Source organism: Hippocampus bargibanti, linkage group LG02 (genome assembly GCF_051943395.1).
Source record: "Hippocampus bargibanti isolate YZ-2025 linkage group LG02, ASM5194339v1, whole genome shotgun sequence".
In the NCBI taxonomy this organism is placed as follows: Eukaryota; Metazoa; Chordata; class Actinopteri; order Syngnathiformes; family Syngnathidae; genus Hippocampus; species Hippocampus bargibanti.
Genome location: NC_142735.1, coordinates 34,601,624 through 34,673,712, shown reverse-complemented (window position 1 = coordinate 34,673,712; position 72,089 = coordinate 34,601,624). Strand labels below are relative to the sequence as shown.

Sequence of the window (72,089 nt, the reverse complement as noted above, 5' to 3'; positions counted from 1 at the left end):
TGTTTCGCTGGATTGATAGCTTTTTGCATCAAGTGTACAGATGGCTTGTGCGGGTTGTTTGTGGAGCCTGATTGATGGGATATTTTAACCTTGCAGTCTACACTCTGCCTTTGAACTATCTAAGTTAAAACTCTCTCACTGTCGTCTGCCTGTCTCTTTAATGTTTAAACCACCTCCCCTCACTGTTGCGTTCTTGACCAATCACGTGGCTTTAACCGAAGAGGGGCGGGGAATAGAGAACAAAAAAGTCAGCAGCCATTTTTCTTTTTGGAGAACGGCTTCACGCTCTCTCTGTAAACCCCCCCCCCCCACCTCACTGCTGCATTCTTGACCAATCACGTGGCTTTAACCGAAGACTGGGGGTAGGGAATAGAGGACAAAAACAGTCGGCTGCCATTTCGTTGTTAGAAGAACGGGCTCGTTCGCGAACGCCACATCACTCATTGTGGCAGCTCCGTGTGTATCCCGAAAAATAGTTCGTATATCAAGGTAAAAATTTCAGAAATTTAACGTTCGAAAGCCGAAACGTTCGTAAGCCAAGGGGTTCGTAAACCGATGTATCACTGTATGTTAAAAATCCGGATTACAGTTAAATTAGCACTGTGCTAACTAATAAGAATTTGCAAAGGACTAAGACAACGGTCAATTTTTTCCCCTTATTATTTCACCAACTTCAACATATTTTCAAATGAAAACTGAAAATCCATGCCTGGCAAGGTGAATGCTATTTGTTTTGCCCGCACGTTTGATTTCATTATTTCCGCTGAGCAGCCTGGTGAAAGTGTTGCTACGCAACTGGGATTTCAAAAAGCACTCACAGCACAACGCAATGCCAGGGTCATATTTTCCAGGGTCACATTTCAAACGCTAATAGCGCTGATGCTTTAACTGAGTCACCTGGAACTTTTTTCTCCAAAAGAGAAATATTTCAGACAGTACATAACGTAGCAAACTTTATTAGGGAGCAAACACTCGCTAATAAAGTGTTAGACAGTCATGCACTTCCTTTGTTGCTGGAGCCTGAAAATATTTGGGCTCGACATCAGATGTCTCGCTCAGCAATCCACGATCTTATTTGCCCCCCGGCTATTAAGGTGTAGCAGATAAATACAATGATACCTTAGCTTACGAACTTAATTGGTTCCCAGAAAGTGTGTTTAAGGTGAAACATTCATCTTCCAAACATTTATTTCCCATAAGAAACCATTAAAATGAGAATAATCCGTTCCCAGGTCCCCGTAAAACATAATTTTCTATGAAATACGCCTTAAAGGACAACCGACGTCCCCGGACAAGTTGTGTCCATAATTTGTCAAATGACTTCTACTGAGCGTATTTTACAAAGATTCCACCGCATATCGCTATATTTTACGTTTTAAGACTCGCGCTGAATATTCCGGAAGTCTTGTTTTTGAGTTGGCGACGAGTCCTCACCCTACGTCACTGAAGGAACGCCCCTGACCGAAAAAAAGGACACATTGTAGCAGTCCTTCCATCACATCAATACATTTTGCTGTACTTTGGTCTGAAAACATCATGTAGGACCAATAAGAGGCAGGAGAGGGGGACAAAGCTCCATGTAAGGAATTAATCAGCCTGTGGAAACAGGCTGATTAATTCCTTACACGTCTTTGTCGCCATTTTTTGCCTTTTTTTGCGTGCGACATTTCACACCCCTGATGCCTCAAAATACAGTAAAGTCTCGTTATATCGATATTCAAGGGAGTCCGAAAAAATATCGATATAACCGGGACTATCGATATATCCGACCCTGTTTGCATGTAATTTTCTCCGTGCGTGCATAGAAATAGTATCGATATAACCGGGACTATCGATATATCCGATATCGTTATAACGAGACTTTACTGTAACACAGAATAAATTCTTTAATCGATTGCAAACATGTATGCTTTCTTCTTCAGAACTATTTGAATCATATTCATAACTGGATGAGTAACAAGAAAGCATATTGTCCGAATCTGAAGCCATTTGAAATTGAAGTACTTTTTGGACACTTCAAGTCTTTTTTTATTGGTGTTTTGCATTTGACTAAAAATATCATACTGCGTGTTTTGGGTATTTTAGATGCTAAACGTTTTTCTGATCTCAGTTAGGAAACAAAAAAGTGATGTCGGTTGTAACTTTAAAACTACGCAAAATATACCTTATTTTAGGTATAATGTGCTACCGTGTTGTAATTAAAGCAATAAACTGTACTATATAATAAAGTCGTTTTATTTACCTTACCTTATCAATGTATGAATCAATATATATTGTATTGTACAATATGTATTGTAATGTATATGTGCATATTTTAGGTGATTTTTTGTTGTTGTGGAGTAAATAGTAGTAACATTTATGCCCGTTTTAAATTGTACAAGGGCAATTTCAGGTCATGTTGTTGTAAACTGTTGAATTTAAAGATTTAGGGTAGCCTTAATCGCACCTACAAAACCTTCTGAGGATTTACAATCGCTTTACTTTCACAGGAATAACTTTCAAAGAATTATGCGAGTTTTAATTTAATTCAGTGCAATTTGGGTCCGGTCTTTAAATTTGTCTTATATCAACCCACACAATGTTTCAAAGATTTTTGTATCATGTTTTTTTTTTTTTATTCACACAGCTTTTTGGTTGTCATCACTCAGATTCTGATGGCAAGGAGGTTTTAAGAGGCAGCCGGTTGTATCTTCTTGTCGACAAAATGTAACAAGAGCAAATACGAGCAGTCGAGCACAATAAATAACAACCAGAACTGATAAGATATGACAGATACACTAGAGTCAGAACAGGCTAAGGGAAGCAACTTGGGGAGGGAGCGTTGGTGGACCACCCCCTAAATCTTGACATTGCAGCTTCCTCACTTTCGCTTACACTCAGAGCAAATACAGTGATACCTTGGTTTACGAACTTAATTGGTTCCCAGACAGTGTGTAAGGCGAAAAGTGTGTATCCCAAAAATTAATTCCCCATAGGAAACCATTGAAATGAGAATAATGTGTTCCCAGGTCCCCATAAAACATGATTCCTTACTTTCTAATTTTCTAAGCCTTAAAACTACACAAAACCTACACCTTATTTTATGTATAATAAATGTGATATGGTACTATAATTAAAGAAATAAACAGTACTGTATAATAAAGTCGTTTTGTTTACCTTTGTGATGGTCGTTGATGGCTTGATGGAATGGAGTGGCCGCTTTCATCAGCATGAAACACTTGACGAGGAACGTAACCTTCTTCTTTCACCATCTTGAGGAATGATCCCTTGGAGGTGCTTGTCGATGTGTTTTATCGAACGAACCGGTTCTTGGAGCGGAATCTCAGTTCTGACGAAAAAAGCTGCCAAAGCTTACAATGAATCATTCCTCAAGATGGTGGAAGAAGAAGGCTATGTTCCTCATCAAGTGTTTAATGCTGATGAAACCGGACTTTTTTGGAAAAAGATGCCTAACCGGACTTTTATTACACAGGACGAGAAGTCTCTGGGCATCAGCCTATGAAAGATAGGCTAACTCTCCTTCCGACAGTCCTTATGGAATGTGACTTCCCCTCCCACCTCCTCCGACTCCATTCCATCAAGCCATCAACGACCATCTCAAAGGTAAATAAAATGACTTTATTATGTAGTAAAGTTTGTTTCTTTATTTACAATACCGTTGCACATTTATTATCCATAAAGTAAGGTATATTTTGTGTAGTTTTAAGGCTTATTTCGTGGAAATCTATGTTTTATGGCAACCTGGGAACAGATTAGTCTCATTTTAATGGTTTCCTATGGGAAATTAATGTTTGGTATACACACTCTTCGCCTTACACATACTTTCTGAGAACCAATTAAGTTCGTAAGACAAGGTATCACTGTATCCTGAAATTATGGTGTTAAATACATGTATTTAATAAAACCTTTCATTTATTTTCATGCGTAATTTTTCACATTCATTTAAATTTAAATAGATGCAAGGGATGAAAAAGAAAGATGCCTCTAGGTAGCACTGTTTCCTTCTTTGTGAGTAAAGTCCTTGGCTGGACGACAGCCCCTCCTGTAACACTTAGTCGGCTGCCACGAAGCCACGAAAAGGCCGATGTGACGTCATAGCACCTGCATTAAATCAACCTGGTATGAATCGTGCCCAGAGAGAGAGAGAGAGAGATTGTGAGGGTTTTTCATTTGTTGTACAACGGCAGTAACGAACACCTCTCAGATTCCTGCAAAAAGTTTATAATAAGGCAGCGTTGGTATGGGACTCAATAAATAAACTCGTGTATATACAGTTATGAAGGGAAGTGATTTTTGTTGTGGCATGTTGGAAGAAGTTGGCATCCAATTTTCCTTTGTAAAAAAAAAACAACAAAAAAACAACAAAAATCACATTCGCAACATCTCAACCTAACTAGGTCAAATTTTGACCCAACCACTTTAAAGGACAACCGACACCATTTTTTCATTTCCTAACGATATCTTAACAAAATTTAATTTGTTAATTTTTTAACATAAAAATGACTATACAGTAAAGTCTCGTTATATCGATATCGGTTATATCGATAATACTGCTTATTACGATACTATTTCTATAAACGCAAGGAGAAAATTTACATGCCGCAGGATCGGATATATCGATAGTCCGGTTATATAGATATTTTTTCCGACTCCCGAGAATATCGATATAACGAGACTTTACTGTAATTAAAAGCATAAAAATGACTTAAAGGTGTCCCAAAACTGCCACAAAATGAGCTCGGAACTGGGCAGATTCAGAAAGTCCCGCCCCCTTGTTTGTGACATCACGCCACGATACTCCTTCACAAACTGCCCTGCTCCAGAATCAAAACAATGGCTTCAGAGAGTTCAGATTCGGAGAAGATGCTTTCTTGTGACTCATCCAGTTATGAATATAATTCAAATAGTTCTGAAGAGGAAAGCATAAATGTTTGCATTCGATTAAAAAAGTCCTTCCGTATCAATTCCAGCCATCTGGACTCAAATGTAGTTCCCGGAAAATGCACAAGATGGTACCAATAAAAATGACTTAAAGTGTCCAAAATCTGCAAAAAATTGAGCTGCGAATTGGGCATTTTCAGAAAGTCCCGCCCCCGGTTCGTGACATCACACCATGACGTCTTGCCTTGCTTGTGAATCAAAACAATGGCTTCAGATTCGGAGAATATGCTTTCTTGTTACACATCCAGTTATGAATATGATTCAAATAGTTCTGAAGAGGAAAGCATGCATGTTTGCAATCGATTAAAGAATTTATTTGTGCCATTTTGAGGCAACATTGGGGGAAAATCTCTCACCCCAAAAAAAGCCACAAAATGGCGACCTCCTGTGGCCACCTCCGTTTCCACAGGCTGACCATTTCCTTATATGGCGCTTGGACGCCCTCTTCTGGCGGCTTTTGGGTGCAACACGAGATCCCCAGACCAAACAAGTCCAGCAAAATACATTGAAGTGATGGAATGACCGCTACAGTGCGTCTTTTTTACGGTCAACGGCGGTCCTTTAGTGACGTCACGTACGGACTCGTCACCAACTCAAAAAACAAGACTTCCGGAATAATCAGCACGAGTCTTAAAACGTAAAATATAGCTATATGCGGTGGAATCTTTGCAAAATACGCTCAGTAGAAGTCATTTGAAGCCATTTGACAAATTATGGACACAATTTGTCCGGAGAAGTCGGTTGTCCTTTAAAAGGTAAAATATAGCTACATGCCGTGGAATCTTACTCTCAGTAGAAGTTCATTTGAAGTCATTTGACAAATTATGGACACAACTTGTCCGGAGGTGTCGGTTGTCCTTTAAGTGATTCAGTTGCCACCTGCTTAGTGTTTAAAAATGTCATCAAAAATTCAACACTTCATCCCCCGGGAATAAAAAAAAATGATTGCAGTGAAGAAAGAAGACGCCGCAGGCTTGCCCTTCGGATTCTCTGGAGAGTAAACATGTGCTGCGGTGGTGCTTCTGACGAAGACATAAGGCCATTAGGCTCTTTTCCCTTTGTTTCAACCTCATGTTTCCGACCTGATTGTCCAAAGATACTCTAAATCACAGGTGTCAAAGTCAAGGCCCGCGGGCCAAATCCGGCCCTCCACATCATTTTTTTCGGCCCGCGAAAGCAAATCAAACTTGTTAAATTCCATGATGATTGCTAAAATCTGAGCCAAAATGTCATATTTTTGGATGTCAACCACAATAGTCTTTATTCTTGACTTCAGATTTGAAAACGAGTTATTCATTAATTTGCTGTGTGCTCTATATGTAATATTTGAAGGGATTTAAACATTCTAATGGGTTCTCCAAATTCAGAACGGCCCTCGAGAGGAAACCATAACTACAATGTGGCCCGCGGCAAAAAATTACTTTGACACCTCTGCTCTAAATCAAACTAGAGGGGCCTAAATGAGTTTTGAAAGGCGCTTAGAAATGAAATTTATTACAGTAAAGTCTCGTTATATCGATATTCAAGGGAGTCCGAAAAAATATCGATATAACCGGGACTATCGATATATCCGACCCTGTTTGCATGTAATTTTCTCCGTGCGTGCATAGAAATAGTATCGATATAACCGGGACTATCGATATATCCGATATCGATATAATGAGACTTTACTGTATTATTATTATTATTATTATTATTGTTATTGTTATTATTGTTGTTGTTGTCATTATCAACATTTGCTAGCTCTTTGCTATTAGCCATCTGGCTTGCTTGGTAGCTTGGTATCTATTTACTATCTAGCTGGCTAGGTAGCTATCTAGCTAGCTATCTATTCACTATCTAGCTGGCTGACTAGCTAGCTATAAGTAGCTAGCTAGTTTGCTTTCTATCTATTTAAGTTACTTCCGGGTTGAGTGAACGCCGGTGCGTCTGGCTGCCGCTGCTCACCCATAGATAAACTTATCTTCTGACTGTAAAGTGACCTTAAAAGTTTTGATAGGCGCTCCTAAATGAAATGTATTATTATTATTATTATAAATCATAGGTTATTATTATTTTTGGGTGCTACGGATTAAAATGACAGTTTCCCAATAAAAACAATCAATCAAAAATCAAATTGGTAAGTACTGTACTCAACGTTAGTTTACAACATGAGAATAGGCGATCGGCACAATGCTAGCTGTTAGCTTCCTTTTGATTATTTGCGCATGCGCGTGGTACGGGTCTTTCCTGGAATCCAGAGTGACAGCTCATACCTGGAATCGAGACTCAAGAGTTAGCGTCGTTTTTATCATTGTCGTGTAATGGCATCTGCCGGAGAAAAATCTACAAAAAAGTCAAAGAAAACGACAATCGTTTCGTGAGGAATACTCACAAGGATTTCCAGGAGTTAGACTTGGCTCAAGAAAAGGTGAAAATGACGCCAGTTTGAGTTTCATACCTGTCAACCTTAGCTAATAGCTGCTCGTATAAATGATTACAATTCCCGTTTAAAAGTTGGAGTACGCCGTACATTATTTGAAATGATAAAAAGCGCGAACAAGCGGAAATGCAGACATTTTGCGCAGTAATCTGGACCCCGGCCTATTACTCGTTTTTTTCTGCTTTCAGAAGTTGGCAGGTACAGTGATACATTGCCTTACAAACTTAATTAGTTCCCAGACAGAGTGTGTAAGGTAAAAAGTGTGTTTCCCAAAAATTAATTTCCCATAGGAAACCATTAAAATGAGAATAATCCATTCCCAGGTCACCATAAAACATAATTTTCGACTTTCTAATTTGCTAAGCCTTAAAACGACACAAAATATACCTTATTTCATGTATAATAAATGTGCTATGGTATTATAATTAAAGAAATAAACTACTGTATGATAAAGTCGTTTTATTTACCTTTTTGATGGTCGTTGATGGCTTGATGGAATGGAGTGGCCGCTTTCATCAGCATTAAACACGTGATGAGGAACGTAACCTTCTTCTTTCACCATCTTGAGGAATGATCCCTTGTAGGTGCTTTCTCTGCTATAATTTTACCTAGTTCCTCATCAATTGTGTTCTGTTTAGCTGGGTTGATAGCTTTTTGCATCAAGTGTACAGATGGCTTGTGCGGGTTGTTTGTGGAGCCTGATTGATGGGATATTTTAACCTTGCAGTCTACACTCTGCCTTTGAACTATCAAAGTTGAAACTATCTCACTGTTGTCTGCCTGTCTCTTTCATGTTTAAACCACCTTCCCTCACTGCTGCGTTCTTGACCAATCGCGTGGCTTTAACCAAAGACTGGGGGCGGGGAATAGAGGACACAAACAGTCGGCTGCCATTTTGTTGTCAGAAGAACGGGCTCGTTCGCGAACGACACATCACTTATTGAGGCAGCTCCGTGTATGAAAAAAGTTCGTATGCCAAGGTGAAGTTCGTATACCAAGGTAAAATTTTCATAAATGTAACGTTCGTAAACCGAAAAGTTCGTACGCCAAGGGGTTCGTAAACCGACGTATCACTGTATGTGGATGATAAAGGATCTTCCAAAAAGTTTCAAAACTTGCGTATGTCTTTCCTCTCTTCAATGAAATGACTGTATCATGAGTTCATACAGGTGCTTTTGGTCTTAAATCACTTCAACTTTTGACCTCAAAGGACTTAGACTCGATGCAGTCATCGTGGTCGGAAGCCAAGCTAATAAACCATAAAAAGGGTTTGGCTTCCGAAGTATCTCCAGGACCACTCGGCGGGTCTTTAACGGTCCTTTGAACCTTTGCACATATGCACACAGGCGGCGCTTTCCAGGTCACAGCCGCAATAATAAAAACAGGCTTGAAAAGTGAAGTTGAAAGAAGATTTATTTTAGGCAGGGTGTTGTCAAGTCTGAGCTGCTGACTCACTCACCAATCAGTTTATGCATTTAAGCAGTCACGGAGATGTACACGTAAACACTTGCCTCCATTTTTATACTGTAAGTTCCTTACCTCTAATGGAGATCTGCTCCAGTGGAAGTAGATTGATACATTCAATTCAGAACGTTTTTGGTGGTACTACAGTACAGTGATACCTCAGCTCACAAACTTAATTGGTTCCCAGAAAGTGTGTGTAAGGCGAAAAGTTCGTTTGCCAAACATTTATTTCCCATAAGAAACCATTAAAATGAGAATAATCCGTTCCCAGGTCTCCATAAAACATACCTTTCTACTAAATAAGCCTTAAAAACAACCGACGTCCGGCCAAGTTGCGTGCATAATTTGTAAAATGACTTCAAATGACTTTTACTGAGCGTATTTTATCAAGATTCCACCGCATATAGCTATATTTTACGTTTTAAGACTCGCGCTGAACATTCAGGAAGTCTTGTTTTTGAGTTGGTGACGAGTCTTCACGTTACGTCACTGAAGGAATGCCCCTGACCGAGAAAGGACATACTGTCGCAGTCCTTTCATCACCTCAGTGCATTTTGCGGTACTTTGTTTGGTCTGAAAACTTTGTGTTGATCCGTGTTGATGGCGAAATTAGAAGGAAAACACATAAATAACGCGATGGTGAATCGTTGTGTGTTGCACCAAGACTTCTATTTGATATTCGCTGACAAAACTTCCCAGGAGACAATTTCCACGGCGTTTTGTCGCCATCTTCTGCCTTTTTTTGGGTACTGTGAGTACTACAGAGTTTGTCACTACATTTCTCTCCAGATGCATCAAAATGACCGGAATAAATTCTTTAATCGATTGCAAACATGTATGCTTTCCTCTTCAGAACTACAGTAAAATCTCGTTATATCGATATCCGATATATCGATAGTCCCGGTTATATCAATATTTTTTCGGACTCCCTTGAATATCGATATAACGAGACTTTACTGTATTTGAATCATATTCATAAGTGGATGAGTCACAAGAAAGCATCTTCTCCGAATCTGACGCCACTGTTTTGATTCTCGAGCAAGGCAAGCTGTTTTGACATGACACCACGAACAAGGGGGCGTGACCTTCTGAAACCGGCCACTTCCGGTTTCAATTTTTTGCAGTTTCAACACACTTTAAGTCATTTTTATTGGTGTTTTGCATTTGACTAAAAATATCATATTGCGTGTTTTGGGTATTTTAGATGTTATAAAACGTTTTTTTCTGATGTCAGTTAAGAAGCAAAAAAAGTGGTGTCGGTTGTCCTTTAAGTATTCATGTAACTATTATTCATCTCTGACGTGTTTTTCTTTCACTCAAATACAATCAAATAATGACACTTTGCCTCTGAAGCTGTTGCTATGGCTACAGACATCTCCACGTTCCGGCAGGAGAAGACTGGAGGCGGAGTTGCGCAAACTGCAGTATATTGTTATATTCATTCTTTATGTAGAATTATCAATTATTTAATAGCAAGCCATTCTGGTTAGACCAGTACACTTTTTTTGGGGGGAGTGAAAGCTCACTTCTCTGGAATTTCATTTTCTGACTTCATATATCAGAAACGGTCTATGGAGGCGGTTGCCTGGCAACCAGCCCCTGAAGTGTCGAGCAGTTTTGTAGCCCACTCATCAAGGGGACCATTTTATTTTGTATTTTTTTCCCCAAGTGTGAAACATTACCTCAACGTTTATTTTATTTGATTCCCGTCACTGTACTGGTGGGTAATTAAAAGCACATAAAAGGTTCTTGAAAGTGAGTCAAATCGGATCTTGCGTGGGCGCCATGTTTGTTTGAAACATTGATGAGGACTGTGTGGTGAAGACATCACCTTCAAGGCAAATGAAAATACAAGGAGATAAACATACAGTGATACCTCGGCTTACGAACATTTCAGTTCACGAACGTTACATTTATGAAAATTTTACCTTGGCATACAAACTATTTTGTGGGATAAACACGGAGCTGCCATAATATGTGACGTGTCGTTTGCGAACGAGCCCGTTCTTCTAACAACAAAATGGCAGCCGACTGTTTTTGTCCTTTATTCCCCACCCCCAGTCTTCGGTTAAAGCCACGTGATTGGTCAAAAACGCAGCAATAAGGGGCTGGCTTACAGACCGAGAGAGAGTGAGGCCGTTCTCCAAAAAGAAAATGGCTGCTGACTTTTTTTTGTCCTCTAGGGAGGGACAAAATGGATAGAAAACTGTGAGATTTGGACTCGTTTCAACTCTGATCGTTCAAAGGCAGAGTGTAGACTGCAAGGTTAAAATTCCCATCAATCAGGCTCCACAAATAACCCGCACAAGCCATCTGTACACTTGATGCAAAAAGCTATCAACCCAGCTAAACAGAACACAATTGATGAGGAACTAGGTAAAATTATCGCAGAGAAAGCACCTACAAGGGATCATTCCTCAAAATGGTGGAAGAAGAAGGCTACATTCCTCATCAAGTGTTTCATGCTGATGAAACCGGCCACCCCATTCCATCAAGCCATCAACGACCATCACAAAGGTCAATAAAACGACTTTATTCTACAGTAGTTTATTTCTTTAATTACAATACCATAGCACATTTATTATACACAAAATAAGGTATATCTTGTGTACTTTTAAGGCTTAGAAAATTAGAAAGTAAATAATGTTTTCTGTGGACATGGGAACGGATTATTCTCATTTTAATGGTTTCCTATGGGAAATGAATTTTTGGTATATACACTTTTCGCCTTAGACACTCTGTCTGGGAACCAATTAAGTTCCTAAGCCAAGGTATCACTGTAATACATTTCATTTATAAGCGAATATTATCCAGTTATCGTCAAGGCACCATAATCCAGTTTCCTATAGCCTGGAGTGACATCAGTAATATTTTAAGCAATGAAATGTAGCAAAAATTCTAACCCACGTGCAATACAATCGGTCCTTTTATGGTTCTATGTATTAGTGAAGTGTAAATGAATGGTGTGAAGGGAAGCGCAAGAACAAGCGACATTCCTAGTTGGAGCATTTGAGTTGTTCCCTAAAAAGGAGCCACTCAGCGTGCGTTGATAACAATGTGCCTTGGCACAGTTTACTTTCGCAGCACAATTCGCATGCATTCAAATCGTGAGGGAGAAAGGAAGTACTGTCTCATTAAAGGAAAAAAGACCCTGATGTTTTTATTGGCTACGATCCTCCTGTTTAGCATCATTACGATGTGGAGAAGGACGCGGACTGGATGTGTGTGTGTGTGTGTGTGTGTGTGTGTGTGTGTGTGTGTGTGTGTGTGTGTGTGTGTGTGTGTGTGTGTGTGTGTGTGTGTGTGTGTGTGTGTGTGTGTGTGTGTGTGTGTGTGTGTGTGTGTGTGTGTGTGTGTGTGTGTGTGTGTGTGTGTGTGTGTGTGTGTGTGTGTGTGTGTGCGTGCGTGTGTGTGTGTTTGTATGACTAGTCTTGTGTGGACCTCTAACATTTTATACCATACGTAGTGAGGACATTTTTGACAAGTGAGGACCTTTTGGCCGGTCCTCACAAGTTTTTCATTCTAAAGGCACACTTTTTACTCACTGTGTGTGTTTATGTGTGTGCGTGTGCGTGGTTAATGAGAGGAAAAAGTTCATACCACAAAAAGTAAAAGAATATTTTAACCAAATTCACTACAAGGGTGAGGACTTTGAATGTACCCATTGAGAAACCCCACTCCTGCTGTTATTTCAGTGTCAAGTCCACTTTTTATTTCTTCGTTTTTAAAGAAGTTGAAGTGGGAAATAGGGTGACATTTAGTGTTCAAATGTAACACTGGTTCTTCTCTAAACTTATCTGCAACGGTGGTCCTCACTTCTTATCTGGAGTTATCCGGACCTCACAAAACCTTTGAAATAGGAATGTGTGTGTGTGTTTGTATGACTAGTCATGTGAGGACCACTAACATTTTATACCATACGTAGTGAGGACATTCAAATGTAACACTTGTTCTTCCCTAAACCTATTAGCAACAGTGGTCCTCACTCCTTATCTGGAGTTACCCGGACCTCACAAAACCATTGAAACAGGAACGTGTGTGTGTGTGTGTGTGTGTGTGTGTGTGTGTGTGTGTGTGTGTGTGTGTGTGTGTGTGTGTGTGTGTGTGTGTGTGTGTGTGTGTGTGTGTGTGTGTGTGTGTGTGTGTGTGTGTGTGTGTGTGTGTGTGTGTGTGTGTGTGTGTGTGTTCACCTTTTGATTGCAAACTGAATTTGTGTATAAGGTTAAAGTAAACTTTAAAGGTCTATGTAAGCTCTCAGTTGTACAGGAGTAGTCCATCCATGAGCGGTTTCTTCAGCCGTCATCTGTACGTCTTTGAAGGTGTCGGACGTTTCACTTCTTATCCAACAGGCTTCGTCAGCGAACTAAAGCTTTTGCTGGTAGTTTTGGCCCTATATATATATCCCTACTGCCCAGTCGTTTCGGTGATGATTGATCCCTGCTCTCAGGTTGATTGCCTGATTGCCCCATTTGCTCTGATATCACCTCATCAGCATAACTATGCCAATGTTGCCTCAGAAGTGGGTTGTAGGAATGATCCAAATTGAACCTCACTCCACCATGGCGATTTAGTGAAGGGTTTTGATGTTTTATGAAAATAGCTTTTTATTCCCCTTTCAAACCATCTATTTTCTTTCGCTAAGATTTTAACCTCATTGTCGTCAAATGAGTGGTTGATCCCTTTTAGGTGCATATGTACTGCAGACTTTAAAGAACGTGTGTGTGTGTGTGTGTGCGCGTATGTACAATATATATACAGTAAAGTCTCGTTATATCGATATTCAAGGGAGTCCGAAAAAATATCGATATAACCGGGACTATCGATATATCAGACCCTGCGCGCATGTGATTTTCTCCGTGCGTGCATAGAAATAGTAACGATATAACCGGGACTATCGATATATCCGATATCGATATAACGAGACTTTACTGTATATCCGAGTTACGACCGGCGCGATTTACAGCCACCTGTACTTACGACCGCCAGATCGTATTTTTGTTTGTTTTTGTTTTAATTCTACGCCTGGCACCGCGACGCGCAAGCATCCGGCAACACGTACTACAATTTTGACCAGCCAGCATGTCACACACTCACACTGCAATCTACTGCGTGACTACACTCAATATACTAGTTATACAGTGCAGCTGCCGTCCGTCTCTGCAACATCTCCTGTCCGCCTGAGTGCGAGCGTGTGTGTCGGGCGACCTCTTTTGGCCGTTAGCAGGGAGAGCGATTTTTCAACAGCTGTATTCTTTACGTATGTGTTTTCTTTAACCCATTATATAAAATTTAAATACAGTAAAGTCTCGTTATATCGATATTCAAGGGAGTCCGAAAAAATATCGATATAACCGGGACTATCGATATATCCGATATCGATATAACGAGACTTTACTGTATAAAATATAAATTGACAATGTGAAATATAAAATGATAAAAATGACACCAAAAGGAATACCATTTATATATGAACTGTACAGTAAACAGTTTTGTATACATTACAGGTACAGTTATACAGTAATAAAAATCGATAATCCAAAATATAAAATGATAAAAATGACACGGAAGGTTATATTTTTTTTTATTATTTATAAAATGTATCAATGAACTGTAATATAAAACGTTGCTTAAAAGCAGACTGAGATCGTATACTATCTTGTCGTGTAAACGTAACGTCGGCCATTTTGAATGGATTTCGACTTACGACCGTTTGACTTACGACCGTTTTGTCGGAACGGAACCCGGTCGTAGCTCGGATGTGTGTATATAAATACAGTAAAGTCTCGTTATATCGATATTCAAGGGAGTCCGAAAAAATATCGATATAACCGGGACTATCGATATATCCGACCCTGTTTGCATGTAATTTTCTCCGTGCGTGCATAGAAATAGTATCGATATAACCGGGACTATCGATATATCCGATATCGATATAACGAGACTTTACTGTATGCTCATCGTCCGGCAGTGAATGAGTTAAGTAACTTATTGTACAACAATACTTGGGGGAAAAAAAAAAAAACTAAACCTAATTAAATAAAGAATAAATTCAGGCTTTCCATGCATGGCATCAAAAAATAAAAAAAACAGTTTATTTCTGCGTTTCTGTATGATAAAATAACAGTTTTTGCCCAGGGAGAGAAAAAAGTCGATAAATAATTAAACATGAGTGAATGGAAAAAAAAAACACAATTTAAAAGAATTATACACGATGAAAATGGAAGCATGTCAAACTGTACAAAAAAAGCATTGGATGTTTTCCTCTTACATATTTGTTTTTTTGTTTTGGCAGAGAAATAAATACTTGAAAGGCGTAACTGCCTCAAATGAAGCACCCGCAGTCTCTTTGGTAAATGGAATATTGACACGGTAAGTTGATCAATTCCCTCCAAAAATATTGGAACAATGAGTTTAACATGGCCGCCAAATGAGAACAGTTTAGAATAGAATTTACATTTTTTTTTAAATGGCATAAAAAAAACAACCTCTGCATTGTGAAGACTCGACTACCGGCCCGCCATATTTGAACATGAGCGTGAAAACTTTATATCCACTGTTGTGGCTATTTCAAATTTGCTTTGTATTTAATATTAGCTATCTAACTAGCTATCTATTTGCTATCTAGCTGGCCATCTATTAGCTATCTAGCTCGCTATCTATTAATTAGCTAGCTAACAATTGTTTGGGTTACCGGGTTGATTGTACGCTAGCGCGCGTGTGGCTGCCGCTACTCACCCACAGAAAGACTTATCCTGTGACTGTAAAGTGACCTTGAGAGTTTTGAAAGGCGCTTATAAATTAAATTTATTTTTATTATTTAAAAAAAAATGTGTGTTAACTAATTCTGAATTTGTAATACCCCAAACACAGTGTCAAAACAACAACAAAAGGGACAAAACGGTGAACGTACTGTCTTTTTTTTTGCGATATTGTGTTTCAAGTTGTGAAAAATGGGGCAGGCAACTTTTCAGAGTTGTCTGCCCTGGTGTCCGCTAACTTTTTGTCATGAGTTACAGACATTGCTATTTTGCTAGCTATCTAATAGCTCTCTACTAGCTATCTAGTACCTGTCTACTACCTGTCTAGCTATCTATTAGCTATCTTGGTAGATATCTAATTGCTATCTGCTAGCTAGCTTTATCTATTTGAGTTACTTCCGGGTTGAGTGAAGACTGGTGTGTGTGGCTGCCGCTGCTCACCCACAAAAAAAAAATATCCTGTGACTGTAAAGTGACCTTAAGAGTTTTGGAAGGTGCTTAGAAATGACATGTATTATTATTATTAAACCTGATAGAGTACTGCTCTCTATTGGGTTTAAGTCTGGCGATCAAAGGATGTTTGTTTTCATATCAAACTCAGTTATCAAGCCAGTGGGGGAAAAAATACCCAGTGAGACCTACTTTTCCAATATTTTTGGAGGGGGAGCCAACAGCAAAAAGAACTCGAACAAAATAAGCACCCATTTCCCGTAACGCTATCGGCCCATATGAGCTGAGGAACTCCTTATCTAACATTGTCTGTGGAGTCCCGGTGTAAAATTTGTCATCTCGGTATTTATTCCGTTCGGGAGATTGAATCCAATCCCAATCTTGCTTTGATTTTCTTCGTCCAATTTTGACGTTAAACGTGTCCGATGGGCGCGCTATTGTTAGCGTTATCGGTGTCCTTGCACACGCACTCGCACTCCTCGTGGTGCTCCAAGGCCACGTCGGTCATGGACTTCTGCAGGCCTCGTCCGCCGCTGCGGTGTTTCAGCAGCAGAACCTGATGGGGGGGGGGGGGGGGGGGGGGGGGGCGGAGGGGGTAAAAAAATAAAATATAAATAAATAAAACATCATGTTTTCGGACAGCCCGTATGAAATACAGTGATACCTCGGTTTAGGAACCCCTTGGCTTACGAACTTTTCGGTTTACGAACGTTAAATTTATGAAAATTTTACCTTGGCATACAAACTATTTTTTGGGATACACACGGAGCTGCCACAATGAGTGATGTGTCGTTCGCGAACGAGCCCGTTCTCCTGACATGTAAATTGCAGACTTGTTTTTGTCCTCTATTCCCCACACCCAGTCTACGGTTAAAGCCACGTGATTGGTCAAGAACGCAGCAGTGGGGGGAGTTGGTTTAAACATTAAAGATACAGGCAGACGACAGCGAGAGAGTGAGAAAATGGATAGAAAACAGTGAAATTTGGACTTGTTTCAACTAGTAGTTCAAAGGCAGTGTAGACTGCAAGACTAAAATATCCCATCAACCAGGCTCCAAAAATCACCTGCACAAACCATCTGTACACTTGATGCAAAAAGCTATCAACTCAGCTAAACAGAACACGATTGATGAGGAACTAGGTAAAATTATCGCGGAGAAAGCACCTACAAGGGATGATTCCTCAAGATGGTGAAAGAAGAAGGCTACGTTCCTCATCAAGTGTTTAAAGTTGATGAAAGCGGCCACTCCATTCCATCAAGCCATCAACGACCATCACAAAGGTCAATAAAACCACTTTATTATACAGTACAGTTTATTTCTTTAATTATAATACCATAGAACATTACATAAAATAAGGTATATTTCGTGTAGTTTTAAGGCTTAGAAAGTTAGAACGTCGAAAATTATGTTTTATGGGGACCTGAGAACGAATTATTCTCATTTTAATGGTTTCCTATGGGAAATTAATTTTTGGGATACACACTTTTCGCCTTACACACTCTGTCTGGGAGCCAATTAAGTTCGTAAGCCAAGGTATCACTTTACTATTAAAGTTGCTGCATAGACCCTTCAGTGTTTCTCCACTGTGAGACTAATAAAGGCATATCCAATCCAATCCAATCCAATGGTTGGTGCTGTTTTGGGGAGCAACTAAATGAAATTAAACGAAACTGTGAGTGGGTCAAATTGACCCGGAAAACGGAATTGATTTGTTCCTGACAAACCAACAACAAAACAAAAGTTTTGAGTTAACATTTGCCCAGGATAAAAGTGCCTTTGACTAATTATTTTGCGGGTACCTCGTGGTACTTTTTCGTGACTCGGACGGGCTGGCACTGGCAGTCATAGCAGCGGTGGGCGCAGCAGGCGCAATTCCCGCCGCAACGCCTCACCAGGAGGCAGCTGGGCCAGAAAATGGCGTCGGTCCGCTTGAGCTCCTCGCGCAGCGACACGGACAAGTTGCGCGGCGTGCAGCTATACAGTTGAGATTCCTCCCAAAGCAGGTTCAGGTCAGCGCCTCCTCGAGGGGGGGAAAAATGGATTACAATACAATACAATATAATATACAGTAAAGTCTGGTTATATCGATATCGGATATATCGATAGTCCCGGTTATATCGATACTATTTCTATGCACGCACGGAGAAAATTACATGCGAACAGGGTCGGATATATCGATAGTCCCGGTTATATCGATATTTTTTCGGACTCCCTTGAATATCGATATAACGAGACTTTACTGTAATACATATTGATTTATAGAGCGCTTTAACAACTGTAACAAAGCACTTAGCATGGACGACTATCATGCTACAAGATGCTGAGAAAGTACTCGTTTTATCTAAATAAAGTACTTTGTCACCGTTTGTTGGCCCCAAGAATCAAGGGGTGGAAGCCAATCATTAGTTTTCTATCAATAAAGCACTTCAACTCACCTCACCATAGTTCCTTGGCATTTGCTATCTATTAGCTATCTAGCTCGCTGGTATCTAGCTAGCCATCTATTAGATAGCAAGCTGGCTGGCTGTCTATAATAATCATTTCATTTATAAGCGCCTTTCAAAACTCTCAAAGTTACAGACACAGGACATTTTTTTCTGCGGGTGAGCAGTGGCAGCCACACGCGCCAGCGTTCACTCACCCCGGAAGTAACATGAAGTAAAAAATAAAAGAAAACTAAATAACATAATATGACAACACAAAGACAGAGAGTCATTCATTCTTCAGCATTTTCTCTACCCTCTTTGTGACATGAAGCAGTTCTAGATGAAAGAGGACAGGATCAAAGCGTCCTTTGCAGCAGTTGTCTAGCTAGCTATCTATTAGATGGCTGGCTATCTAGCTAGCTGGCTAGCTATCTGTTAGCTAGCTAGCGATATATCAGAATCAGAATCAGAATCATCTTTATTGCCAAGTATGTAGAACACACAAGGAATTTGTTTCCGGTAGATTAGCTGGCTATTATTAGCTGGCTATCTAGCTAGGTATCTATTAGCTGGCTGACTATTTATCGAGCTATCTATTAGCTGGCTGGCTATCTAGCTAGCTATCTATTAGCTGACTGGCTATATAGCTAGCCATATATTAGCTAGCTATTAGCTGGCTTGCTATATAGCTAGCTATTAGCTGGATGGCTATCTAGCTAGCTATCTATCTGAGTTATTTGAGTTATTCCGGGTTGAGTGAGCGCAGGCACAGGTAGCTTTTCTATCTATTAGCTATCAAGTGAGATGGCTGGCTATCTAGCTAGCTAGCTATCAGATTGCTAGCTATCTAGCTACAGCCATAGACAAACTCACCCTGTGACTATAAAGTGAGCCTAAGGGTTTTGAAATACGCTTATAAATGAAATGTATTATTATTATTATTATTATTATTCACTGCCATTCCTGAATGTATTCAGGAATTGAAAAGCATGACGTGGAGCGCCATTCCCTAATTTGTTCGGGTTTTGGTCTTTCTTGGGGGAGGGGTGCGGATAAAGCGCTGGTTAGACCTCTGGCAATATTTTTAAAATATGTATATTTACATTTGTAGTTTCTTGTCATTAAGATGCTACAATACGGCACCAAAGTAGCACATTTGTCTAAATAACGTACTGAAAATTGTTGAACATATTGCCAAAGTGCGTATTTGCTCTAAATGAAGCTCCTCATCCAAATTCCTCCATAGTTCCTTGGCAGCAAGTTGTCCATCTATTCACCTCTGGCTTTCTTGTTATGGATGAAGGATTTCCCGAGGACGTGCCACGTCCGTTTATACAAGTCATCCATATCTAGCTGCCAGCGCTCGGGTTCCAAGTACTTCATCACCTCCTCCACTGTCCTCAGGCCCGACACGGCCACCGATAGTTCTTGCAGTTCCAGCTGGGATGGAAGTTCAGTTTCTGCCGGAATCTGTCCAAAAAAAGAAGGTACTGTACAGTTTATTTCTTTAATTGCAGTCCTTATGGAATGTGACTCCTTCCAAACAGCAATTTCCTCCGACCTGCCATCCCATTCCATCAAGCCATCAACGACCATCACAAAGGTAAATAAAACCACTTTATTATACAGTTCAGTGTATTTCTTTCATTACAATACAATAGCACATTTATTATACATAGAATAATGTATTTTATTTGTGGTTTTAAAGGACAACCGACGTCCCCGGACAAGTTGTGTCCATAATTTGAAAAAATGGCTTCAAATGACTTCTACTGAGCGTATTTTAATAAGATTCCACGCCAAAACAGTAAACTCTCGTTATATCGATATCGGATATATCGATAGTCCCGGTTATATCAATACTATTTCTATGCACGCACGGAGAAAATTACATGCAAACAGGGTCGGATATATCGATAGTCCCGGTTATATCGATATTTTTTCGGACTCCCTTGAATATCAATATAACGAGACTTTACTGTAGCTATATTTTACATTTTAAGACTCGCGCTGAATATTCAGGAAGTCTTTCGTTTGAGTTGGTGACGAGTCCGTACGTGACGTCACTAAAGGAACGCCCCCGACCCAAAAAAAGACACATTGTAGCAGTCCTTCCATCACGTCAATGTATTTTGCTATACTTGTTTGGTCCCAAAAGCTGCCAGAAGAGGGCGTCCAAGCTCCATGGAAGGAATTTATCAGCCTGTGGAAAGGGCTGATTCATTCCTCACAGGAGCTGGTCGCCATTTTTCTGCCTCTTTTCTGCGACGGTACATTGCAGTCCAGATGCCTCAAAATGACACGGAATACATTCTTTAATCGATTGCAAACATGTATGCTTTCCTCTTCAGAACTATTTGAATCATATTCATAACTGGATGTGTAACAAGAAAGCATATTCTCCGAATGTGAAGCCATTGTTTTGATTCTGCAGCAATGCAAGACGTCTTGGCGTGACGTCACGAACTGGGGGCGGGACTTTCTGAAAATGCCCAATTCGCAGCTCATTTTTTTTTCCAGATTTTGGACACTTTGTCATTTTTATTGGTGTTTTGCATTTGACTAAAAATATCATACTGCGTGTTTTGGGTATTTTAGATGCTATTAAACGTTTTTCTGATGTCAGTTAAGAAAGAAAAAAGTGACGTCGGTTGTCCTTTAAGGCTTATTTAGTTGAACATTATATTTTATGGGGACCTGGGAACGGATTATTCTCATTTTAATGGTTTCCTAGGGTAAATTAATTTTTGGGATACACACTTTTCACCTTACACACTCTGGGAACCAATTAAGTGCGTAAGCCAAGGTCCCACTGTATTCTTTTTGGTTTTCATATAAACAGCTGTAAGTTAGACCAACATTTCAATTTCAAAACAAAATGGCTGACTTCCTGTGTGCTCTCGGGGGGAATCTTATTGAGAATTTCTTGTGGGCCTCCCACATGATAGACACAGTTTAAAAAAAAATGTCATTGTGAAATTGGCTCCGCGGGCTAATTTTAAACAAAAACTCGTAAATTAGCATTCTGTTATTCCAATTGGAGAAACTAATGGGAAAAGCACCTTCTATGAACCATAAACCAAAACCACAAATGAATTCCTCAGCTGTTTGTGGTTAAGATGGCTTTGAGTGTTATTTTCTACACATATTAAGAGCTGTGAATCAAAACACTTATTTCCGATCCGTCTTTATACAAATGAGGCCAAGGAACCCTGCAGCAAAATTCATTCGCTGGGTGGGGCAGCCATTTTTTTTTTTTTTTTTAAGATGGCGCCGTGAGAGTGGCTGCCATCCCAGCAGGTCCTGTATTTTGTTTTTCTACTTCTTTCTTTCCCTTTCCTTTTCTCTTTCTTTCATAACTTTGCTGCTGTGTTACTTTGCTGCTGTGTTAGCGTGAACGCTGGTGCAAATGGCTGCCGCTGCTCACCCGCACAAAAATCATGTGACTGTTAAGTGTCTTTGAGGGATTTTAAAGGCGCTTAGAAATTAAATGTATTATTATTATTATTATTCGTATTATTATTCATATTTGTATTATTATTATTATTATTATTATTATTATTATTATTATTATTATTATTATTATTATTATTATTATTAAAACAAGCGAACCCTTTTCTCACAAAACCCGGTTATCATACAGACTGGACATACATGACTGTATTTTTTTTCTACTTCTTTCTGTCCTTTACTCTTCCTTTCATAACTTTGCTGCTGTGTTACTTCCGGGTAAAAAAATCCCATGACTGTAAAGTATTTGGGGCAAAATTCTGGATAAAAATACTCTATACTCTATTGAAAAAAATAAATCAAAATAAATACAAATAAAAATAAAAATACAAATACATAAATAAAAGAAATAAAGATAAAAATGAATACATTCCGAGCTCATTTTATGGCAGTTTTGGGACACTTTAAGTCATTTTTATTGGTGTTTTGCATTTGACTAAAAATATCATCCTGCGTGTTATGGGTATTTTAGATGCTATAAAACGTTTTTCGGATGTCAGTTAAGAAACAAAAAATGGTGTCGGTTGTCCTTTAAAGGAAAAAACGACACCGGCTGTCCAAAATACAATGCAATACATACATATTGATTGATATACTGCTTTAACAACAGCTGAAGCTGCAACAAAGCGCTTAAGTCTCCGGACAAGTTGTGTCCATAATTTGTAAAATGGCTTCAAATGACTTCTACTGAGCGTATTTTACAAAGATTCCACCGCATATAGCTATATTTTACGTTTTAAGACTCGCGCTGAATAGTCAGGAAGTCTTGTTTTTCAGTTGGTGACGGGTCCGTACGTGACGTCACTGAAGGAACGCCCCTGACCGAAACAGACACATGGTAGCAGTCCTTCCATCACGTCAATGTATTTTGCTGTAATTATTTGGTCTGAAAACCTCGTGTTGCACCAAAAAGCCGCTAGAAGAGGGCGACCAAGCTCCATGGAAGGAATTCAGCAGCCTGTGGAAACGGGCTGATTAATTCCTCACACGGAGCTTGGACGCAATTTTCTGCTTCTTTTCTGGTGATCCGTTTCTCCCCAATGTTGCCTCAAAATGGCACGGAATAAATTCTTTATTGCAAACACGTATGCTTTCCTCTTCAGAACTACAGTAAAGTCTCGTTATATCGATATCGGATATAACGATAGTCCCGGTTATATCGATATTTTTTCGGACTCCCTTGAATATCGATATAACGAGACTTTACTGTATTTGAATCATATTCATAACTGGATGTGTAACAGCAATGCAAGACGTCTTGGCGTGACGTCACGAACTGGGGGCGGGACTTTCTGAAAATGCCCAATTCGCAGCTCAGTTTTTTTGCAGATTTTGGACACTTGAAGTCATTTTTATTGGTGTTTTGCATTCGACTAAAAATATCATACTGCTTGTTTTGGGTATTTTAGATGCTATAAAACGTTTCTCTGATGTCAGTTAGGAAACAAAAAACTGATGTCGGTTGTCCTTTAAGTAACTTAGTTGAATCAGTAAGTTTACAAGAATGTTTATTTGAGGAAGTATCAAAGTCCGAGTACTCCCGCGCTGGTTTCAAGCATCTCCTCCTCATCATTCTTTTTGGTGTTTTAACAAGCCGACTGCCCAAAATGGCATCCTGTCAATGACAGAGCGGCTCTTGATGGGGGGGGCCCCCGGTGCGGCTTCCTGTGGCATCCGGTAGCGGTAGAACAGAGCGCCGCTGTTCCACTACTCGAGGTTCAAAGAGAACACAGGAGTGGGGTAACATTTTCACAAGGTTTTTTTTTTCCCAGTGGAAGTTGGCTATGTTTGCTTGGTGGGGGGGTGCTTGGAACTGCCACTTAAAGGACAACCGACGTCTCCGGACAAGTCGTGTTGATAATTTATAAAATGGCTTCAAATGACTTCTACTGAGCAAAGATTCTACCGCATATAGCTATATTTTACGTTTTAAGACTCGCGCTGAATATTCCGGAAGTCTTCTTTTTGAGTTGGTGACGAGTCCGTACGTGACGTCACTAAAGGAACGCCCCTCAGCGAGAAAGGACATACATTGCATCACCTCAATGCATTTTGCGGTACTTTGTTTGGTCTGAAAACTGTTGATGGCGAAATTAGAAGGAAAACACATAAATAACACGATGGTGAATCGTTGTGTGTTGCGCCAAGACTACTACAGTGTATTTGATGTTCGCTTACAAAATGTGCCATGAGACAATTTCCACGGAGCTTTGTCGCCATCTTCTGCCTTTTTTTGGGTACTACTATAGTGTTTGTCACTACATTTCTCTCCAGATGCATCAAAATGACCGCAATACTATTTACTCAATAGAAATAAACAATGACTGGAAATGATAACGCTGAAATTAAAACATAGAAGAAGAAAAAAAAATGTCCTGACTTCACATATCAAAACTTGCAATATCATTTTGCCAAGTTTTCATGAATAAAAATAATACATCTGATTTATAAACACCTTTCAAAACTCTCAAGGTCACTTTACAGTCACAGTATAAGTTTTTCTGTGGGTGAGCAACGGCATCCACACGCGCCAGCGTTCACTCAACCCTGAATACCTCAAATAGTAGAAAGCTAGCTAGCTAGCTAATAGTTAATAGATAGCTAGCTTTATAGATAACTAGCTTGATAGCTAGCTTGATAGATAACTAGCTTGATAGATAGCTACCTTGACAGATAGCTAATAGAGAGATAGCTTGATAGATAACTAGCTTGATAGATAGCTACCTTGACAGATAGCTAATAGAGAGCTAGCTTGATAGATAACTAGCTTGATAGATAGCTAATAGATAGCTAGCTGGATAGATAGGTAATAGATAGCTAGCTGGATAGCCAGCTAGTTAGTTAGATATCTAATAGACAGAAAATTGCTAGCTAGCTAGATAACCAGCTACTTAGTTCGATAGCTACTAGCCAGAAAATAGCTAGCTATCTAGATAATAATAATAATAATAATAATAATAATAATAATAATAATAATAATAATACATTTCATTTCTAAGCGCCTTTCAAAACTCTCAAGGACACTTTACAGTCACTGGATTTTTTTTGTGCGGGTGAGCAGTGGCAGCCATTCGCGCCAGCGTTCACTCTACCCGGAAGTCTTCTGAGAAATACAATACAATGAAATAAAACAAAATCAAATATTATACAATAAAAACATGAAAATACACTATAAGAGAAAAAATGCAACAAAATACAATCAAATAGAATAACTTAAAATAAAATACATATGTGCATCACTACATCTCTAAAGGTAGGTTTAAGTTGTCGTGGCCCAGCCAGCTAGTTAATTACATAACTAATAGACAGCTTCTAGCTAGCTAGCTAGCTAGCCAGCTAGTTAGTGGCTGAAATGGATGAAATCCACCCTTTGCAGTTTTAATGAACACAGCACACTGCATGCGCTGCATACACGAGTTCTTACTTTTACTGTTTCTTGTCAACTTTTTTTTACGATTGTAGCGATAAAATGAGATTTTCCCCTGAATACAATATCCAATCAGATAGTTCCCTTTTCCAATTTTCTTGAACGCCTCAAATAAGCTGCACATACCATTCTTTTATGAGATGTTTTTTTATAGTCTTTTCACCTCTGATTATAAATGACAGATGAGCCAATGTGCCTTTTCGGACTTGAAGAAAGGTTAACGGAAAGGTTACAGGAGGCTATTAATCTCGTAATATTAAAGTGTAAAAAGAAACAGTCACCGTATATATGGTGTGTATCACAGAGTTAAAAATAGAGATACTTATATCAAGCTCAAAATAATGGACAATTCCTCTTTTCATTTCAGGGGGGCCCAATAGAAACCAGGAAGGGGTCGAGGACCCTTGACGAGATACTTTATTCCTTTTATAAGGTCTCCGTTTTTGTTAGGGACAATAACTTTTAGATCATCGAGAGTCTGAAAGGGTGCAGGTGGAAGGCATTCATGGGAGAGAGCTTGGTGGAAACGTTCCTTTCTTGGTCATTTGTACACTGAAAAGCAATAAATAAATACATACATACACACATACACACATAAAATAACATGTTATTTAAACAAAAGAAAAAAAAATATTTTTATAAAAAAATTATATTATAACACAAAAATAAAGGAAACCATTAATACAGATTAAAAGAATAAATAGAATGTGACCACGTGAAAATGAAATGAAAATATTTCAAATACAGAAAGCAAAAAAAAAAAACAATCAAATTAAGAGATAAAATACAACACAAGTATTCAATTACAGTGATACCTTGGCTTACGAACTTAATTGGTTCCCTGACAGGGTGTGCAAGGTGCAATGTGTGTATCCCAAAAAATAATTTCTCATAGGAAACCATTAAAATGAGAATAATCCGTTCCCAGGTCCCCATAAAACATAATTTTCTACTTTCAAATTTTCTAAGGCTCAAAACTACACAAAATAAAAAAAAAACGTTCATCTTCCGAAATTTTATTTCCCATAAGAAACCATTAAAATGAGAATAATCCGTTCCCGGGTCCCCATAAAACATTATTTTCTACAAAATAAGCCTTAAAACTACACAAAATATACCTTATTTTATGTATAATAAATGTGATATGGTATTATAAATAATTAAATAAATAACATGTACTGCATAATAAAGTCATTTTATTTACCCTTGTGATGGTCGTCGATGGCTTGATGGAATGAAGTGGCCAGTTTAAACACTTGATGAGGAACGTAGCCTTCTTCTTTCACCATCTTGAGGAATGATCCCTTGTAGGTGCTTTCTCTGCGATAATTTTACCTAGTTCCTCATCAATTGTGTTCTGTTTAGCTGGGTTGATAGATTTTTGGATCAAGTTTACAAATGGCTTGTGCGAGTTGTTTGTGGAGCCTGAATGATGGGAATTTTAACCTTGCAGTCTACACTCTGCCTTTGAACTATCAAAATTGAAACGAGTCCCCATTTCACTGTTCTCTATCCATTTTGTCACTCTCTCTCTCTGTCGTCTTCCTGTCTCTTTAATGTTTAAAATTAAACCCCCACTGCTGCGTTCTCGACCAATCAAATAGCTTTAACCGAAGACTGGGGGCGGGGAATAGAGGAAAAAAAAATGTCGGCCGCCATTTTCTTTTTTGGAGAACGGCCTCACTCTCTGTCTGTAACCCCCTCACTGCTGCGTTCTTGACCAGTCACGTGGCTTTAACCGAAGACTGGGGGCGGGGAATAGAGGACAAAAACAGTCGGCTGCCATTTTCTTGTTAGGAGAACGGGCTCGTTCGTGAACGACACATCACTCATTGTGGCACCTCCGTGTGTATCCCGAAAAATTGTTCGTATGCCGAGGTAAACATTTCGTAAATTTAACGTTCGTAAACCGCAAAGTTCGTAAGCCAAGGGGTTGGTAAACCGAGGTATCACTGTATTTAAATCCAACCCCAATAACTGACATTCCGGTTTTATCTGCATGATTCAACTAATGATCTGTCCCGTTCCTGTAATAACTTCCACGAACAAAATAAACATGTGCTCCATTTTAATTTGTCATTCATTTGGATGCCAGAAAAATATAATTGCCAATTTTGTCAACACAGCCGACTGTTCTTACATCCGCCTCAATTCGCTCACCATGTAAAATCAAGCTAAATTTTTTTACCGCAAATGCTAATCGCCATGTTTCTTGCCGCCGTGACGTGATTCTTACCGCTGTCTGGATGGCGTAACGGATGAGGAAGCCCGGCTCGGATGGGAAGTATTCATCCGAGACGAAGCGTAGGCGCACCTGATTGCCTTTACTGAGGTGGGCCGCGGGGGCTGCCTGCAACCCACACCAGCGGCCCAGGATGCTCCCATTGGTCGGATCCTCCAGCTCGACAAAGTCATACCTAAAAAAAAAACACACATCACATTGCATTTTAACCAAAATGATAGGACACGTTTTTGGTCTCTTTTACCGATGATCCCTTTTAATAATAATAATAATAATAGTAATAGTCATGATAATAATAGTAGTAGTAATAATAATAGTAATAATAGTAGTAGGAATAACAGTAATAATAATAATAAGAATAGTAGTAGTAATAATAATAAGAAGCAGAAGAATAATAATAGTAATAATCATAATAGTAGTAGTAATAATAATAATAGTAATAATAATAATACATTTCATTTATAAGCGCCTTTCAAAACTGTCAAGGTCACTTTACAGTCACAGGATAAGTTTTTTTCTGTGGGTGAGCAGCAGCAGGCACACTCGCCAGCGTACACTCAACCCGGAAGGAACTCAAATAGATAGAAAGCTAGCTAGCTAGCGAATAGATAGCTAATAGCTAGACAGCTAGCTTTATAGCTCATAGATAGCCAGCTAGATAGATAGCTACCGAGCCATATAGCTAATAGAAAGCAAATAGATAGCCAGCGAGATATATAGCTACCCTGCCACATAGCTAATAGAAAGCAAATAGATAGCCAGCTAGATAGCTAGCTAGATAGCCAGCAATATAGCCAATAGATAGCAAATAGCAGCAGCAGCCATACGCGCCAGCGTTCACTCAACACAAAAGCAACTCAGATACAAAGCTAGCTAGCTAATAGATAGCTAATAAACAGCTGATAGCTAGCCAGCTAGATAGCGAATAGGTAGCTAGCTAGACAGCTTAGCGCATTGGTAACTAGCTAGACAGCTGGCCAGCTAGATAGCTACTAGATTGTTATCTAGGTAGCCCACTAGATAGCCAGCTAGATAGCTATAAAATAAAATAAAACCAAATAATTGTAATCATTTAGATGCATTTTGTTGTAAATTAGTAGGTAGGTAGCTAGATAGGTTATCTAAATCGATGTTAGCTAAATGGATGGATGTGTTGGTAGCTACATGGGCTGAAAGCGCGCTCGAGAGCTAGCTAGAGGGCTAGATAGCCTCTTAAAAAAATCACGTTCGTGCTATAAAAGGCCCCCACATGTTGTCTCACGAATCCTTGAGCAAAGCAATGACCTACAACTGCCATCTGCGCCGGAAATACTCGTTTTCGGAACAATACTAGTAAAAAAAGAAAAATACTCATAAAAGGAGTGGAGGTGGCATGGCGATCAATAACAACGCTATCCCATAATACACCACAAACACAGCCGAGTGGAAGTATTCCAACACTTTTTGTGGCGACAGATGGCTCATCAATAATTCAATGCGGGTCATTAAAGGGCCTGTTGAACAGCAATGGAACAAATGGGCTGACATCAAGTAATATCACGAAGATATTTTAAGGGCAAAGATGACTCGATATCAGCCATGAATCCAACCATGACCTCATAAAACAAAATAGAAATCCACAAACAGTTGATTATTCATGAAGATCGTTGCCTTGCACAATAGAAGTAAACAGAAGTTACTACAAACGTGTAATGGAGGCAATCTGTTCTTTTAAACTGCTCAGTGCCTGTCAAAATGTGTGGACGAGAACACTGTGAGTGGAACGTAAATGTGTGTGTGTGTGTGTGTGTGTGTGTGTGTGTGTGTGTGTGTGTGTGTGTGTGTGTGTGTGTGTGTGTGTGTGTGAGTGAGTGCAGATGTTTGGATGGTGCCTTCATCATGTGCCATCCTGGGATGCAATTGAATGCCTCAGGCCCTCAGTTGGACTGGTTTGACCCCAGAAAAAAAAAATATACTTTTTAAGCTCTTATTTGCCCGACGGCCTCCAGGATGGCGAGATGCCGATTACTTAAGGCTACATCCACCTGTGCACATGGATGTATGAGGCATGTTTTTCTTTTTTGTGTGATGGTCGGTCCGTCAGTCGGTCAGTTTGTCAGTCAGTCAGTCAGTCCCTTAGTCAGTCCATCCAGTGAGTCAGTCAGTACCTCAGTCAGTCCCTCATTAGTCTCTCAGTCAGTCAGTCAGTCCCTCAGTCAGTCCCTGAGCCAGTCCTCCCGTCAGTCAGTCCATCTGTCCGTCAGTCAGTCAGTCCGGCAATCAGTCCATCAGTCAGTCCATCCGTCAGTCAGTCAGTCCGTCAATCAGTCCATCAGTCAGTCCATCCGTCAGTCAGTCAGTTCGTCCGTCAGTACCTCAGTCAGTCAGTTCATCCGTTTGTCAGTCAGTCCGTCAGTCAGTCCGTCAGTACCTCAGTCAGTCAGTTCATCCGTTTGTCAGTCAGTCAGTCAGTCCGTCAGTCAGTCCCCGAGCCAGTCCTCCCGTCAGTCAGTCCATCTGTCCGTCAGTCAGTCAGTCCGTCAATCAGTCCATCAGTCAGTCCATCCGTCAGTCAGTCAGTTCGTCCGTCAGTACCTCAGTCAGTCAGTTCATCCGTTTGTCAGTCAGTCAGTCAGTCAGTCCGTCAGTCAGTCAGTCAGTCAGTTCGTCCGTCAGTACCTCAGTCAGTCAGTTCATCCGTTTATCAGTCAGTCAGTCAGTCAGTCCGTCAGTCAGTCAGTCAGTCAGTTCGTCCGTCAGTACCTCAGTCAGTCAGTTCATCCGTTTATCAGTCAGTCAGTCAGTCAGTCCGTCAGTCAGTCAGTCTCTCAGTCAGTCCCTGATCCAGTCCTCCCGTCAGTCAGTCCATCTGTCCGTCAGTCAGTCAGTCCCTCAATCAGTCCATCAGTCAGTCCATCCGTCAGTCATCAGTCCCTCAGTCAGTGTTCCAGTCGGTCCCTCAGTCAGTCCCGCAGTCAGTCAGTCCCTTAGTTCGTCAGTCAGTCCATTAATCAGTCTGTCCGTCAGTCCCTCCGTCAGTGAGTCAGTCGGTCCGTCAGTCAGTCCGTCAGTCAGGCCCTCAGTCAGTCGAGTTGAGTTTTTTATTTGACTTTGCAGATGTTTTTTTTTTCAATATGATAAGTCGATATGGAAGTCCGAGTTAGGTGTGTCCTAAATTTAGAGGAAGTCCTGCATAGTTATGTGGAATTGTCGTTAGACTTAACTAATTCACTGCCAGATACAGTAAAGTCTCGTTATATCGATATTCAAGGGAGTCCGAAAAAATATCGATATAACCGGGACTATCGATATATCCGACCCTGTTTGCATGTAATTTTCTCCGTGCGTGCATAGAAATAGTATCGATATAACCGGGACTATCGATATATCCGATATCGATATAACCAGACTTTACTGTATGTGAAAAAATGTGTCCACTCGTGTGCCAGGGTTTTTGTCCTTGTCACTCGAATTCCAGGACCCACCGAATATGAGTTTTAGGACTACATAAACATTCAACCTTAGACTCTCTTCTTTCATTAGAAAAAAAGAGTTAATTCCTAAATGTTGTGGGTCTTGAATTAGATGAGCTTGAAATGAGGGTGGCTGTTCAGAATACAATGCAATACATATATATTGATTGATATAGCGCTTTAACAACCGCTGAAGCTGGAACAAAGCGCTAATATGTACAAAATTGAAATGCTGCCCCCTTGTGGAAGGCAAAAAAAAACATTGGCAGAGATCTGGCCAGTGCTTTATCGGCACCCAAGCAAGAAAAAAAAATATAACTAATTCGGTCATATTTTCAATTCCCGAATAAATTCGGGAATGGCAGTGAGTGAGTTAAGGATAATCTTGAATGCTCACAAGATTTTACTTTTTTGTGTGATTTTACAGTCATCTCATGTGATTCAAAAATGTTTTCGTGTCTTTTTACAGAATGAAAGATGTAAGACCATCTCATGATTTCACAGACACTTTCTGAGTTAATTTTTTTCTAATTTATTCCAAGTAGTCTTACAATGTAGTGGAAGCGCCATCAGATTATTGAGTGTGACTGAACAGAATGTTTACAACATTAGAAAAAAGGCTCATGTGGTTTTGAAAATGTTCTGTTTACTATCAGTTCCGACAATTCAAGGAATTTTGTCACCCGCAGGTGGTTTCCCTTACTTGCATATTCCGTCCTCGGAGTCTTCTAAACCGAATCTCTCATCAAAGGTAAGCTGAATCCTCATATTGCTCGCTGCCACCAGTCTCCACACCATCACCATGTTCCTGGGGTAAGTATGAGGGAAATTCGGGCTATGGATTGTCCCCTCTCCAGATACCATGATCACCTTCTCTTGATGGGATTCCTGCACTCCTAAAAGAGAAAAACAAAAAACAAATGAAGGCAGGCTTTGCAACTGAAAATAACGATAATAATCCATTTGATTTTTAAGCACCTTTCAAAACTCTCAAGGTCACTTTACAATCACAGGATATGTTTTTCGGTATGTGGGTGAGTAGCGGCAGCCACACGCGCCAGCGTTCACTCAACCCGGAAGTAACTCGGATAGAAAGCTAGCTCGCTAATAGATAGCTAATACAGTAAAGTCTGGTTATATCGATATCGGATATATCGATAGTCCCGGTTATATCGATACTATTTCTATGCACGCACTGAGAAAATTACATGCAAACAGGGTCGGATATATCGATAGTCCCGGTTATATCGATATTTTTTCGGACTCCCTTGAATATCAATATAACGAGACTTCACTGTATATAGCTAGCTAGGCCTTCACTCAACACGGAAGTAACTCGGATAGAAAGCTACAGTAAAGTCTCGTTATATCGATAGTACTGCTTATTACGCTACTATTTCTATGAACGCAAGGAGAAAATTTACATGCCGCAGGATCGGATATAGCGATAGTCCGGTTATAGCGATATTTTTTCAGACTCCCGAGAATATCGATATAACGAGACTTTACTGTATCTTGCTAAGAGACAGCTAATCGATAGCTAAGTAACTCGGATAGAAAGCTAGCTAGCTAATAGATAGCGAACAGATAGCTAGCTAGGCCTTCACTCAACCCGGAAGTAACTCAGATAGAAAGCTAGATAGCGAAGAGACAGCTTGTAAATAGCTAAGTAACTCGGATAGAAAGCTCGCTAGCTAATAGATAGTTAACACATAGCTAGCTAGGCCTTCACTCAACCCGGAAGAAACTCAGATAGAAAGCTAGCTAGCGAAGAGACAGCTAATAGATAGCTAAGTAACTCTGAGAGAAAGCTAGTGCTTGCAGAGTTGTTTTGAGGAACAATGTTGACTATATATTAGATTTGAATATAATCCCACCTGAATTCTAATTAATCATAAAGTGGACATCTGTGGTTGACAAGAGTAATTTAGCCAAACCAACGGTTCATTTATTGCACGTGGCATTGACGTGATGTCATCATTAGTGGACGTCTCCATGAAATGAGGCGATCAAAAAGACTCGCCTCATTTCCCCAAAATATTTTGACTTCCTCCCATACCACTTTTTTGGAGATGATGGAAAGCTGTGGAGCACCATATGTACTTCCATAAACAATACTATGTAGGTCATGTCATCCCTTTTGGTTCTCACGCCATACAGACTAAGGTCACAATTAATACATAACGTGAACAATGACACCCCCCCCCCCAAAAAAAAAAATGGATTCCACCCAAAAATCCAGACTGAGCATTAAGACCAAAAGATTGAACCTAGATTTGAAAATGTTATTTCAACATCAAATATTTACCGTATTTTCCGGTGTATAAGGTGCACCGTAGTATAAGGTGCACCCCAAATGAATGGTGTATTTTCAAACTTTTTCCACATACAGTGATACCTCAGTTTATGAACTCTTTAGCTAACGAAAAGCAGCTAGCAGGAGACAGTGTGAGTGAGGGTATTATCGCCGAGAAAGCACGGCAACTTCACTAGGACATCATCAAGAGCCAACTACATCAACGACCATCACAAAAGTAAATAAAACGACTTTATTATACAGTACAGTTTATTACTTTCATTACAATACTATAGCACATACAGTAAAGTCTCGTTATATCGATATCGGATATATCGATAGTCCCGGTTATATCTATACTATTTCTATGCACGCACGGAGAAAATTACATGCAAACAGGGTCGGATATATCGATAGTCCCGGTTATATCGATATTTTTTCGGACTCCCTTGAATATCGATATAACGAGACTTTACTGTATATTATACATCAAATAAGCTATATTTGTGTAGTTTTAAGGCTTATTTTGTAGAAAATTATGTTTTATGGGGACCTGGGAACGGATTATTCTCATTTTAATGGTTTCTTATGGTAAATAAATGTTCAGAAGATGAACCTTTCGCATTACACACACTTTCTGGGAACAAATTAAGTTTGTAAGGTGAATACACTGAATACACCGTATTTTCCAGTGTATAAGGCGCACCCCCCAATGAATGGTGTATTTTCAAACTTTTTCCAGATATATTTTTCCTGCAGCTCCTGTATTTTGTTTTTCTATTTCTTTCTTTAATTTCATCACTTTGCTGCTGTGAAATGTAAATGTCTCCACTGTGAGACTAATAAAGGTAAATCCAATTCAATAAGGCGCACCAGAGTATAGGTGTAGTTTTAAGGCATAGAAAATTATGTTTTATGGGGACCTGGGAACGGATTATTCTCATTTTAATGGTTTCTTATGGTAAATTCAATTAAATGAAAAAAAGTTATCCATAAATAATATTGAAATGTATAAAAGTTTTCCAAATATATGGCAAACCACATTAAAAGGCACTACAGTAGAGGTTCCCAATCAAAAACGGTGCTGGCATATTCATGCCGCTCTCCTCCTTGATGAATGTCGTGGCCTAAAATGTTGAAAAACAATCCGTATCCGTTCCTCATGATGATGATTCATGATCCTCTTTAGTCGAGTGCCATCTTGGATTTCTTTGAAAGTTATCAAATGATCAATATCTCAATTTCCAGAAGGAACTTTCAGGAAAATGTGAACAATCCGGAATTCCGGGAACATCCGGGGGACTTTTATCTCTTTCTGAGCAAATTGCAACGTGCTAGCACTAGCGGCCTACTCATGTGGTCCTCACTGCGGAGACCATGTGACCCAATGCATTTGATAGGAAAGTCTTTCCGATTCAAATAAATCACTAATATAATAATAATCATCATCATCATCATCATCATCATCATAAAAATCATAATAATAATACATTTCATTTATAAGCGCCTTTCAAAACTGTCAAGGTCACTTTACAGTCACAGGATACGTTTTTTTTTCCTGTGAGTGAGCAGCGGCAACCACACGCGCCAGCGTTCACTCAACCCGGAAGGAACTCAAATAGCTAGCTAGCGAGTAGATAGCTAATAGATAGACAGCTAGCTATATAGCTCATAGATAGGCAGCTAGATAGATAGCTACCCAGGCAGATAGCAAATAGATAGCCAGCTATATAGCTAATAGATAGCCAGCTAGATAGCTATATAGCCAGCATTATAGCCAATGGATAGCAAATAGCAGCAGCACCCACACGCGCCACCAACCCGGAAGCAACTCAAATAGATACAAAGCTAGCTAGCTAGCTAATAGATAGCTATTAAACAGCTGATAGCAAGCTAGCCAGCTAGGTAGCGAATAGATCGTCATCTAGGTAGCCAACTAGATAGCCAGCTAGATAGCTATAAAATAAAATAAATCCAAATAATTGTAATCATTTAGATGTATTTTGTTGTAAATTAGTAGGTAGGTATGTAACTCTCAAGGTCACTTTACAGTTACAGGATAAGTTTTTCCTGTGGGTGAGCAGTGGCAGCCACACGTCTTCAACTTGGAAGTAACTCAAATAGATAGAAAGCGAGCTACATATACAGTGATACCGTGTGTGTAAGGCGAAACGTTCGTCTTCCAAACATGTATTTCCTGTAAGAAACCATTAAAGCCAAGACAAACCCATCAATTTGTGAACCTCCCAAGCCGGAAACATTTCAGTAAACACCGTCCCCTTTCGTTACCATGTGCTACGAGAATGAAGATAAGACCACCGCTAAGAGTATGGTGTGGCGGGACAAGTGTGTGCTGAATCGACACGCTTGCGTTTTAATTGGATAGAGTGCAAAGAAAAGGAAGGAGATTATGCAGTGTGTTCCCATACATGCGTGTTTGCCCTGCAGGAGGTATTGCTCTGCCCAATGTGACTTTGGTATCTTTATGAAAGAGTCTTTTCATTGCAAGTCTTTTTTTGTGTTGTTTTTGTTGGGCGCTGTGTGATGCGACGGCATCTCACTTGGCAGGCGACCAATCCCACATGAAAGTATCGAAGTCAATCCAATGTATTTTTTTCACCATTCAAGTTTACATACTTTTTTTTTAAGTACAGTGATACCTTGGCTTACGAACTTAATTGGTTCCCAGACAGTGTTTAAGGCGAAAAGTGTGTATCCCAAAATTTAATTTCCCATTGGAGACCATTAAAATGAGAATAATGTGTTCCCAGGTCCCCATAAAACATAATTTTCTAATTTTCTAAGCCTTAAGACTACACAAAATAGACCTTATTTTATGTATAATAAATGTGCTATGCTACTGTAATTAAAGAAATAAACTGTACTGTATAATAAAGTCGTTTTATTTACCTTTGTGATGGTCGTTGATGGCTTGATGGAATGGAGTGGCCACTTTTATCAGCATAAAGCACTTATAATAAGAATACATTTCATTTCTTAGCGCCTTTCAAAACTCTCCAGGACACTTTACAGTCACACTTGATGAGGAACGTAACCTTCTTCTTTCACCATCTTGAGGAATGATCCCTTGTAGGTGCTTTCTTTGTGATAATTTTATCTAGTTCCTCATCATTTGTGTTCTGTTTAGCAATCTGGGTTGATAACTTTTTGCATCAAGTGTACAGATGGCTTGTGCGGGTTGTTTGTGGAGCCTGATTGATGGGATATTTTAACCTTGCAGTTTGCAGTCTGCCTTCGAATTATCAAAGTTGAAAATCTCACTTTCGTCTGCCTGTCTCTTTAATGTTTAAACCACCTCCCCTCTTCACTGCTGCGTTCTTGACCAATCACATGGCTTTAAAGGACAACCGACGTCACTTTTTTGTTTCTTAACTGACATCGGAAAAACTTGTTATAGCATCTAAAATACCCAAAACACGCAGTGTGATATTTTTATTCAAATGCAAAACGCCAATAAAAATGACTTAAAGTGTCCAAAATCTGCAAAAAAAATGAGCTGCGAATTGGGCATTTTCAGAAAGTCTCGCCCCCAGTTTGTGACGTCACTGCAAGACGTCTTGCATAACTGGAGAATCAAAACAATGGCTTCAGATTTGGATAATATGCTTTCTTGTTACACATCCAGTTAAGAATATGATTCAAATAGTTCTGAAGAGGAAAGCATACATGTTTGCAGTCGATTAAAGAAGGCCTTCCCTGTCATTTTGAGGCAACATTGAGGGGAAATTTCTCACCGAAAAAAAGGCACAAAATGGCGACCTCCTGTGGCCACCTCCGTTTCCACAGGCTGATAAATTCCTTATATAGAGCTTGGACGCCCTCTTCTGGCGGCTTTTGGGTGCAACACGAGGTCCCCAGACCAAACATTACAGCAAAATACATTGACGTGATGGAAGGACTGCTACAATGCGTCTTTTTTTCAGTCAGGGGCGTTCCTTTAGTGACGTCACGTACGGACTCGTCACCAACTCAAAAACAAGACTTCCTGAATATTCAGCGCGAGTCTTAAAACATAAAATATAGCTATATGCGGTGGAATCTTATTAAAATACGCTCTGGAGAAGTCATTTGAAGCCATTTTACAAATTATGGACACAACTTGTCCACGAAGACTGGGGGCGAGGAATAGAGGACAAAAACAGTCGGCTGCCATTTTGTTGTTAGAAGAACGGCCTCGTTCACGAATGACACATCACTCATTGAGGCAGCTCCGCCTTCGAAAAAAGTTCGTATGCCAAGGTAAAATTTTCATAAATGTAACGTTCGTAAACCGAAAAGTTCGTAAGCCGAGGGGTTCGTAAACCGAGGTATCACTGTATAATATATACAGTAAAGTCTCGTTATATCGATATTCAAGGGAGTCCGAAAAAATATCGATATAACCGGGACTATCGATATATCCGACCCTGTTTGCATGTAATTTTCTCCGTGCGTGCATAGAAATAGTATCGATATAACCGGGACTATCGATATATCCGATATCGATATAACGAGACTTTACTGTAATAATATATAATAATCATGGACTCTTGTATTGTAAATAGCACCGCCGCCATGATACATGATACAAGATGAAGTAAAAATTGACACATCTTCACATTTTCATCAACAAGAGGGTCTTTTCACTGAAGTACTTCATCATGGGTACGTACCATGTGATTTGCAAATGACCTCACCTCTGGGGTCTTTTTAAGATCAGAGGCACAGCCGTTCCTCCTGGGAGGAGGGGGCCGCAGGGGGGGGCGGAATTACCTCAAACATGACTTTTCTCTGACCTACTTCCACCCCCACCCCCCCATCCCTCACCGTGAGGAAAGTGGAGGCGGCTATTAAAGCAGGAAGTCAATGCGGATGAATAGGTTGGCGTACAGTGTGGCCATTGTCCTTTGTTCGCACCTTCCATTCACATTCACGATCGTTGAACATTAACCTTTTCCACTGGAGCGCCCATATGTGCTTGCAATGGGGGACGGGGGGGGGGGGGGGGGGTTTCTAGGGACCCCCGCCCACCGTAACATGGACATGAATGAATTCGGTTGGGTAGGTTGCTAAACAGTGCTATGATTGAAAACAGCCAATGACCTCAAATAGATGTTTGATGACGCCCGTCCCTTTCCTACTTGAAGCTGGGCGGTCATCGGGTGAACACAAATGAAAGACTACCTTTTCCACCGTCAACAAAAGTGGCTACTAATTACCTTCGTTTAGCCCTTTTTTTTTTTTTTAACCGAAGTGCGAACCAAAACAGAGTTATATTTTAAAGCTCAATTTAAAGGACAACCGACGCCTTCGGACAAGTTGTGTCCATAATTTATACAATCACTTTAAATGACTTCCACTGAGCGTATTTTACAAAGATTCCACGGCATATAGCTCTATTTTACGCTTTAAGACTAACGCTTAACATTCGGGAAGTCTTGTTTTCGAGTTGGTGACGATTCCTGATGTGACGTCACGGAGGGAACGCACCTGACTGAGAAAGCGACACACAATGCATTTTGGGTACTTTGTTTGGTCTGAAAACATGGCGAAATTCGAAGGAAAACACATGAATAACGCGACAGTGAAACGTTGTGTGTTGCACCAAGACTACTATTTGATACTAGTTGACACAAATTCCCAGCAGACAAATCAGCCCATTTCCAACGGAGCTTGGGCGCCATCTTGTGCATTTTCTAGGACGCTACATTGGAGTCCAGACGCCTCAAAATGACACTGAAGGACTTCTTTAATCGATTGCAAACATTTATGCTTTCCTCTTCAGAACTATTTGAATCATATTCATAACTGGATGAGTAACAAGAAAGCATATTCTCCAAATCTGAAGCCATTGTTTTGATTCTAGAGCATGGCAAGACGTCACGAACATGGGGGTGGGACCTTCTGAAATTGGCCATTTCCGAGGCCATTTTGAAGTACAGTAAAGTCTCGTTATACCAATATTCAAGGGAGTCTGAAAAAATATCGATATAACCGGGACTATCGATATATCCGATATCGATATAACGAGACTTTACTGTAGTCTTGGGACACTTTAAGTCATTTTTATTGGTGTTTTGCATTTGACTAAAAATATCAGCCTGCGTGTTTTGGGTATTTTAGATGCTATAAAACGTTTTTTCTGATGTCAGTTAGGAAACAAAAAAATGCTGTCGGTTGTCCTTTAAACCGACACCGGCTGTCCAAAATACAATGCAATACATACATATATATTGATATAGCGCTTTAACAACAGCTGAAGCCGCAACAAAGCGCTTAACATCGACAACTATCATATACAGGAAATAAAGCAGTCATAAAGATAGTAGAAAGCACCAGGGAGTAAAACTAAGATCAAGTCAGAACTTGATGAAACTACACAAAATATACCTTATATTTTGTGTAGTTTTAAGGCTTATTTAGTAGAAAATGATGTTTTATGGGGACCTGGGAACGGATTATTCTCATTTTAATGGTTTCTTATGGGAAATAAATGTTCGGCAGACGAACTTTTCGCCTTACACACACTTTCTGGGAACCAATTAAGTTCGTGAGCTGAGGTATCACCGTACTTGATTTTTGGGGGGAGAAATAGCACCGAGCGGAGTTCCTCAAGGAAGTGTTTGAGGTTCATGAAGATTTACATAGTTTTTTTTTTTACATTTTACAATGCGAGGCCATTTTGTGGAAGCCATAACAACTACTAACGACACAACTATCAACAAAGGATGAATTCACTTTTTTTCATGATTAGTTCAAAATTGAATGCCAACATCTGTTACCTGTTAGCAGTCCCGCAGGTGCAGTGAATTCCTAGACCCTGCTTAGCTCATATTTATGGCTTTAAAGCTTAGTTTGAGTCCTTTGCCCGTACATGGCTGCAAACGCACGGTGGGAATCTTTGGTAGCAACAAGTATTGATAATGGGGCATGTGCGTGCGACGCAGTTGTGCAGTGACGTCTTCTGCTAGGCATCTTACAGGGACCGTCGGAATCTAACCAAGTAGCGGACAAATATACTGTAAAGCAGTGGCGGACCGTCGAGGCCTGCAAAGCCTTCTCTGCTGGCCTAGAAATATTTGAAACTCGGATTGACGTTAGTTATATTTTTGTCCATTAATTCTTATTAAATACAGTAAAGTCTCGTTATATTGATATCGGATATATCGATAGTCCCGGTTATATCGATACTATTTCTATGCACGCACTGAGAAAATTACATGCAAACAGGGTTGGATATATCGATAGTCCCGGTTATATCGATATTTTTTCGGGCTCCCTTGAATATTGATATAACGAGACTTTACTGTAATTGCAAATTGTCTTTCAGCTCCCTTTCATTACTTTGTCCGTGTTGCGCTGCTTCCAGATGTGTTTTCATATTTAAGCATTGAACCAATAACATTTCAGCATCATTTGTTAGCAGTGTCCGAAATCAACCTACACAATCAGTTCTGTAGGCTCTGGAGCATAAAAATGAATGGCGATGAAACAGTTTGTTTCACCAATCAGAGTTCGAGTTGGCAAATCAAGGCCTGCTCAAAGGCGCTGGCAACGTGATTGGCTAGTTTATGATTCACTCGTCACTAGCCAATAGTAGTACAGTGGCTCGGCTGACGAACGCCTTGGCTAACGAACTTTTCGGCTTCCGAACGTTAAATTCGCGAGAATTTAATCTTAGCACACGAACAATTTTTCGGGATACACACGGAGCGCCACAATGAGTGATGTGTCGTTCGCGATATATTTTGTGTAGTTTTAAGGCTTAGAAAATTGAGACCTGGGAACTGATTATTCTCACTTTAATGGTTTCCTATGGGAAATTAATGTTTGGGATACACACTTTTCGCCTTATACACTGTCTGGGAACCAATTAAGTTCGTAAGCCAAGGTATCACTGTATATACAGTAACCACGAGTGATAAATACATACTGGCCAGACCTAGCACACTGTATGAGTAGCGAGCTGCATTAGCAAATAAATATTGTCGATTTATTGGCAGTTTTGTCAACCCACAATGGCTGAAGGAAGAGAAGAAATAGATTTGGTCGGAGATTTACTATTAAAGCCATTTTCATGACGGACCTTTTCAAGAAAAAAAATGAACATAATTATTTTCTGGCTAATGGCACCCTCTAGTGGACTTGTAGTTAATCACACCACACTTTTTTTCAGTCGAGATTGCTTCAGAAGTAGCACTACTGAAGGCTTAGTGATGAAATCCACGGCCCGCTACTGAACAACTTCATTTTTTTAATGACGATCTCACATAACACGATCCACAAAGTCCCAATATCGATTCCTTGAATTAAAGAGAAAATTGGACATTTTGCTAGAAAATGTACGTTTTTACAAATTCTAATGCCAATTAGTTTTTATCAATAGACCCACAAAAAAGTTTTTTTAAAAAGCATTTTCGAAAAGACAGCGGAAGGTGGCTATTAAGAGGTAATTTGATCATGCAATTTTTACTTAGCAACCACACATTTTCGTTGCCGTGTCTATCATGACAGATCCACCAAAAAAAAAAGTATGTCAAGAAAAGACAAAAAAAACTTCCCCTTTGGTTTAAAGCAGCCAATTCTAAATTTAAAATCTGCCCCCCAGCGCTATTTTCACTGAGCAACAAATTTGGCTAGCATAACAAAAATGAGTAGACCCACAAAAAAAAAAAAAAGTCCCCGCAAGTCAACCACTTCAGTTATAATGCACTCTTTATGGATCAAATTTTATTTTGTGCCACTTTTTTTGCACATACACACAGTTATAGGCTTTTTGTTTTACGTCTTTCCTACAGTGAGCATCGTTGAACCTGTTGGAACATATTAATTTTATTTAAAGCTCCAATGAACACACATGCAATAAATCCTTGCATAAGCGCTGCAGCTGCACCATGTTAATGGCAATGACTGCACACACAAACACACACACACACACATTCCTGTTTCAATGGTTTTGTGAGGTCCGGATAGCTACAGAAAATGAGTGAGGACCACCGTTGCTGATAAGTTTACAGACAAAGTAGTGTTACATTTGAACACGAAATGTAACGCCATTTCCCATTTCAACTTCTTTAAAAACAAAGAAATAAAAAGTGTACTTGAAATAACAGCAGCAGTGAGGACTTTTAATGGGTACATTCAAAGTCCTCACCTCTTTAGTGAATTTGGTTAAAATATTGTTTTACTTTTTGTGGTATGAATGTTTCCTCTCATTAAACACACATACACACACATTGAGTAAAAAGTGTGTGTGTCCAAGTGAAATGAAAATACACACCAAAAAAAATCATTTTGGGTGAATTTGTGAGGACCTCTCTGAAACTTCCACAGATGCATATACAGTGAGACCTCAACTTACGAACTTAATTGGTTCCAGGACAGAGTGTGTAAGGCGAAAAGTGTGCATCTCAAAAAAAATACCATAGGAAACCATTAAAATGGGAATAATCCGTTCCCGGGTTTCCATGAAATATACTTTTCGACTAAATAAGCCTTAGAAATACACACAACATACCTTATTCTATGTGTAATAAATGTGCTATTGTATTGTAATGAAAGAAATACACTGCATTGTATCATAAAGTCACTTTATTTACATTTGTGATGCTCATTGATGGCTTGATGGAATGGCGTTGAAGGTCGAAGGTCAAATGGAATTGCTGTTTAGAAAGAGAGGCTCATTACATGAGAACTGTAATTAAAGAAATAAACTGTGCTGTAAAATAAAGTTTTATTGACCTTTTTGATGGTCGTTGATGGCTTATGGAATTGAGAGTCACCTTCCATATGTTCGGTCGTGTGCTTCCGCCGAAGATCACCGTGGTGGGTGTGTATTATGAAAATAGTGCTTATTATAAGGTTTCATTTTCAGAAATTTGAAGTTTGTAAGACGAAAAGTTTGTAAGTTGAGGTCTCACTGTATAGAAGCCTTTAGAATGGAAAAATGTATGAGGACCGGCCAAAAGGTCCTCACTACGTATGGTATAACATGTTAGTGGTCCTCACAAGACTAGTCATACAAACACAGCAATATGCATTTTCTCCCAACACCCACCGGGTTCCGACTAGTCCCTGGAGGGGGTGGGGGGGGGGGGGGGGTGAAATTCACTACCGTAGACTTTCTCCTTCCTTTTGCTGCTCAAGTTGCAAAAAAGCGCCACACACCCAAGTGATTTGTGCGAGGCACTCATTAGTGCCAACACTTGTTTTGTGGCATCCGGCCACGGGGAAGATTGAGTGTCAGCTGGAATTTGGTGTTTGGCTGAATGAAGATGTGGAATGGCATTCTGACTTCTGTATGAAGATTTCACTTTGAATAAAATATCTCGTTATCTTTAAAGGACAACCGACGCCTCCGGACAAGTTGTGTCCATAATTTGTAAAATCACTTCAAATGACTTCTACTGAGCGTATTTTACGAAGATTCCACCGCGTATAGCTATAATTTATGACTGGCGCTGAATATTCAGGAAGTCTTGTTTTTGAGTTGATGACTATGCCTGACGTGACGTCACGGAAGGAACGCCCCTGACCGAGAAAACGACACACAATGCATTTTGGGTACTTTTTTTCGAATGAAAACACTGTGTTGATGGCGAAATTAGAAGGAAAACACATAAATAACGCAATGGTGAATCGTTGTGTGTTGCATCAAGACTACTATTTGATACAAGTTGACACAAATTCCCAGCAGACACATCAGCCCATTTTCAACAGAGCTTTGGGCACCATCTTGTGCATTTTCAGAGACACTACATTGGAGTCCTGGCGCCTCGAATTGACACTGAAGGACTTCTTTAATCGATTGCAAACATGTATGCTTTCCTCTTCAGAACTCTTTGAATCGTATTCATAACTGGATGAGTAACAAAAAAGCATCTTCTCCAAATCTGAAGTTTTGATTCTAGAGCAAAGCAAAGACGTCCTGACGTGACGTCACGAACAAGGGGGTGGCACTTTCTGAAACTCGGCATCTCCGAGGTCATTTTTAAGTCGTTTTGGGACACTTTAACACATTTTTATTGGTGTTTTCCATTGGATTAAAAATAACAGCCTTTTTTTGGGGTATTTTAGATGCTATAAAACGTTTTTCTGATGTCAGTTAGGAAACAAAAAAATGGTGTTGGTTGTCCTTTAAACAAAATTTCAATAAAACCCATATTGGTTTATATAGCGCCATAACAACCGCTGAAGCTGAAACAAACCGCTAACATGGAAAAACAGGGAAATGCTGCCCCCTTGTGGAAAAAAAGACATTGCCAGAGGCCGTGGCCAGCGCTTTATCGGCGCCTAAGCATGAAAAAACAAAACCTGAACAAATTCGGGATGGCGCTCGACGTCATATTTTCAATTCCTAAATACATTCGTGAATGGGAGTGAATGATTAAAATAAAAGAATAAATTAAAAGATACATTAAAAAAAAAGCGGTCATTTGGCCATTTAATACTAAAAGGAAATTTCCAAGTGACGGGAACGACCCGGAGACGTTTCTACGGAGACCAAATTGCTCCTTTCGCTTGAAACAGCTGCCAATCGGGTTCGCTTTGAAGTCGCATCTGTAAGCGGTGGCAGAAATTTTTAGCCGTCGGATTTGTGGCTTGGCTGCTCTGGAAGCGGCCTCAACCATTAGAATGCGGAGTAGGGAGGAAAAATAGGCCAAGTTGTGCTGAGAGGCTGATTGCAGGCCACTTTGCACAAGTCCTACAATGCGTGGGCAACTTTAAAGGACAACCGACATCACTTTTTTGTTTCCTAACTGACATCAGAAAAACGTTTTTATAGCATCTAAAATAGCCAAAACACGCAGGCTGATATTTTTAGTCAAATGCAAAACACCCCAATAAAATGTGTCCCAAAACTGCCACAAAATGAGCTCGGAACTGGGGATATTCAGTAAGTCCCGCCCCCTTGTTCGTGACGTCACGCCAGGATACTCCTTCACAAACTGCCTTGCTCCAGAATCAAAACAATGGCTTCAGAGAGTTCAGATTGGGAAAAAGATCTTTACCTCAGTTTACGAACGCTTTAGCTCACGAACTTTTTTGCCTTACGAACATTAAATTAGCGAGAATATAATCTTGGAAATAGTTTTCAGCGGACGAACCAAATCACAGCGCCACAGTGGCTGGCGGACTAGTTTTCCACACCCCGTTCCTTTGAGTGCAGACGTGGTTTGTTATCGAGTGGAGTACTTTTGCTATTATGGGACCGAAAAAGACCCCACCACAGGCTAGTGTTAAGCCGAAAAGGACACAAAAGAAAATTACGGTCGAGCCGAAGAAGGAGATCATCAAAAAACACGAACAAGGTGTGCTTTTGTGTGACTTAGCGTCCCAGTACCAGTATGCTAAGTCGACCATTGCTACGTCTGCCGAAGCGTGTTTCTGTGTTGTCTAAGCAACGGTCTCAGGCAATAGAAGAGGTTGAAAAACTTCTGTTGATTTGGATTAATGAAAAGCAGCTAGCAGGGGACATTGTGAGTGAGAGTATTATCGTAGTGAAAGCACGGCAACTTCACTCTGATATCATCAAGAGGCAATGACATCAACGACCATCACAAAGGTAAATAAAATGAATGTATTATGCTAGACAGTTTTTTTTTTTCATTACAATACAATATCACATTTATTATACATAAAATAAGGTATATTTTGTGTACTTTTAAGGATTAGAAAGTAGAAAAGTATGTTTTATGGAGACCTGGGAACGGATTATTCTCATTTTAATGGTTTCCTATGGGAAATTATTTTTTGGGATACACACTTTTCACCTTACACACTCTGTCTGGGAACCAATTAAGTTCGTAAGCAAAGGTATCACTGTATATACTAACCATGAATGATAAATGCATACTGACCAGAGCTAGCACACTGTATGAGTAGCGAGCTGAATTAGCAAATAAATAGTGTTGATTTATTGACATTTTTGGTCAACCCACAATGGCAGAAGGAAGAGAACAGATTCTTTTCATTTTAATGGTTTCCTATGGGAAATTAATGTTTGGAATACACACTTTTCACCCTTACACACACTTTCTGGGAACCAATTAAGTTCGTAAGCCAAGTTATCACAGTACTTGATATCTTAAAATCACACAAATATAGCCCTCCTCCCCCATTTCCGCCCACCCCAAAATAAATCATTGTAAGAAATCAACACATTTAACCCTTTCAGGGAGAGACGCTACGACAATGGTCGCCTTATTATCGTGTTATGGGGGCGGACATGAAAGGCTTAAAACCTGAGTCCCCATTCGTCTCATCATTATATTCTGATTAATATTAATTTTGTGGACTGAAGTGAGTTATTATAATAATTATAATCCGAATAAGAATCAGAAAGCCCTTTTTTTTTAGTAGTCCCACAATGGGGACTTTTGCAAGTAGGCAAATGTTATTTTATGCGGGATCGCTACCTGCTCTCAACTGAAAGTGACGTCAAAGTGCCTCCGGGCGGCCATTAAAAACGTCATGTGACTAAACTCAGAAAACAGGAGAAGCTTTATGTTTGCAATTGGGGCCCTTGGACGCTTTGATGTCAATCAAAGTGTCCCCCCCCCCCCTCCTCCTTACACACACACACACAAACCTCAGTTATCCAGATATGTTCTAGTTTTGGTCAATACCCCCAAAGGAAGTCAAAAAAATCATCAGTAAAGGGCGGAATCCGAAAACCTTTAAAGGACATAATTTGTAAAATCACTTCAAATGACTTCTACTGACCATATTTTATCAAGATTCCATCACATGTAGATATATTTTACGTTTTAAGACTCACGCTGAATATTCAGGAAGTCCGTCCGTACGTGACGTCACTGAAGGAACGCCTCTGATCGAGAAAGCGACACACAATGCATTTTGGGGTTCTTTGTTTGGTCTGAAAACATCGTGTTGATGGTGAAATTTGAAGGAAAACACATAAATAACGCGATGGTGAATCGTTGTGTGTTGCATCAAGACTACTATTTGATACTAGTTGACACAAATTCCCAGCAGACAAATCAGCCCATTTCCAACAGAGCTTGGGCGCCATCTTGTGCATTTTCTGGGACAAAACATTTCAGTCCAGATTCCATTGACGGCTCATGTAAATATGTGAGGACTCCTTTAATGGATTGCAAACATGTATGCTTTCCTCTTCAGAACTATTTGAATCATATTCATAACTGGATGAGTAACAAGAAAGCATCTTCTCCGAATCTGAAGCCATTGTTTTGATTCTAGAGCAAGGCGAAGATGTCGTAGGCGTGACGTCACGAAAAAGGGGCGGGACCTTCTCAAACCGGCCACTTCCGGTTTAATTTGAAGTCGTTTTTAGACACTTTAAGTCATTTTTATTGGTGTTTTGCTTTTGACGCAAAATATCAGCCTGCGTGTTTTGGGTATTTTAGATGCTATAAAACGTTTTTCTGATGTCAGTTAGGAAATAAACAAATGGTGTCGGTTGTCCTTTAAGGCTTATTTAGTAGAAATTAATGTTTTATGGGGACCATAGCACATTTATTGTACATAAAAAAAATTATGTGTAGTTTTAAGGCTTAAAAATTAGAAAGTTCAAAATTATGTTTTATGGCACAGGTGTCAAAGTCAAGGCCCGCGGGCCAAATCCGGCCCGCCACATCATTTTTTTTCGGCCCGCGAAAGCAAATCAAACTTGTTAAATTCCATGATGATTGCTAAAATCTGAGCCAAAATATCATATTTTTGGATGTCAACCACAATAAAAGTCATTATTCTTGACTTCAGATTTGAAAACGAGTTATTCCTTAATTTGCTGTGTGCTCTATATGTAATATTTGAAGGGATTTAAACATTCTAATGGCTTCCCCAAATTCAGAACGGCCCTCGAGAGGAAACCATAACTCCAATGCGGCCCGCGGCAAAAAACGACTTTGACACCCCTGTTTTATGGGGGCCTGGAAACGGATTATTCTCATTTTTAATGGTTTCTTATGGGAAATTAATGTTTAGAAGACACACTTTTAGCCTTACACACACTTTCTGGGAACCAATTAAGTTCATAAGCTGAGGTATGACTGTATTCTGTGTGTCCTGGAATTTGAGTAAAAAAAATGACAAAAACCCTGGCACTGGAGTGGACACCTTTTTTTTTTTTTACACGTCATCTGGCAGTGAATGAGCTAAAAGCGCTACCGGTGAGCGTGAAAACGGTGTTGAGCTTCATTGTCTTGACTCTTCTTCTCTTCTCAACTTTCTCCTTGCAGCTGTCTGGAAAACGAGAACGTTTGATGGAGCTGCGCCAGCGTCCAAGACTCGCTTTGTCAAAGTCCATCTTTCACTTTGCGCTCCTTTCAGCCAAAGCGCACACCTGTTGACAGCCACGTTTTTAAAAAGGCCCCCGATTCACATTCTTTTTTGATTTCAACATGGTTGGAGGCGTCATTCATGTCTCGCTGCTGATGGATTTTGTCAGGAGGATGCTTGACGTGTTCCCACTCGCCACGCGCTGACATTTTATTGAACGTTTATTTGGCGCTTAGCAAATGACTGCGTTACAGTCACTCTGTAAAAATAGCGTATTAATAAGTACGATGCGGCAGGTGAACGACGATGCTTTATTTGCGCAGAAAATAATAACCATAATAAAAATAATTATAATACATTTCATTTAGAAGCGCCTTTCAAAACTCTCAAGGTCACTTTACAGTCACAGGATAAATGTTTCTGTGGGTGAGCAGTGGCAGCCACACGCGCCAGCCTTCTTTTCACTCAACCTGGAAGTAACTCAAATAGGTAGAAAGCTAGCCAGCTATGAGATAGCTTGCCAATAGCTAGCTAACAGACAGCTAATAGCTAGCTAATAGTTAGCCAGATAGCTAATAGATAGCAAATAGGTAGCTAGTTAGCTATCTAAAATAACATGCATTGTTGGCTAATAGCTACCTAATAGTTAGCTACCCAGCCAGATAGCTAATAGATAGCAAATAGGTAGCTAGTTAGCTAATAGCTAGCTAATAGTTAGCTACCCAGCCAGATAGCTAATAGATAGCAAATAGGTAGCTAGCTAGCTAAACCAACATGTATTGCATTGTATTTTGGTTAGCCGACCCCATTTCAAGCTCATATAACTCCAGAAAACCAACCCTAGAAAGCTAGCCAGCTATTAGATAGCTTGCTAATAACCAGCTATTAGATATCTTGCTAGATAGCTATCTAAGACAACATGTATTTTTGGCTAATAGCTAATAGTTAGCTACCCAGCCAGATAGCTAATAGATAGCAAATAGATAGCTAGCTAGCTAGATAGCTAGCTAAACCAACATGTATTGCATTGTATTTTGGTTAGCCGACCCCATTTCAAGCTCATATAACTCCAGAAAACCAACCCTAGAAAGCTAGCCAGCTATTAGATAGCTTGCTAATAACCAGCTATTAGATATCTTGCTACATAGCTATCTAAGACAACATGTATTTTTGGCTAATAGCTAGCTAATAGCTAATAGTTAGCTACCCAGCCAGATAGCAAATAGATAGATAGCTAGCTAAACCAACATGTATTGCATTGTATTTTGGTTAGCCGACCCCATTTCAAGCTCATATAACTCCAGAAAACCAACCGTAGAAAGCTAGCCAGCTATTAGATAGCTTGCTAATAACCAGCTATTAGATAGCTTGCTAATAGCTAGCCGATAGCTAGCTAATAGCAAACAGATAGCCTATAGCTAGCTAACAGCCAGCTAATAGCTCGCTAATAGTTAGCTACCCAGCCAGATAGCTAATAGATAGCAAATAGGTAGCTAGATAGCTAGCTAAACCAAGATGTATTGCTTTGTATTTTGGTTAGCCGACCCCATTTCAAGCTCATATAACTCCAGAAAACCAACCCAATGATAGAATTTGATTAATTATTGATTAATTATTCACATTTATTAGAATTAGAATGATAGAATTTGCAAATTTCCCCATTAAAGGCTTAATAATAATAACAATAATAATAATAATAATAATAATAATAATAATAATAATAATAATAATACATTTAATTTCTAAGCGCCTTTCAAAACTCAAGGTCACTTTACAGTCACGGGATATGTCTTTTTGTGGGTGAGCAGCGGCAGCCACATGCGCCAGCGTTTACTCAACCCGGAAGTAACTCAAAGAGATAGAATAGATTTTTGTTTATTTGTGTATTAAAATTATGTTTATTTGATTTTTTTTTTTTTGTACCTGCAGGAGCGTCTGCTGCTGTCAGTGCTTCCCCACCCTGTTGCCATGGAGATGAAGGTGGATATCAACGGCAAACTGAAGTGTCTGTGTAGGCTCTCAGTCGTACAGCAGTGGTCCATCGAGGAAAAGGTTTCTATAGCTGTCATCCGTACTTCTTTGAAGGTGTCGGACCTTTCGCTCCTCATCCGAAAAGCTTCGTCAGCGAACTTAAGTTGTGCTGGTAACCCTGGCCCTACATCCCTAATGGACAGAGGTGGACCCCTGCTCTGATAGGTCCCTGCTCTAAGGTTGAGGGAGCAGTGGCCCACTCCCTGAAGCCAATCTGATTACTTCTATTGATCTATCTCTGGCTGAAATGAGGTGACATCAGAGCCAGGGAACCTGCGAGCATGGATCTATCGAAGCAAAGGTCCGGCACAGGGACCTATCAGAGCAGAGGTCCGGCACAGCTATAGAAACAGCTATGAAACCTGTCCATTAGAAATATAAGGCTATGGTTACCAGCATAACTTTAGTTCGCTGACGAAGCTTCTCGGATGAGGAGCGAAACATCCCTTGTGACTGTATTGTGCTAAGCTTGCGATTTCCAGGCAGTCGTACTGTGTTAATATTTTAATTTATAAGCATTAAAAAAGATCATTTGAATACTCATGAAAAGGGTATGTGTTTAGTAGTGATCAATCATTTCCTGAGTGGGGATACAGCAAAGATGCTCCTGAAATTAATCGATCTTACGTTTGATCAATTCTACATATTCATCATTATATTGTCGTGTTATTACAATGGCGACGTTATTGATTGTTCAACCGAAGTGCCAGATTGAATCCTTCACACGTGATTCATGCTTCACAGCTGGTCTATTAGTTCCACTCCAGGGTGTGTCTGATTATCTTCCAATCACATCATTTGCACCAATGAATCGCTTTTTCAAACTTGTTCGTGATGTGTGACGCATGACTGACTTGGTCGAATGCGACACGCCTTTATCGGATCTCTCTTGTGCATCGTCGAGAAATACGCTTTAGTGCCATGTTGGGAAGAAACCCTTCTAAGTAAATACATTTCTGTTTGTAAAATGGAAAATTGTAAAAAAAAAAAATGGGGACGAGAACCACTAAAAAGGAACAGTAATGGAGTATACGCTGTATACACGTTAGCATGTCTTCTTAGCCATGCTAATGAAACAGTATTTTATGCCAGAGGAAACTGCGGGCCAGCTACAGCAAAATTCAAAGACAATATGTCGACACGTTTGTTTCAAACACAGTGGTGTCTTCAGAGTGGCAAAACCTATTATTTATCCAAGAGGAGAATTCAAGTCTTCTGCAACAAAGTGGAGATTATGGGCACTCAAGTTTCAGTGACAGAATTTGCAGCAAAATGGAGATTATGGGCACTCAAGTTTCAGTGACAGAATTTGCAGCAAAATGGAGATTATGGGTACTCAAATCTCAGTGACAGAATCTGCAGCAAAATGGAGATTGTGGGGACTCAAATCTCAGTGACAGAATCTGCAGCAAAGTGGAGATAATGGGCACTCAAATTTCAGTGACAGAATCTGCAGCAAAATGGAGATTATGGAGACGCTAGTCTCAGTGACGGAATCTGCAGCAAAATGGAGATTATGGGCACTCAAATTTCAGTGACAGAATCTGCAGCAAAATAGAGATTATGGGTACTCAAATCTCAGTGACAGAATCTGCAGCAAAATAGAGGTTATGGGTACTCAAATCTCAGTGACAGAATCTGCAGGAAAATGGAGATTATGGGCATTCAGGTTTCAGTGACAGAATCTGCAGCAAAATGGAGATTATGGAGACGCTAGTCTCAGTGATGGAATCTGCAGCAAAATGGAGATTATGGGCACTCAAATTTCAGTGACAGAATCTGCAGCAAAATGGAGATTATGGGCACTCAAATCTCAGTGACAGAATCTGCAGCAAAATGGAGATTATGGGCACTCGGGTCTCAGTGACAGAATCTGCAGCAAAATGGAGATTATGGACACTCAGGTCTCAGTGACAGAATCTTCAGCAAAATGGAGATTATGGGCACTCAGGTCTCAGTGACAGAATCTGCAGCAAAATGGAGATTATGGAGACGCTAGTCTCAGTGATGGAATCTGCAGCAAAATGGAGATTATGGGCACTCAAATTTCAGTGACAGAATCTGCAGCAAAATGGAGATTATGGGCACTCAAATCTCAGTGACAGAATCTGCAGCAAAATGGAGATTATGGGCACTCAGGTCTCAGTGACAGAATCTGCAGCAAAATGGAGATTATGGACACTCAGGTCTCAGTGACAGAATCTTCAGCAAAATGGAGATTATGGGCACTCAGGTCTCAGTGACAGAATCTGCAGCAAAATGGAGATTATGGGCATTCAAATTTCAGTCACAGAATCTGCAGCAAAATGGAGATTATGGAGACTCAAGTCTCAGTGACAGAATCTGCGGCAAATTAGAGATTATGGATACTCAAATTTTAGTGACAGAATCTGCAACGAAGTGGAGATTATGGGTACTCAAATCTCAGTGACAGAATCTGCAGCAAAATAGAGGTTATGGGCACTCAGGTCTCAGTGACGGAATCTGCAGCAAAATGGAGATTATGGGTACTCGGGTCTCAGTGACAGAATCTGCAGCAAAATAGAGATTATGGGTACTCAAATTTCAGTGACAGAATCTGCAGCAAAATAGAGATTATGGGTACTCAAATTTCAGTGACAGAATCTGCAGAAAAATGGATATTGTGGGGACTCAGATCTCATTGCCAGAATCTGCGGCAAATTAGAGATTATGGATACTCAAATTTTAGTGACAGAATCTGCAACGAAGTGGAGATTATGGGTATTCAAATTCCAGTGACAGAATCAACTCAACCCATCAAATGAATCGTTCACAGCAAAAAAAGCCACAGAGCTCTACAACTAAGAAACTACTTGATTATTGCTAGAAATATATTGTAACTTGTTCAAAGTATTCAAATTTACATGTGAAATTGTGTTCAAAAAATTATGCAATGAAATACAGTGATACCTTGGTTTACGAATTTAATTGGTTCCCAGACAGTGTGTAAGGCGAAAAGTGTGTATCCCAAAAATTAAGTTCCCATTGGAAACCATTAAAATGAGAATAATCCGTTCCCAGGTCCCCATAAAACATAATTTTCTACTTTCTAATTTTCTAAGCCTTAAAACAACACAAAATATACCTTATTTTATGTACAGTAAAGTCTCGTTATATCGATATCGGATATATCGATAGTCCCGGTTATATCGATACTATTTCTATGCACGCACGGAGAAAATTACATGCAAACAGGGTCGGATATATCGATAGTCCCGGTTTTTTCGATATTTTTTCAGACTCCCTTGAATATCGATATAACGAGACTTTACTGTATAATAAATGTCATATGGTGTTATAATAAAAGAAAAAAAATGTACTGTATAATAAAGTTGTTTTATTTACCTTTTGATGGTCGTTGATGGCTTGATGAAATGGAGTGGCCGGTTTCCGCAGCATTAAACACTTGATGAGGAACGTAACCTTCTACTTTCACCATCTTAAGGAATGATCCCTTGTAGGTGCTTTCTCTGCCATAATTTTACCTAGTTCCTCATCAATTGTGTTGTGTTTAGCTCGGTTGATAGTTTTTGCATCAAGTACAGATGGCTTGTGCGGGTTATTTGTGGAGCCTGATTGATGGGATTTTTAACCTTGCAGTCTGCACTCTGCCTTTGAACTATGAAAGTTGAAACAAGTCCATATTTCACTGTTTTCTATCCATTTTGTTACCCTCTCTCTGTCGTCTGCCTCTCTCTTTAATGTTAAAACCACCTCCCATCACTGCTGCGTTCTTGACCAATCCCGTGGCTTTAACCGACGACTGGGGGCGGGGAATAGAGGACCAAAACAAGCCATTTTCTTGTTAGGAGAACGGGCTCGTTCGCGAACGACGCATCACTCATTGTGGCAGCTCTGTGTGTATCACAAAAAATAGTTTGTATGCCAAGATAACATTTTCATACATTTACCGTTCGTAAACCGAAAAGTTCGTAAACCAAGGGGTTCGTAAACCGAAGTATCACTGTATTACACACGCATATGGATTTTTTTTCTCAGTAAGAAAGGAAAAAAATGGAGCCGTTAGTAAAGTCACAGTGTCTCGCAAGTTGACAAGTATGGGAAAGAGTCACATTTTCATCCAAATGAGAGACTGTGGGCCTACTTTAGTAAATTAGACACTGTGAAGTTTATGCATCCGCTGTAATTACCTTGGAAGGGATTCAAAAAGCGATTGTCAGTTCATTGAAGTCCTCTCTGGGTCACCCAAACCATTGACTGGCATGCTAAGCTAACTAACATCAAGTACAGTGATATCTTGGTTTACAAACCCTTTGGCTTAGGAACTTTTCGGTTTACAAACTTTAAATATATGAACATTTTACGTTTGCATACGAACTTTTTTCGGGATACACACGGAGCTATCTCAATGAGTGATGTGTCGTTCGCGAACGAGCCTGTTCTTCGAACAACAAAATGGCAGCCGACTGTTTTTGTCCTCTATTCCCCGCCCCCAATCGTCGTGATTGGTCAATAACCCAGCAGTGAGGGGGGTGGTTTAAACATTAAAGAGACAGGCAGACGACAGTAAGAGAGTTTCAACTTTGATAGTTCAAAGACAGTGTAGACTGCAAGGTTAAAATATATATCCCTCCACAAATAACCCGCGCAAGCCATCTGTACACTTGATGCAAAAAAGCTATCAACCCAGCTAAACAGAACACAATGAATGAGGAACTAGATAAAATTATAGCAGAGAAAGCACCTAGAAGGTATCATTCCTCAAGATGGTGAAAGAAGAAGGTTACGTTCCTCATCAAGTGTTTAATGCTGATGAAACCGGCCACTCCATTCCATCAAGCCATCGACCATCACAAAGGTAAATAAAACGACTTTGTTATATAGTACAGTTTATTTCTTTAATTATAATACCATAGCACATATATTATACATAAAATAAGGCATATTGTGTGTCATTTTAAGGCTTAGAAAATTTGAAAGTAGAAAATTATGTTTTATGGACACCTGGGAACGGATTATTCTCATTTTAATGGTTTCCTATGGAAAATTATTTTTTGGGATACACACGTTTCGCCTTACACACTCTTATCTGGGAACCAATTAAGTTCCTAAGCCAAGGTATCACTGTATATACTAACCATGAATGATAAATGCATACTGGCCAGAGCTAGCACACTGTATGAGTAGCGAGCTGAATTAGCAAATAAATAATGTTGATTTATTGGTAGTTTTGTCAACCCACAATGGCAGAAGGAGGAGAACAGATTCTTCTAATTTCAATGGTTTCCTATGGGAAATTATTTTTTGGGATACACATTACACATACTTTCTTTCACGCAAACTAAATGAACGCACTTTGTGGGAGACCCACTAAAGCTTCATCAAATCACCCCAACTGTCTGCCCTTTTTTTTTTTTTCAAACACTTTCCAGGACCTTCTTTCCCACACGGATTTGTCATACAAGCTCTTTAGTACAAAACCATCTGCGCACATTAGCGGGGTCTCGCTTTCATAGTAAAAACTGAAGTGAGATTTGATTAAAAGCAGGCTGCCGCACATCCGGATGAGACGACGTACACATAATACGAGCTAACAGTTCATGTGGGCCATTGTAATGTATACTCCCACCCACGGGGGTCGGGGGGGGGGGGGTTGGAGGGTTCCCAAGTTGTGGAGGCATAGCCATCCCTCCGTGAAAACAACTTGGGGGAAGCCTTACATTCTTTAAATAGCCAATAAGATCGGGTTACGGAGGGTCGGGGGGGCATGTATCGCCAATCGCCATGTGTCGGCTGACATCATCCACTACTGGGACAGGTGTATTGTTTATCTACGTAACGTTCTTGTCATCTATCAAGTGAAGCTTGGAGATGATTGATGGTCTGTTTTTAGAAGTATATATATTTTTTTTTAATTCAAAACAGAAATTTTGGACAAAGCTTTAAAGGACAACCGAAACCTGCCCGGACAAGTTGTGTCCATCATTTGTAAAATCGCTTCAAATGACTTCTACTGAGTGCATTTTAGAAAGATTCCATCGCATATAGCGATATTTCACGTTTTAAGACTCGCGCTGAATATTCAGGAAGTCTTGTTTTCGAGTCGATGACGATGCCTGACGTGACGTCACGGAGGGAACGCCCCTGACCGAGAAAGCGATACACAATGCATTTTGGGTACTTTTTTTTCATCTGAAAACACCGTCTTGCTGGCGAAATTAGAAGGAAAACTACATAAATAACGCGATGGTGAATCGTTGTGTGTCGCAGCCAATTGCGATAATATGCATAAAGAAGGTGTAAGTTGACACAAATTCCCAGCAGACAAATCAGTCCATTTCCAACGGAGCTTGAGCGCCATCTTGCGCATTTTCTGGGACGCTACATTGGAGTCCAGATGGCTTGAATTGATACGGAAGGACTTCCTTAATCGATTGCAAACATTTATGCTTTCCTCTTCAGAACTGTTTGAAACATATTCATAACTGGATGAGTAACAAGAAAGCATCTTCTCCGAATCTGAAGCCATTGTTTTGATTCTGGAGCAAGGCAGTTTGTGTAGGAGTATCCTGTCGTATTATGACTTTAAAGTCAGAATTCTGAGAATTAACTCAGAATTCTTATTTAAAAGTCAAAAATCTGAGAATAAAGTCCTGATTCACACTTTAAAGTCAGAATTTTGAGAATAAAGTCAGAATTCTCATTTAAAAGTCAAATTCTGAGAATAAAGTCATTATTGTCAGTTTAATGTCAGAATTCTGAGAATAAAATCCGTTAAAGTCAGATTTTTTAGAATAGCGTCAGAATTCTCACTTTAAAGTCAGAATTCTGAGAATAAAGTCAAATTCTGAGAATAAAGTCATTATTCTCACTTTAAAGTGAGAATTCTGAAAATAAAGTCAGAATTCTCACTTTAAAGTCAGAATTCTCATTTAAAAGTCAGAATTCTGAGATTAAAGTCACATTCTGAGAATAAAGTCATTATTCTCACTTTAATGTCAGAATTCTGAGAATAAAATCCGTTAAAGTCAGAATTTTGAGAATAACGTCAGAATTCTCATTTAAAAGTCAGAATTCTGAGAAGAGAGTCAAATTCTGAGAATAAAGCCATTATTCTCACTTTAATGTCAGAATTCTGAGAATAAAATCCGTTAAAGTCAGAATTTTTAGAATAACGTCAGAATTCTCATTTAAAGTCAGTATTCAGAGAATAAAGTCAGAGTTCTCACTTTAAAGTCAGAATTCTGAGAATAAAATCTGTTAAAGTCAGAATTTTGAGAATAACGTCAGAATTCTCATTTAAAAGTCAGAATTCTGAGAAGAAAGTCAAATTCTGAGAATAAAGTCATTATTCTCACTTTAATGTCAGAATTCTGAGAATAAAATCCGTTAAAGTCAGAATTTTGAGAATAGCGTCAGAATTCTGAGAAGAAAGTCAAATTCTGAGAATAAAGCCATTATTCTCACTTTAATGTCAGAATTCTGAGAATAAAATCCGTTAAAGTCAGAATTTTGAGAATAGCGTCAGAATTCTCATTTAAAAAAAAGTCAGAATTCTGAGAAGAAAGTCAAATTCTGAGAATAAAGCCATTATTCTCACTTTAAAGTGAGAATTCTGAAAATAAAGTCAGAATTCTCATTTAAAAGTCAGAATTCTGAGAATAAAGTCAAATTCTGAGAATAAAGTCAAATTCTGAGAATAAAGTGATTATTCTCACTTTAATGTCAGAATTCTGAGAATAAAATCCGTTAAAGTCAGAATTTTTAGAATAACGTCAGAATTCTCATTTAAAGTCAGTATTCAGAGAATAAAGTCAGAGTTCTCAGAATTCTGAGAATAAAATCTGTTAAAGTCAGAATTTTGAGAATAACGTCAGAATTCTCATTTAAAAGTCAGAATTCTGAGAAGAAAGTCAAATTCTGAGAATAAAGCCATTATTCTCACTTTAATGTGACAATTCTTGATTAAAGTCAGAATTCTCACTTCAATCTCAGAATTCTTAGAATCTTGCCATCCTTATTTTTTTTCTTCAAAATGGAATCGAAAATAGCTCAAAATTCTATTTAACATTGTTTTTATCGTTTCCCGTACAAACTTTATTGTATGCCATCTAAAAATGTGCACAAAATCATACAAAATACGGCCGGTTGACAGGTATGCATCTGCCCCGAGGTGTCAAATGTATGCAGCTGCTCACGCATTGCCACGCAAGCTAAAATTAGCCAGCATAATGGCGGTGCTCCCGTAAGCATGAAATGCGCCGCATTGCTTTAGTCTAGCCGCACGCATTGAGGAACTTTAACGCAAGGAAGCTGTGGAATCTTCTTGCAGCTTCAAAATCGCCTGTTTTTCATCCACGAGATAGTTTTCATGTAGATTAACACATCTAAATTGTCAATCCGATTCAATGTAAAATTAAAGGAAGCATGTTCCAGCATTGTACTTGTGTAGAAGATTAATAAAAACACAAATGGAAAAAAATAATAATCCAGTAATAAATATTGGGGAAAAAATGGATCATACAGAAAAATCATGAATCTGAATGGGGGGAGGTTGAGAAAGACAGACAGGCAGACCCACCGATCGACCGACCGACAGACAGACCTACAGAGAGTCCGACAGACAGACATACATACAGACCTACAGACAATCCGACAGACAGACAGACAAGACACGTTTGTTTTTAATGAAATTGTGTGAGGGTGATCAATTCCTAACTGTTAAATTGACAACTACAGAGAGAAAGACAGACAGACAGATGGACTGACCGACAGACAGAGACAGACAGACCCACCGACCGACTGACCGACAGACAGACAGACAGACAGACAAGACATGTTTGTTTGTTTCTATGAAATTGTGTGAGGGTGATCAATTCCTAACTGTTAAATTGACAACTACAGAGAGAAAGACAGACAGACAGATGGACTGACCGACAGACAGAGACAGACAGACCCACCGACCGACTGACCGACTGACTGACTGACCGACAGACAGACAGACAGACAAGACATGTTTGTTTGTTTCTATGAAATTGTGTGAGGGTCATCAATTCCTAACTGTTAAATTGACAACTACAGAGAGACAGACAGACAGACAGACAGACCCATTGACCAACAGACTGACAAACTGACAGACCGACAACCAAGAGACGTTTGTTTTTATGAAATTGTGTGAGGGTCATCAATTCCTAACTGTTAAATTGACAACTATGAATAAACATTGTGGGACAAGCGGATCATTAAAATTTTGTTTTTGGAAGAATCCAAAGAAAAATGTTCTTTGTGATTTCAACTTCATGAATGCACTTTTAAGAATCGTTAATTGGAATTGCACGTATTCAAGGTTGTTCTGTTGCCATTAGTGCGTTTCAATAGTTTGACTGCAGATATCTGTTTCATCTCGTTCATGCCTCGGGGCAACACAGGACACAAGTGCGGGATTCCTCAGGTTTCCCACCGAGGCGACGAGATGCCCTCCAGAGACATCAACCAAGGTCAACTCCCGGACGAGGAAGTGAGGGCAGAATTCCGAGGAGCGCGGTTTTAGGTCTCGGTGAAAGCGGTGTTGTGTTCCTGTAACCCGCCAAACCCACCCGCTTAATTCCACAAAGGCAGCTTTGTCACTCATACTCTCCAAAATATTTAACATTTCAACCACATACTCATGCATTACTCTGAAGCAACTAATATTATCAGCTTAGAACCAGTCTACAACTAGCATACGCCAGACTAGACAGACAGTCAAGGGCTAGACTAGTACCAGATTTTAAAGAGCCATACCAAGAGGGAGCCAATTAGTAAGTCTGTTACCAGGCTAATACAAGATTAAAGTCAAACTAGTAACGGCCTGGTATCCATCCATCCATTTTCCAGACCACTTTCTCCTCATTAGGGTCGTGGAAATTGCTGGAGTCTATCCGAGCCGTCTTCGGGTACTAGGCGGGTGACACCCTGAATCGGTTACCAGCCAATCGCAGGGCACACAGAGACAAATAACCGGCAGAGGATCCACTGAACCCCTGAGACGACTCACCGACACCCTAGGGTTCGATCGAACCCAGTTTGAGTACCACTGCACTAGACCCAAACCACACATTTGGGATTAGTTCATGACTTGAACCAAAGGCCAGATGAGACCTAGTCTGGATCAATCAACACTCCAGCTAGCCAGTACCAAGAAGAATAAGACTCCTGCTCGTAGCTTGAAACTGATAATAGAGTAGGTTCGGTCGAGTATTACATGGAGAAGAATCAGACTCCTGTTCGTATCTTAAAACTGATAGTAGAGTAGATTCGGTCAGGTACTACATTAAAGAATCTGACTCCTGTTCATAGCTTGAAACTGGTAGGAGCGTAGATTCGCTCGAGTACTACATTAGATGAATCAGACTCCTGTTCGTAGCTTGAAACTGATAGAGGTGATTCGGTCGAGTACTACATTAGCAGAATCAGACTCCTGTTCATAGCTAGTAACTGGTAGTAGAGTAGATTTGGTCTGGTATTACATGTAGAAGAATCAGACTCCGGTTCGTAGCTTGAAACTGATAGTAGAGTAGATTTGGTCAGGTACTACATTAGATGAATCAGACTCCTGTTCGTAGCTTGAAACTGATAGAGGTGATTCGGTCGAGTACTACATTAGCAGAATCAAACTCCTATTCATAGCTAGTAACTGGTAGTAGAGTAGATTTGGTCGGGTATTACATGTAGAAGAATCAGACTCCGGTTCGTATCTTGAAACTGATAGCAGAGTAGATTCGGTCGGGTATTACATGCAGAAGAATAAGACTCCTGTTCGTATCTTGAAACTGATATTAGAGTAGATTCGGTCAGGTACTACATTAAAGAATCTGACTCCTGTTCATAGCTTGAAACTGGTAGGAGCGTAGATTCGCTCGAGTACTACATTAGATGAATCAGACTCCTGTTCGTAGCTTGAAACTGATAGAGGTGATTCGGTCGAGTACTACATTAGTAGAATCAGACTCCTGTTCATAGCTAGTAACTGGTAGTAGAGTAGATTTTGTCTGGTATTACATGTAGAAGAATCAGACTCCTGTTCGTAGCTTGAAACTGATAGCAGAGTAAATTTGGTCGGGTACTACATTAGCAGAATCAGATTCCTGTTCTTATCTTGATCAGAATCAGAATCAGAATCATCTTTATTGCCGAGTATGTAGAACACACAAGGAATTTGATTCCGGTCGAACACGCTGCACTAGTATCATCATCAAAAAAATTGCAAAGAGGCACTATACAGTTCAATTTGGGCTACTGTTCAAATACTGATAGTAGAGTAGATTCGGTCGGGTATTACATTAAAGAATCAGACTCCTGTTCGTAACTAGAAACTGTTAGTAGAGTAGATTCGGTCTACTACTACATGAGAAAAAAACAGACTGTCAAATGAGTACCAAGGCAAGAGATTGATTTCTACCTAGCGGGCTTGGTCTTTGACCAGACCGTACTAGAACTAATTACAACTCTTACAAGGACACACCCACACGACAACCACATTAGCACCAGGCAAGTTCACTACTAGCCTAAAAGCAGCTTTCACACATTTGGCACATCTTAACGATGATTTACAGGAATTTGTATGGACTGTTTATTTAATCAAGTCTCCGCATTTGAGTTTCAAACAAGTTTGTTCTTGTCTACTTATCCTTTTTTTCACCAACCATTTCCCGCTAATGTACCCTTAAGAGTGTGTCACCCTAAGCTTTTTATACAAGCGGCCATATGTTACGTAAGATGCTATACAAGCAAGGCTAGCATTTAAGAGTGAATTTAGTGCATCAAAGTGTCAGATTACAGCGCGAGAGCAGGTCAGGACGATGAGCAAAAGCAAAGACGAAGGAAACATGGAAGCCACGCAAGGACCCGATGATTGAAAGCTATGTGCTCTGACAAGCAGGCTTTACTGACTGCTGGGAGGCTCAAATATCTAGGCTCAATTTTTAGATTTGGCTTTTGACAGCCAACAACTCATTTGTATTTAAGTGTGTTTTAAGCCTTTAAAGGACAACCGACACCATTTTTTTTTTTTTTTGTTTCCTGACATTAGAAAAATGTTTTTTAGCATCTAAAATACCCAAAACGTGCAGGCTGATATTTTTAGTCAAATGCAAAACACCATTAAAAATAACTTAAAGTGTCCCAAAACTGCCACAAAATGAGCTACGGGCTGGCGAGATTCAGAAAGTCCCGCCCCCTTGTTTGTGACATCACACTCAGTCGTACAGGAGTGGTCCATCGATGAAAAGGTTTCTTCAGTCGTCATCCGTACTTCTTTGAAGGTGTCGGACGTTTCGCTTCTTATCCAAGATGCTTCTTCAGCAAACTAAAATCTTACGGGTAGTTTCGGCCCTATATACATATCTCTACTGTCCAGACCCGAAACCCGAAAGTAACTCAAACAGATAGAAAGCTAACTGGCTAATGGCTAGCTATCTAGATAGCTAGTTGTGTTAAGTTCATTCTGTCTCCTTATTATTGGTCAAATTAACTAAATAGCTATTTAGCTAATAGCTAGATAAGCTATATGTCTTTTGTGTTGTTTCACATTAGTTGGCTAGTTAGCTAGCTAATACATAGCTAGCCAGCTAGAAAGCAACTAGAGAGCTAGTTAGATCGCTAGCCAGCTAGATAGCAAATAGAGAGCTAGCTAGCTAGCTCGATAGCTAATAGCTAGACAGATAGATAGCAAATAGAGAGCGAGCTTGATAGCTAGCTGAGTGTGAGTGTGAATGACAGTCGAAATCCTCTGCAATTGGACAATGCAAGGAGGCAAAATTGCTAAAGCACCATCAGAAAAACATACCAAGTCACACAGCTACTTGGTAAACAAACACACCAGAGGTTAGCCTCCGATTAGCACTTTTCTTAGTTCTGCTATATCTTTTCTTTCGCAATTCCATAAAGTCTCGTTATATCGATATTCAAGGGAGTCCGAAAAAATATCGATATAACCGGGACTATCGATATATCCCACCCTGTTTGCATGTAATTTTCTCCGTGCGTGCATAGAAATAGTATCGATATAACCGGGACTATCGATATATCAGACCCTGTTTGCATGTAACTTTCTCCGTGCGTGCATAGAAATAGTATCGATATAACCGGGACTATCGATATATCCGATATCGATATAACCAGACTTTACTGTATAACTTTCTTTGAAAGTCAAATGGTGAGTGTAGTAGTACTTGCTAAAATGACAAACAGCAGGCCCCCCCCCTCCCTGGGCAAGCGCCGGCCAAATAAAACACCCTGGAGTCCTTCTGTACTGTCACAGGCGGGAGACGGCGAGCAGAGAAAACATTCAAACCCGTGTCCGTATGTTGGCGTCTTTCGATTGGACGATATGATTTCCCGTGATGAGGTGTTTGCGTAGGATTGCGATGGTTTTCAATGAGAATCTTGTCTGGATGGAGCCAATCACTTTTCATGTACTGTACCTTGTTTTGTGTGAGATCGTGCCAACTGAATAAGTTGGCGTCTGTAGGCCTTTCTCTCTGTGTCTCTGGGTCTTTGGGTCTCTGTGTCTCTGTCTCTATGTATCTGTCTGTCTGTCTCCGCGTCTCTCTCTCTCTGTCTCTCTGTGTCTCTGTCTTTGTGTCTTCGGGTCTCTGGGTCTCTATCTCTCTATCGGTCTTTCTCTCTGTATATCTGTCCTTGTGTCTCTCGGTCTCTTTGTCTCTCTCTCTCTGTCTTTCATTCTGTCTGTCTCTCTCTCACACACAATCGCTCTCATTTTGTCTTGTTCTGTTTCTCTCTCTCTCTTTTTCTCTCTCTGTCTCTCTCTGTATATCTGTCCTTGTGTCTCTCAGTCTCTTTGTCTCTCTTTCTCTCTGTCTTCCATCGTGCCTGTCTGTCTCTCTATCACACACAATCGCTCTCATTTTGTCTCATTCTGTTTCTCTCTTTCTGTCTGTCTCTCTCTTTCATTCTGTCTGTCTGTCTCTCACACACAATCACTCTCATTTTGTCTCATTCTGTTTCTCTGTCTGTCTCTCGGTCTCTCTCTCTCTGTATATCTGTCCTTGTGTCTATCGGTCTCTCTGTCTCTCTCTGTCTTTCATTCTGCCTGTCTGTCTCTCTCACACACAATAGCTCTCATTTTGTCTCATTCTGTTTCTCTCTCTGTCTCTGTCTTTCATCGTGCCTGTCTGTCTCTCTATCACACACAATCACTCTCATTTTGTCTCATTCTGTTTCTCTCTCTGTTTCTGTCTGTCTCTCTCTTTCATTCTGTCTGTCTCTCTCTCATACACAATCACTCTCATTTTGTCTCATTCTGTTTCTCTGTCTGTCTCTCGGTCTCTCTCTCTCTGTATATCTGTCCTTGTGTCTATCGGTCTCTCTCTCTCTTGGTCTCTCTCTGTGCTTCTTGGTCTCTCTCTCTGTCTCTCTCGCTGTCTCTCACTCTCTCTCTCAGGCAACATGAGAACCCACATTAGAGAGTACCTAACGACGTACTTAAGGATCTACCTACACACCTACTGTAACCTTTAAAAGTGCCTGAGTCATAAATAACCTTACCTACCTAATAAATCACCACCGTAGCTACCTAATTTCGACCAACCAACCAACCAACCAAATAAAGAAAGCAAATACCTCTCTATTAAAGGATGTAGAGTACCTGCAGAATAAACTACTTTCAGTACTTACATACTTATCTAAGTAATAAAGTGCCTACCTACTGAATAAAGTACTAAGTTCCTGACTCGCCTACAAGACAAACCTCATGAAATACGTCCCAGTACCGACCAACCCGCCATGTATCAATTACTACTACCCCTGCACCCCATTTACCGTATCGCCTATGAGACTTAGCCTAAACTGCCATTCCAAACTGGTACCAGACATTCCGTAAAACAGGTCCTGTTTGGCTCTGATGTGTCAATCCCGCTTCTCTCGGCCACCCAGGACTTGGACGCACTCCAACATCCAATCACGACATTCACATCTGGAAACACGGGGACCCCCGATATGGAACCCCCCCCCCCCCCCCTCCTTCCGGTAAATTGGATATGCTCAAAGCGTGCACAGACCGTTCACATTTTTCAAAGCACTCTGCCATCAGAACGTATTTGTCCCCATGGTAATATAATGAATGCACAATATACCTATTTATCCTTAACCCCGCCCTTCCATATGAGTATCACCCCCTCGCCCTCTTCCGTAAAATGTGTGAGTGACCCCACTCACCCCCTTGCCTGTCACTCTCCCACTTTAATCTGGTAATCTGCAGCGGAACAGCGGCGTCTGTGATCACTAGCAGGGCAGGGTTCGGCGGATGCATACCTTCCTCCGGCGGTGCTCCAGGGGAGGACGGGGGGTTCGAAGGAGTATTTATGGAGGTAATCCGCATCTCCAGCGTGGGGTTTGTCACTAATAAAATCAGGGCGGCGTTTACGGGTGGGCTCGGGCGAGGAAAGAAAAAAAAAAACGTAGCCTTGTACGGGAACGTTATCCGGGAACACTTAATTCCCCTTTTGGGATTTTGAAGACTACCCAAATCTAAGATGGATCTTACAGATAGAACAAATATTTGTTGGCGATTGATGTGGAAAGGTGGGTGGTTCTTATGGAATGCAGTGGAAGAGCACTTGGAGGAAATTAAATAATTACGGAAGGGATCAAGGGTACCGTGGGCAAAATTTATGGCTAACCTAGCATAAAAGGGGCCTAATGATCTATAATAATAATAATAATAATACATTTCTTTTCTAAGCGCCTTTCAAAACTCTCAAGGTCACTTTACAGTCACAGGATCGTTTTTCTCTGCGGGTGAGAAGCGGCAGCCACATGCGCCAGCGTTCACTCAACCTGGAAGTTACTGAAATAGATAGAAAGATAGCTAATAGCTAGCCAGCTAGACAGTTAGCTAACAAGCGACATAGCATATAGCTAATAAATAGCCAGCTACATAGTTACATGCGCTAATAGATAGCAAATGGACAGCAAATAGATAGGCAGCTGGGTAGCTAGCTAACTAGCTAGATAGCCATATAGCTAATAAATAGCTAGCTACATAGTTACATGTGCTAATAGATGGCAAATAGATAGCCAGCTAGGTAGCTAGCTAATAGATAGCCAGCTACACAGTTAGCTAAATAGCTGTATAGCCATATAGCTAATAAATAGCTAGCTACATAGTTACATGTGCTAATAGATGGCAAATAGATAGCCAGCTAGGTAGCTAGCTAATAGATAGCCAGCTACACAGTTAGCTAAATAGCTGTATAGCCATATAGCTAATAAATAGCTAGCTACATAGTTGGATTGGATTGGATTGGATTGGATTGGATTTGCCTTTATTAGTCTCACAGTGGAGAAATTTACATTTCACAGCAGCAAAGTGATGCAAGGAATGAAAGTAGAAAAACAAAATACATGAGCTGCTGGAAAGGCAGCCACTCTCGCGGCGCCGTCTTGAAGTCAAAAGAACAAAAAAACTAAATAACAAATGATATGACAGCATAGAGACAATATGACATGTAACTACTGCCATCGCTGGACACCAAAGGGCCATTGTGCTTTTTTTGCTCCTGTAATGGGCAGCATCTTCACAGCCCCGTTTTGTTTAGCGGAAAGGTCAGTGCTGTTGGATAGTATGCGGCTGGATGGCTTGAGGAACCCGCGATAAGAAGAAAGGAGCGTCAGCGCAGAGCGCCGATGCGTATGTGGAACTGTTGCGGCTTGGAATTGAAGCAGATTTATGTGCAACAGGAGATGTGAGACAATCTCTTTTCGTCAATGGATGCGACAGCTGCGTGTTTGCTTTCAACATTTAGCTTGTAGTCGACGTGCACATTCCACCATGATGTCCCTGATCCACTGGTGTAAAGACGCTTTGATCCTCTCCTCTTTCATCTAGAACTGCTTCATGTCATCACAAAGAGGGTACAGCAAGTCCTGAAGAATGAATGTCTCTCTGTGTCTTTGTTTTGTCATATTGTCTCTATGCTGTCATATCATTTGTTACTGATCCTGTGACTGTAAAGTGACCTTGAGAGTTTTGAAAGGCTAATAGATAGCAAATGGATAGCAAATAGATAGCCAGCTAGGTAGCTAGCCAATAGATATCAAATAGATAGCCAGCTAGACAGCTAACTAGCTAGATAGCCATATAGCTAATAAATAGCCAGCTACATAGTTACATGTGCTAATAGATAGCAAATAGATAGCCAGCTAGGTAGCTAGCTAATAGATAGGAGAATAAAATCATATTATTTACCTTTTTTTGGTGGTCGTTGATGGCTTGATGGAATGTAAATAGATAGCCAGCTAGGTAGCTAGCTAATAGATAGCAAATAGATAGAACTCCAGCCAAGCGGCGCAATCCGATTAGCATTTCTTGGTCCCGGAAAGACACCAAAGTTAGCTTAGAATGTTAACACTGTGCTGCTTATGTGTGTCATTGTGGGGTCCTTGTCCTTAAAACAATGTGACGCAAATAGATAGCCAGCTAGGTAGCTAGCTAATAGAAAGAACTCTAGCCAAGCGGCGCAATCCGATTGGCTTTTCTTGGTCCCGGAGAGACACCAAAGTTAGCTTAGAATGCTAACACTGTGCTGCTGATGTGTCTTATTGTGGAGTCCTTCTTGTCCTTAAAACAATGTGACGCTAATAGATAGCAAATAGATAGCCAGCTAGGTAGGTAGCTAATAAATAGCAAATAGATAGAACCTCAGCCAAGTGGCGTAATCCGATTGGTCTTTCTTGGTCCCGGAAAGCACTAAAAAAAAGAGGCAGAAAATGGCGACTAAGCTCCGTTTAAGGAATTAATCAGCCCGTTTCCACAGGCTGATTAATTCCTTAGACGGAGCTTTGTCGCCCTCTTCTGCCTCTTTTTGGTGCAACACGAAGTTTTCAGACCAAACAAGTACAGCAAAATGCATTGACGTGATGGAAGGACTGCTGCAATGTGTCCTGTTTTCGGTCAGGGGCGTTCCTTCAGTGACGTAGGGTGATGACTCGTCACCAACTCAAAAACAAGACTTCCGGAATATTCAGTCTTAAAAGGTAAAATCTAGCTATATGCGATGGAATCTTTGTAAAATACGCGCAGTAGAAGTCATTTGAAGCCATTTTACAAATTATGGACGCAACTTGTCCGGAGACGTCGGTTGTCCTTTAAACCGAGCTAAACAGCTGCACTGCTGTTGGGATTGCCAAATGATATAAAAATAAGATGTTGAAAGCGATTCATTGTTTTATATGTCGTGAGTAAACATCAGAAGTGCAACCAGACTGCAATCAGAACACAGACGACGAGGTCAGTTTGGGTATAGCCGTAGGATATCCTTTAGCTGTTAGCTCTGTTTTTTTTTGGAGGCCAAAACAAACAAGAATTTTTGTCTTGTTTTTTGTTCTTGTTTTTGTTTAAGTGCAGCTGTGGATGTCCATTCAAGTCGTTTCACTTGAAGAAGTGTGAAAGCTATATTTTACGCTTTAAGACTCGCGCTGAATATTCAGGAAGTCTTATTTTCGAGTTGATGACGTGACGTCACGGAGGGAACGCCCCTGATCAAGAAAGCGACACACAAGGGATATAAATATAGAGCCATAGCTACCAGCACAACTTTAGTTTGCTGACGAAGCTTTTCGGATGAGGAGCAAAAGGTCCAACAAATAAATTAGCAATCTTCCAACCGACCATCTGTCTGTCTAACCATCCATCCGTCCAACCGTCCATCCATACATCCAACCAACCAACGCTAATAAATGAAATGTATTATTATTATTATTATTATTATTATTATTATTATTATTATTATTATTATAACAAGAGCTGAAGCTGGAACAAAGCGCCAACATGGAAAAAAAAGGAAAATGCTGCCACCTTGTGAAAAAATTGCCAGAGGTCTAGCAAGCACTTTATCAGCACCCAAGCATGAAATAACACAACCCAAAAACAAACAAACCAAGCAATTTGACAAACTTCCAATACAACTAGCCAACTGACCAATCAACAAACAATATATGAGCCCGAAAGCCAATCAGTAGCAGTCAAAGTGCTCCTCAAACCTACCAACCAACCAACCAGCGGCAATCCAATCAATCAATCATACAACCAACAAAACAAATGGCCATGACGGTTTGAGGTTTAATATGGATCGTGCTTATAACAGACTTCTTAGATCATTACCACGTCGGTTTACTCGTGCTCATCTGATGATACCAGAGTGAATGGGGGCAATCAGAGCTAGTCGTAGAACATAATCAGACAGAATAAAATAAGTAATCAGAATAGTTTCAGGGAGTAGTCCACAGCTGTCCCCCAACCAGGGACCTATCAGAGCAGAGGTCTGGCACATTAGGGATATATATATATATATATATAGGGCCACAATTACTAGCACAACTTTAGTTCGCTGACGAAGCTTTTCGGATGAGGAGCGAAACGTCCGACAAATAAATTGGCAATTTGACAACCTTCCAACCAACCGTCCATCTAACCATTCATCCGTCCAACCATGTATCTGTCCAACCATCCATCCGTCCGTCCAACCATCCATCCATCCGTCCAACCGTCCATCCGTCCGTCCATCCAACCATCCAGCCGTCCATCGTTCCAACCATCCGTCCGTCCAACCATCCGTCCGTCCAACCAACCAATCAGCCAGCCATCTTGGAATTCAAAACTGGACCCTTCTTTCATCTGAATTGTTCAATTCCCAGCAGGCACCAATCATAGCTGGCACCCCGACGTCTTGACCGTACGGATATATATATAGAGAGAGTCAAAACTACCAGCAAAAAAAATTGTTTGCTGACGAAGCCCCTTGGATAAGAAGCTCAACGTCCGACACCTTCAAATTTGTACAGATGACGGCTGAAGAAACCTTTTCATCGATGGACCACTCCTGTACGGCTGAGAGCTTACACAGTAGGAAATTTTTGAAAATGTTCCCATTGTGGGACTATTAAAGACTGTCTGATTATGATTCTGAATCATACAACAGTCAAAATACCCCACACACACACACACTCCAGACAAAAAAAAAGACACACTTCCTAATCAGATGGTTTACATAAACGCCTTAGATCAATAATTGTATGCTTCCAGCGGAGTGTAGGGGTGAGGGGGGTGGGGGGTCAAGGGGTCAACATGAAAATTTGAGGGGGCAACTTTAAAAGGTAATTTCCATATCCTGCCTTGTTTGAAGTGAATGAAACGCACCCATTCATTGCTAGCAAACTCAAACAAGGTGTACTTTTTCAGTGTGTGTGTGTGTGGGTAAATCCATAAAGAATGACCATTTGTGTGTGTGTGTGTGTGTGTGTGTGTGTGTGTGTGTGTGTGTAGGTAAAAAAAGAAGCATAGAAAGGTAAACAAACCGTTTTGCTCCTTGCCGGCCGGTGGGTAAAACTTGCTGACATGACTTTCCTGAGCCTCCGAGCCACTTGTTTGCAGAAGCGACGCGACAACGATGAGGATTGATGGAAGGATCATTTGGAGAATTTGGGGAGTGGGTGTCCGGTCGCAGGGGTTCCGAAGTCCTGGAGAGGGGATTGGGGGTCTCGGTAGGGGTAATGGGGGGGATCAGCAGGGGCTCCGGTGCTGCTTCGGCGGCGCTCGGACGCGCGCGAGAATCCGCATAATCTTCACCATGAATACACTCGGAGGAAGGTGATATATTCGCTAGAAAAGTAAATAAATACAAATAAAATATCGATGGGTTTGTTTACAATATCGATGAGAGTATAAAGTGATCAAAATAAAGTGGCTAATGTTGAAAATGATACAAATTCAAACGAAACAATCCAGGTTTTAACGAGGTGGTGTTGTGTTTAAAAAAAAAGATAATCTCAGACTCGGTTTGGAGTTTTGTTGTAGTCCGTAAAAAAAAAAAAAAAGTGGTGGTTACTGTTGGCTTGCTCGGTTTGGTGTGCAAGACTGGAAGCTAGCTCAACAGGTGCCGGACAGAGAAAAAAAAAAGTTGGAGACGACGGAAAGGAGGAGGAAGGAGGAAGGAGGGAGGGAACTCCTTGGGTATATTAACTATTGCGGTGCTGCGTTCAGGCACCGAAAGTAGCGTGCGACTCCAGTGAGAGCGTGCGTGTGTGTGACAGTGTCAGACAAATGTTGCTCGCTTGGAGTTACGTGACCCGCTAACGATGCTACGCTAGCCGACAAGTCAGCGTTTGTTGCTAACATTATGCTAACATGCTCTGTCTTCATTTTGTGTGTGTGTTTGATTTTGAATGATGAGCCTTGTGAGGACCACTAACATTTTATACCAGACGTAGTGAGGACATTTTTGACAAGTGAGGACCTTTTGTCCGGTCCTCACAAGTTTTTTTTTTTCATTCTAGAGGCTTCTAGAGGGTCTATATATGCATCTGTTAAAGTTTCGGAGAGGTCCTCACAAATTCACCCAAACTGATTTTTTGGTGTGTGT

The 72,089-nt window shown here is 40.1% G+C and overlaps 1 protein-coding gene across 2 annotated transcripts; it reads right to left on the bottom strand.

Moving 5' to 3' along the window:
• Nucleotides 1-14,892: 14,892 nt before the first annotated feature.
• pdgfc (platelet derived growth factor c) lies at nt 14,893-71,595 on the bottom strand. Of its 2 annotated transcripts, none has more exons than XM_088991115.1 (6): nt 71,026-71,595; nt 31,798-31,990; nt 27,637-27,817; nt 19,741-19,933; nt 17,837-18,057; nt 14,893-16,591 (listed from the first exon to the last, which is right to left on the bottom strand). In XM_088991115.1, the coding sequence occupies exons 1-6, from the start codon at nt 71,138-71,140 to the stop codon at nt 16,448-16,450; spliced, it is 1,047 nt and encodes a 348-aa protein (XP_088847241.1). In that variant the 5' UTR covers nt 71,141-71,595; the 3' UTR covers nt 14,893-16,447. The 2 variants fall into 2 exon arrangements, with proteins under 2 accessions (XP_088847241.1, XP_088847242.1); XM_088991116.1 differs by having other exon boundaries at nt 17,837-18,054.
• Nucleotides 71,596-72,089: the final 494 nt, after the last annotated feature.

Coding starts and splice junctions, on each gene's coding strand:
- pdgfc (XM_088991115.1), bottom strand. CDS start 71,140: ATGATCCTTCCATCAATCCTCATCGTTGTCGCGTCGCTTCTGCAAACA. Junction 31,991..71,025: donor GGCCGGCAAGGAGCAAAACG/GTTTGTTTACCT, acceptor TTTCTCTTTTAG/GAGTGCAGGAATCCCATCAA. Junction 16,592..17,836: donor TCACGAAAAAGTACCACGAG/GTACCCGCAAAA, acceptor CCCCCCCATCAG/GTTCTGCTGCTGAAACACCG.